This window comes from Apium graveolens, chromosome 4 (assembly GCF_009905375.1).
Source record: "Apium graveolens cultivar Ventura chromosome 4, ASM990537v1, whole genome shotgun sequence".
In the NCBI taxonomy this organism is placed as follows: Eukaryota; Viridiplantae; Streptophyta; class Magnoliopsida; order Apiales; family Apiaceae; genus Apium; species Apium graveolens.
The window spans coordinates 235828767-235900855 of NC_133650.1; the positions used below are offsets into that span (position 1 = coordinate 235828767).

The 72089-nt window shown below is 36.1% G+C and overlaps 1 protein-coding gene and 2 long non-coding RNA genes across 6 annotated transcripts; all 3 read right to left on the reverse strand.

The window, feature by feature from the left end:
* Positions 1–15619: 15619 nt before the first annotated feature.
* Positions 15620–16541, reverse strand: LOC141717061 (uncharacterized). Its single transcript, XR_012573506.1, has 2 exons — positions 16018–16541; positions 15620–15909 (listed from the first exon to the last, which is right to left on the reverse strand). It is a non-coding gene; the product is annotated as an uncharacterized LOC141717061 (long non-coding RNA).
* Positions 16542–17397: 856 nt separating this feature from the next.
* Positions 17398–18319, reverse strand: LOC141720699 (uncharacterized). Its single transcript, XR_012574486.1, has 2 exons — positions 17796–18319; positions 17398–17687 (listed from the first exon to the last, which is right to left on the reverse strand). It is a non-coding gene; the product is annotated as an uncharacterized LOC141720699 (long non-coding RNA).
* An 856-nt stretch (positions 18320–19175) lies between these two features.
* Positions 19176–39675, reverse strand: LOC141720698 (phosphoglycerate mutase-like protein 1). Of its 4 annotated transcripts, none has more exons than XM_074523268.1 (11): positions 39496–39675; positions 33880–33944; positions 29416–29523; positions 29235–29314; positions 28105–28267; positions 26919–26993; positions 26711–26799; positions 20753–20872; positions 20349–20523; positions 19574–19618; positions 19176–19465 (listed from the first exon to the last, which is right to left on the reverse strand). In XM_074523268.1, exons 2-10 carry the CDS (start codon positions 33937–33939, stop codon positions 19604–19606), a joined length of 885 nt encoding a protein of 294 aa, XP_074379369.1. In that variant the 5' UTR covers positions 33940–33944; positions 39496–39675; the 3' UTR covers positions 19176–19465; positions 19574–19603. The 4 variants fall into 4 exon arrangements, with proteins under 4 accessions (XP_074379369.1, XP_074379368.1, XP_074379370.1 ...); XM_074523267.1 differs by having other exon boundaries at positions 20349–20526; XM_074523269.1 differs by lacking the exon at positions 20349–20523 and having other exon boundaries at positions 39496–39665.
* Between the last annotated feature and the right edge of the window lie 32414 nt (positions 39676–72089).

Consider the following 72089-nt stretch of genomic DNA (forward strand, 5'->3'; position numbering starts at 1 on the left):
TCTGAGAAATGCTGAGGACAAGTTGGAAACAGACTTTACAAGGAATCACTTTAGATTTAGATTGATCCAGTGATATTGGTAAAGCTACATGTACTGTAAGTTGTATTTAGCTGTTTTAAATAATATCTCATTGCATTTGTACTTAAATATTTTTGACATCATCAAATCTATTAACTTGTATATTTTTCATAATTTACAAGTTGGGGGAGATTGTTAGATATATTTGTGATGTCATGTCTTACTGAAGACAGGAAGTTATCAGAACTTAAGGAGTCAGAACTTATATCAGGACTTAAGTGCGGATACACTGCAGGGATGAAAAGCGGCTGATTTACTTGAGAGCATCTGGATTAAACAAGTAAAGATATGCATGAAGAATTGGACAGCTATAGGACTGCAGTAGATAATCTCTGATTGATATATTCTAGAAAACAGAATCATTATCATATCAATTGGTAGTTATCTTGTAATTATATAATATATAAACACAGCTTAGGGTTTACACTATAAGTGTTATTATTCATGAGAATATTATTCATTGTAACCCTAGCAGCTCTTAGTGATATCATACATCACTGAGAGAGTAGATTAACCTACTATAACAGAGTTTGATATATTGAATAAACATGTTTTTTGTTACATATTTGTGTTCATAATCGAATTGATTGTAGATACTATATTCAACCCCCTTCTATAGTATCATTGAGGCCTAACACAGCTTGTCGTTAAGTTCAAATATATACTGTCAGCACGCTGACACTCGATATGCAATACAGAAAATAAATAACAACAGGTAAATAACACAAAGAGTTTTAGCTAGGTTCAATAAATATCTCCCTTTATCCCATGTTTCTGATAGCATCTTGCTGATAACACATGTTCCCTTGAGTAAATTGCTCTCTAAACCCTATACCAAACCTGTATAGCCTTCTCTAGAAATCTAACTCCCTGAACCCTTCTTATCCAAGCTCAACTACTCAACAACAAAAAGTTTACACCTTGAACAATACAAGTTCTAATGGAAATTACAACCGAAATTATGAACTCTATGAATATAGATTTACGTGATCAAACTATAGCTTAAAAAAAAGAATATTCAATGAATGCAAGTTATATTTTCTCAGATGGTATAGTGTATACTTTCATGGATCAACCTCAAAAGCAAGTATACCTGAGTGCCATTATAGATTAAGTTAACATTCGATTAAACCCACAACTACCGATCTTGACCAAGTCTCGCGAAAAGTTTGTTTTTAAATTTAAATATTAAAGTAATCTAGCAATACATTCAAACTAAAGATAAGATAGATATAAAAAGAGTTTAAAAGTATTATCTTTAGTTTAAATAATACCAATCTTGAAGTAAGTTGTTTCGGATAAGAAAACGATTAAAAATAATTAACTAGAAAATAGAAAAATGATTTTGGATAAAACATTTGAATATCCGAGGAGTTCTCATATAGATAAACACGTTAAATATATTATAGAGTCCTTATAAAATTTATTCTTGTTGAGTCTCCTTCTAAACCGCAAATCTGGTTTATCCTGAAAACCTGCCGACTATAGAACAAGATTAGTAACAGTTGTATAAATTACATAAAACTTAGTGAGATATGAATAAAATAAATTGTAGCTAACTAAAAGTGTAATCATCAAAATTATGAGGATATTAACATCTTCCATGCTTACTTTATAACCGGTTATTACATTGTTGAAGTTAAAGTAACCAACAATCATATACCATATTCAATAACTTTATATTGAGAGTAACTATAACCTTATATTTATATTTAGAGTCCACCTTGGATAAATTATTTAATCTCAATATTAATGTTTCCGCTATATATAATTAAATATATAATAATATATAATAAATGTTTGAAATAAATTTGAAGACATATTTAGAGTAAGAATTAGAGATAAAATAATAATTTGAAGTAAAAAAAAGTAAAAAATTGTAGATAAAAATGTTATAAAATAAAATTATAGTCGGAGATGACTTAAGTAAGTATATCAATTTTAAAAGAGTAAAATTAGTAAAGAGTAAAATCATAATTGTATAACCTTAAAAATATTAAATTGTATTAGTTTTATTTTCCTAGTTTGTTGATAAATTATATATTTTTCTTTTTGCCAAAATATTATGCATTTCATCAAAAATATTTAATCCAGCTTGGACAAACCCCAAAATTGGTGATACGATCAGGTTGACAAACAAATAACCGAGCAAAATGAATAGCCATTTTGTTTTCAGATCGCTTAACATACAAAATATAAATATTATTTAAATTGAAAAAAATTACAATATTTTCCTAAAAAATCCATCCTACCCCATCTCCAAAATCAGTAGCATCACAATTGACCTTCACACTATTAGTTGTAATCCAATGTTCAGAAGTGATTGGAGATGCCATTATAATATGAACAATCTTCCGTTGTAAAAGGTGAGTTTTTGCAATTTTCACCACTGATTCAGACTCGATGCGAGCTTTTAAGATTTTCCAAACACCAATTGAATCATTCTCAGTATATTAGTCATGAATACTTCCTAGGATATTCATTCAGAATTATAGAAAAATTGGCCATAATATAAAATGAAGATGGTAGTAACAATTATAGATTATTCTCAATATTATAAAATGATGATTTTAGCTTATAATATTATAATATAAGGATATAATATACTTTTTATCTAGTTTGGTTTAGAATTATAACTTATATTAGTTAAAACAAAGTTTTAGTATGATCTAAAATTGGTTTAAGATTTAGGAGCAAATTTTAAATTTTAAGTATAAGATGGTTGTTAAAACTAAAAAGTTATATCTGAAGGTATAAAATATATTTCACATTTTACCCTATTTGTATATGTTATGGATAAAAAACCAAGGTTATTATTTGCTGTATTTAATACTAAGATTCGGGAGCTCAAGGCCTTTAATGGCTGCTCTCGTGTTTCGTGACTCAATCTGCCTTTACGAGATGCCTACGTATCTCTGTGAATTAGAGAATCAAGCCAAAAAACGTAGTTCTGATTGGTGGGGGTGAGACCCCTTATATAGATATTGGTAGTCCTTGAATTGGACTTGGTATAGGAGACTTGGTGGGCAAGTCTCATAATTAGAATGGACTTTGGAGTCCTAGATAGTAGGAAACTGATCCCTTATCCTTTTAGGTCCCCTTGAGGCTTATCTATAAGGATTTATATCCTTATCAGGACTCTTCTCAACAGCTGATTTTTCCCTTATTAATTAATTACGAAATTAATTAATAATCAGGGCTTTTGGGCCTTTTTTATTCCACCAGGCCTGATCTGGTCCATCAGGCTTAACCTCTCTGGTCTGAATATCATACATCTTCTTATTGGGTCCAGCAGCCCATTATTAATAAAATCAGGATTTATTTATCCCTATCATTTGCCCCCCAACTTTTGGGAAACATTGATTAGGTTTCGCAGAAGTTAAGTCTATTTATTCCCTTACAGGGTTTCGTTCTAGCGTAAAGTGTGGAGCGACCTACACGTTTACAACGAATTTTTTCCTTTTATTCAGGAATTATTTTGATTTCCAGGAATTTTTCCCTTATTTCTGGGATTTTTCTCTAATTTCTGGATTTCTCCCTAATTTTTCTGGGATTTTTCCTTATTTTCTGGATTTTTCCCTAATTTTTCTGGGATTTTTCCTTATTTTCTGGAATTTTCCCTAATTTTTCTGGGATTTTTCCTTATTTTCTGGAATTTTCCCTAATTTTTAGCTTCTATTTTGAGCCCTTCGACTAGGATTTCGACCAGAATCCTAGTCGAAATTTCGACCTGGATCCTGGTCGAAAATTCTTTGGTTTTCTTGATTCCTGGTCGAAGAATTTCGACTAGGATCCACGACCTGGATTTCGACCAGGATCCTAGTCGAAATTCGACCTGGAATTTTAATCCTTATTTCTGTAAAATGCTTGGCTAATTCGACCTCATTCCTAGTCGAAGTTTCGACCTCAATTCAGTTCTATTTTTTCCGCTTTTTTCGTGAGTCTAGTCGAAAAATTTCGAGCAGGGATCACGACCTGGATTTCGACCTGAATCCTGGTCTTTTTTCTCCGTTATTTTCGGGTGTCTGCTCGAAAGTTTTTGAGCAGGATTCACGACCTGGATTTCGACCTGAATCCTGGTCTTTTTTCTCCGTTATTTTCGGGTGTCTGCTCGAAAGTTTTTGAGCAGGATTCACGACCTGGATTTCGACCTGAATTCTGGTCTTACATCTTTTTATTTGGGCCTTACATTTTTAAGGCTAAAACTGAATTTTCCAAATCCTAATTGGATTTGGGCCTGGATTTCTCTATTGGGCTTTATCAAATATTACTGGGCCTCTTTATTGGGCTTTATCAAATATTACTGGGCCTCTTTATTGGGCTTTATCAAATATTACTGGGCCTCTTTATTGGGCTTTATCAAATATTACTGGGCCTCTTTATTGGGCTTTATCACACCCTGTTTAGAATGCCCTAGAATTCCTAGGAATATTCTGGAAGATGCTTTTTCCTGGGCCTTTTCTCATGGGCCTTTGTTCTTAATGGGCTTTTTGTCCCTTCAACTTCTTTTTCCTCCTATATAAAGGAATGAGGAAAGGTCATTACTCCTCACTTCCTCATTTCTTTGTTTTCTTCTTCATTCTCCTGCTAAGATTCTCAGAGCAATAACAGCAAGTCGGAGCTCAAAGCCTTTCTCAGGAGTGCTTTTTCAGGTAAGATTTCTCCCTTTGTTTTTTGTGTTCATTTTTCCATTGTGTGCCATTTTAAGATAGCCTATTTACGTGCCTCATACCTTTTTCAGATGGCTGACAAAAGAATGACTCGTTTGGCCAAGATGAACGTGGCTAGAAAGTCCAACGATTTTCCTATTCGATCGAGGTATACTTCCTTAATCGACATGATCAACACTCGAGGGGACGAGTATCCGTCTGATGCGCATCTGGACGCACACGATCATATCAGCGCCTTACGGGATCCCAAGGAGCTGGAAAAGTTGAGCAGCTGCTTTAAAATCAAGGAGCCTTTTAAGCTGGTTCTTGCGGGTCCGGCCGACAGGGCCTGTCAGTGGAAGAAGGACGCGCTATGCGTCTATAGGGATACTCTGAGGGCAGGTATTAGACTCCCTTTTCATCCATTCATTACTTTGCTACTGGCTGATGTGGGCATCAGCCCTTGCCAACTTCCCCCTAATTCCTGGAGGTTGATTCTGTGTTATCTGTCGCAATGCGCCAAGCACAACGTCCCTACATCTGTTGCTGTCTTCAGGAAGATTTTTCAGTTTAAAAACAGCCCTGATAAAAGTCCGGGTTGGGTTTCTATCAATCAGCGCCCCACTATCCCCCATATCGTAAATGGGAAGTCCATCCCTGACAACAACTTGGGGTGGAAGAAAGATTTTTTGTTTGTTATTTGGGAAGGTGGAGATTGGGGCTCCCTGTTTCGATCATCCTTTGGGCTGGCCGTAGACGGGAGCCCGAATGACATAACTTTGTCTGAGGAGGAAGCTAGAGGTTTCAACCTCCTTACGCAAGACAACGGCACTTCCCATTGTTGGGACCTTATCCGGGAGACCGTCCTGGTAGAACGCGGCCTTTCGCCCGTTAATAAGAAAAGTAAGTTCCCTTTCTTATCTCCTTTATTTCCTGCACTTTTATTTCATTGATTTTCAACTGACTTTGTTTCTCGCAGTGGCTGAGAAGATTGAGGAGGCTACCAAGCCGAAGGACCTGGAGACAACCAGGATGAAGAGGGCCGGGAAGATCTTTAAGGACCCTCGACTGGGTGACCGCTTCCCGGAGTTCCTTCTTCAGGCGACGGAGCCAGATGAGGAAGGCCCCAGCCAAGTTCTGCGCACCAAGCAGAGGCCAAGTGCCTACTTTCAACCTGCTTGGGGGATCCGGGGCAAGGACTCAATTGTGGGCAGCACGGCCCTGTCCAAGGAATGGTCTAAGCATTCCATTTCCCCGGTGGATTATCAAGATTTTGTCCTCCAACAGGACTTGGAGGGGAATGAGCTGTTTGGAGCCCAAGCTCTGGCGACGGTACGTACTTTACTTATGCCTTTTACACTTTTCTTTTCATGCTTCTTTTTTAAACTTTTGCTATTTCTCTCGCAGGCTAACGCCCATTTTCAAGGGGCAATTCACCAAGCCAAGGCTTGGAAAGTTGGCCTGGAAGATGCCAACAAGAAGTTGGAGGAGGCCAATCAAAAAATCGAGGCCCTTGAAGCTCAATTGGCCTCTTCCACTTCTGAGCTGGAGACGGCCCGGGCTGAAAATGTCATCTTGAAGGCGCAGAAGGAAAAAGCCTTTGATGGCTGGATGGACACTCAAGAATTCAAAGACTTAATGGTGGAGCATGACGCCCTTCTTCATCCTGTTAGCTACAAGGAAGGCTGGGATGCTGCTGTGGAGGCCATTCAGGATGAGTTTCCCGAGGTCCTTGAGCAGTCGCCCTTTCCTTGCCCAGTGCGGGTTCCAGAGCTTGGAGGTGTTACTGAAAAGCTTGCTGGTATGATTAAGGATGGAGAGGAGGAAGATTCCTCCGAGGAGGAACTCGAGCCTGTCGCTAAGAAGGCCAGGGTGGAAGAAACTCCCAAAGCAGCGCCTCAACAGCCATCATCTCCTGCTGAGGGAACTTCTACAGGGACTTCGGAGGGGACGACCGAGACGTCCGAAGAAACGACTGAAACTTCTGAAGAGACTTCGGATAGTGATTCTGAGGAATCTCAGCCTTCCAAGGCCTAGCTTTTTGTATATCTTCTTTTTGAACTTTATTTATATCAAAACTTGTTACCCTTCGGGGTTATATTTTATATGTTGCTTTTCTTGCCTCTTTCTGTTTTATCTTTACAATCTTAATACGCATTTGAACTTTAAACATCCCTGGATTGAAATAATTTCAAACTCTTTAATATGAAGTCTGGTTTTTCAAAACCTTACATAGCATGGGTTCGACCCTAATTAATAATAACTAGACAATGTAAATTCTACAGGAATATAAAATCCTACGCAAGCAAAGCTTCCAGGTGCTTTTAAACCTACTTGTCACGATGACAAGTGAGAATCGTACTTCGCCTATCTTACACGTAGTAAACCTTCAGGTTTTGTGCGTGCCAGGTCCTCGGGACTTCAAAACCATCCATAGTTTCCAGTTTGTAGGTTCCTCTACCTTGAACACTCTTGACTCTGTACGGCCCTTCCCAATTTGGGGCAAGCTTCCCTTTTTGTCCTACACCAGATGCTTCTATCTTTCTCAAGACTAGGTCACCTTGTTTGAAAAACCTCTCTTTAACCCTTAGGTTGTAGTAGAATGAAGCCTTTTTCTGATATTCTACTATCTTTGCGTGTGCTTTATCTCGCACTTCATCGATTAAATCCAGGGCTAACTTCTGCCCTTCCTCATTTTCTTTTTCATCAAAAGCCTGAATCCTTGGAGAAGAATGTGATATCTCCACGGGAACTACTGCTTCCGCCCCATATGCCAACATGAAAGGAGTTGCATCTGTCGTGACTCTACACGTAGTCCTGTAGGCCCATAATATTGGAAGTATCTCATCTACCCAATTATTTCTTGACTTCTCGATCCTCTTCTTTAATCCATCCAGGATTATTCGATTTGCAACTTCTGCTTGCCCATTGGCTTGTGGGTGAGCCACAGAGGTGAACCGTAACTCAATTTCATTTTCTTCACAGTACTTCTTAAATTCCTCGTTGTTGAATTGCGTTCCATTGTCAGTGACGAGGATACGGGGAATTCCATATCGGCACATAATGTTTTCCCACAGGAATTGTGCAACCTGCTTAGTTGTGATTTTGGCCAAAGGTTTGGCTTCGATCCACTTAGTGAAATAATCAATGGCTACAATCAGAAACTTCCTTTGTGCCGTGGCCATAGGAAAAGGCCCTAGAATATCCATCCCCCACATGGCAAAGGGAATAGGCGAGTTGATAGAGGTCAGCATCTCAGGGGGTTGTCTAACAATTGGTGCATGCTTCTGACAGCGGTCACACTTCTTTACATATTCTTTGGCATCAGCCATCATTTCTGGCCAATAGAAGCCTAAACGAGTTATCTTATGAGCCAAGGCCCTGCCCCCCAAGTGTTGTCCACAAATACCTTCATGCACTTCCTCAAGAGCTAAGTGTGCCTCATCGGGCCTGAGACACCTCAAGTAAGGAACCACGAAAGATCTTTTATACAGAATCCCATCTATCAAAGAGTACCTTAGTGCTCTAACAGTTAACTTCCGTGCCTCAATTGCATCGCTTGGCAACCAACCGGTCTGAATGTGAGCCTTGATGGGATCAATCCATGACGTCCCCAAGCCTACGGGAGCCACAAGCTTAACATCTATGCTTCGTGTCTTCAAAACACGGAAGTACACACTTCCTGAACTTTCTTCAATCTCAGATGAAGCAAACTTTGATAGCGCATCTGCTTTAGCATTTTCTTCCCTTGGAATGTGTTCAACATGGCATTCATTAAATTGGGTCATCACAGCCCTTACTAGGCGAACATACTTAGCCATCGTATCATCCCTTGCTTCAAATTCTCCCTTTACCTGGGATATGATCAACTTCGAGTCTCCACGGACCTTTAAGTTTTTGACTCTAAGTGTCCCAGCTAGACCAAGGCCAGCAATCAGGGCTTCATACTCTGCCTCATTGTTTGTGGTTGGGAAGTCTAGCTTCATGGCATACTCAATTAAGAATCCATCAGGGCTTTGCAAAACCAACCCTGCTCCACTGGAATTTGTTTTTGATGCTCCATCAAAATAGAGAACCCAATATTCTTTCTCCTTGTCCCCATTGTCGACTCCCTTGTCTTGAGGTATGGTATCTTCCTGCCCCCCGACTTCTTGGTTGGGTATGGTACATTCCACCACGAAGTCAGCTAGTGCCTGGGCTTTTATGGCCATACGTGGCTTATACTTGAGATCGAACTCTCCCAATTCTATTGCCCACTTAATCAGTCTCCCACTTGCCTTGGGACTGTGAATGATATTTCTCAGTGGCTGATTTGTTAGCACTTCAATTTGGTGAGCTTGAAAATAAGGACGCAGCTTTCTTGAAGCCATTACCAAGGCTAAAGCGAATTTCTCAATGGCTGAATAATTCAACTCAGCACCATGTAAAATTTTGCTGACATAGTATACGGGTTTCTGGACTTTCAGTTCCTCCTTAACCAACACCGCGCTCAAGGCGCTTTCTGAAACAGCCAAGTACAAGAATAACACTTCACCCAGAAATGGCTTGGCCAACAACGGGGCCTGGCCCATATACTTCTTTAACTCTTCAAATGCCTTCTGATTTTCCTCACTCCATACAAAGTCTTTAATGTTCTTTAATGACTTGAAGAATGACAAGCACTTGTCTCCTGACTTGGAGATGAATCGTCCTAGCGCAGCAACCCTTCCTGTGAGTTTCTGAACATCCTTGACAGTTTTTGGGGGTTCCATGTCCAGGATTGCCTTTATTTTATCGGGGTTAGCCTCAATTCCCCTCTTTGAGACCATCAATCCCAAGAATTTTCCAGATCCTACTCCGAAAGCACACTTCGTGGGATTCAACATCATCTTGTGGTACCTCAGGACCTCAAAAGCTTCCCTTAAATGGGCTATATGATCAGTCTTTACTAGACTCTTGACTAACATGTCATCAACATAGACTTCCATAGTCTTACCAATAAGATCCTTAAAAATTCTATTCACCAACCTTTGATAGGTGGCTCCTGCATTCTTGAGACCAAACGCCATAACAAGATAACAATAAACGCCAAAGTCAGTGATAAATGATACCTTTGGAATGTCATCCTTATGCATTTTGATCTGATTGTATCCGCTAAACCCATCCATGAAACTCAGCATCTCATGTCCAGCGGTGGCATCAATCAAAGTATCAATTCTAGGCAGCGGAAAACAGTCTTTGGGGCATGCATCATTCAGATCGGTGAAGTCTATACACATCCTCCACTTTCCATTAGCCTTCTTCACCATTACAGGGTTTGCTAACCACTCCGGAAATTGAATCTCCTCAATGAAACCAGCCTCTAAGAGCTTTTCCACTTCCTGCTTTATAGCCTCTTGTCTTTCCGGGGCAAAATTTCTTTTCTTTTGTTTCACTGTCTTCCGGCTTGGATCCACGTTTAACTTGTGGGTAATTAACTCCGGGTCTATGCCTGGCATATCAGCTGCTGACCATGCAAACACATCACTATTTTCTTGCAAAAATTTCACTAACTTCCCTCCAAGGGGCTCCTCTAATGTAGCTCCAATGAAAGTCATCCTCTCAGGATTCTTGGGATCTAAAGGAACCGAAACCAATTCTTCTGCTGGCCTTCCTCTATTCTCATCATTTTCTCGAACATCCATATCTTCAATAGGAAGAACCTGCCCCCCGACTCCATCTGCCCTCAAAGAGGCCACATAACAGCTTCTAGCCATTTTTTGATCTCCTCTCTCTTCTCCAATCCCGTTTCGGGTGGGAAACTTCATGACTGAATGGTAGGAAGAGGGGACCGCCTTGAAGGTATGTATCCCTGTTCTCCCCATGATAGCATTATAAGTTGAACTAGCCTTTACCACCACAAAATCCAGCATCTGCGTTGCTTGCCTTGGCTCCGTACCTATGGTGGTTGGCAATTTAATTATCCCTTCCACAGGACATTCTACTCCAGCAAATCCATATATCGGCATGTCGGTTGGTGTCAACTGGGAGTCGTTATACCCCATCCTTAGAAAGGTGTCGTGGAGCAAGATATCCACAGAAGCACCATTATCCACAAGGACCCTCTTAACCGGGCTATTTCCTATTATCGGCGTTATGACCAGCGAGTCGTCATGAGGAAACTTCACACCCTCTAGGTCGGAATCATCAAAAGCCAATGTTACTTCTGTCCTGGCCCTCTTCGGGGCTTCTCCAACAATATGCATAACCTCTCTAGTATATGCCTTTCTGGAATTTTTGGACAATCCAGCAGCAGTTGGACCTCCAAAGATCGTGTTTATCACAGGCCCTCGAGGTCTCGGCCCTCCATAAATGGTGTTTATAACTGGTCCTCTAGGTTGGGGATTCCGCCCCTGATCATCTTGGTCCCTCCTACGATCTTCAAAGTTCTTCCTTCCATTATTATTTCTGTCCCCTCCATCTCCAGTATACTTGTTCAATCTTCCTTTTCGAATCAAAAACTCAATTTCATCTTTCAACTGCCTACACTCATCGGTGTCATGGCCAACATCTTTGTGAAACCTGCAATACTTGCCCTTATCTAGCTTGGCGGGATCAGCCTTCAAGGACTTAGGCCAGCGAACATCTCTATCTTTCTCAATCTCCATCAAAATCTGACTTCTGGGAGCATTCAGCTTAGCGTATTCAGTAAACTTTTGCCCAGGTCCTCCCTTCTTGGGGGTTGAATCAGGGTTTTGTTCGGTTCTAGGATATTTGTCCTTAGCGATATACTCCAAATCAGTTTTTCGTTTCTTGCCTCCAGTGGGCTCATTACTTACTACGGTCTTCCTCATACTTTCTTCAACCTTGATATACTTCCCTGCCCTCTCTTGGAGCTGCAACATGCTCTCAGGGGGTCGTTTGGCCAAAGACATCTTGAAAAACTCATCCCTAGTTCCTTGTTGCAGTGCTATCATGGCTACCTTATCATCAAGGTCTGGGACTTTTAAAGCCTCCTTTGTAAAACGATTTAGGTAATCTCTTAAGGATTCTTTAGCTCCCTGCACAAGACTCATAAGAGATGCTGAACTTTTCTCATGGACTCTTCCACTGATGAATTGCTTAATAAAAGCCTGACTTAATTCTCTGAATGATCCAATAGAATTTGGGGGTAGGCGACTGTACCATCTTTGAGCCATACCCGACAGGGTTTGAGGGAAGGCCCGACATTTTATAGCATCATTCACGGGTTGCAGCAGTAGTGCATTAGAGAATGTCCTAACATGATTAGCGGGGTCTCCCGTGCCATCATAGGCTTTGATAGTGGGCATCTTGAATTTCCTTGAGATATGGGCATTCATTATCTCTTCTGTGAAGGGTGGAGTTGGATCATCAGGATCTCCAAGGGGAAGGAGATTGCTTGGATCAGTTCTTGGGACAGCAGCCCTTCTTCTTACCGGACCATCCAGGTCTATGATAGGAGGAGGATTTCTCCCCCTAGGTGGTATGTGGGTTCTGGTGGCTTGGTGAGCCTCCAAGTCACGCCTCAGCCTTTGGATTTCAGCCTCATGAGCCCTGATCTTTTCCTGCACTTCTTGGGGATGGGGTGCTTTGGGGGCGTTGCCTTCCATCGGCCATTGGCTCTTTTCCAGGACGCCTCCTTCTCGGGGCCACTTCATCATCCGAAGATTCGGAATCTCTCTCAGTGTATGGACCAGAAAATTCCCGATGCTCAGGGATAGGATCCAAACCTCGTATATAGGGGGGCGACCGCCCTCGTGCTTCACTTCGCCCAGCATATCCGCTTCCTCCAACCTCAGGGTGAAGGGGCATCCCATAAGGGGGGTTAGTAGTAACAACAGTTGAATATTCATACCCGACGGGTCGAGAATTCACAGGTATATGTACTTGTTGAACTTGAGGATTCGTACCTTGAATAGTCGGGGGAGTTGTCCCTTGTGGCTGAGGTTGAGTTGCCCCTGTCTGGGCTTCCCCCTGAGTAGATGCATAAGTTGAATGGGGAGGAACCTCCACGGTTGATGAAATCACCTGGGTTGTCCCTGATGGTGTTCCCTCCTCCAGAGTGCTGGTTGTTCTCCGTGTTCTCGCCATGGTTGTTGTTCCGAATTTCCCACAGACGGCGCCAAATGTTATGGATAAAAAACCAAGGTTATTATTTGCTGTATTTAATACTAAGATTCGGGAGCTCAAGGCTTTTAATGGCTGCTCTCGTGTTTCGTGACTCAATCTGCCTTTACGAGATGCCTACGTATCTCTGTGAATTAGAGAATCAAGCCAAAAAACGTAGTTCTGATTGGTGGGGGTGAGACCCCTTATATAGATGTTGGTAGTCCTTGAATTGGACTTGGTATAGGAGACTTGGTGGGCAAGTCTCATAATTAGAATGGACTTTGGAGTCCTAGATAGTAGGAAACTGATCCCTTATCCTTTTAGGTCCCCTTGAGGCTTATCTATAAGGATTTATATCCTTATCAGGACTCTTCTCAACAGCTGATTTTTCCCTTATTAATTAATTACGAAATTAATTAATAATCAGGGCTTTTGGGCCTTTTTTATTCCACCAGGCCTGATCTGGTCCATCAGGCTTAACCTCTCTGGTCTGAATATCATACATCTTCTTATTGGGTCCAGCAGCCCATTATTAATAAAATCAGGATTTATTTATCCCTATCAGTATAGTATTTATCTTTTTGAAAATTTAATAATGTGTATTTTAACAAAAACTGATTATGTGCTGGAATTTAAGTTTTCACGTGTTTCTTTTAAAAAATTTCTTATCACACTATTATTTTTGCAAAAACTAAATTTTTTCGAAAATCTAATGATGTATTGCAATTTAAGTTTTTATTTATTTCTTTCAAAAAATATTATATCAATTTTAACTTTGTAAGTCAGAGTGGATGTTAAGTTTAAGTTTTTAGGTGGAACTAAGTTAAATAACAATTAACTTTATTTTGTGTATTTTTTGTGAATAGGTATATATATTAAAAGATTTTATCTTTATATTTACAAACAATATAAATTAAGTTAAACTAATTTTTATTTTAAGATATATGTTAGTTAAGAGTTTTTAGGCTAATAATTTAATATTGTTTTTATTTACAAGTACAAGTTTGGTTTTTAAAGTTGTAGAGGTAGGGTTCTATATGTTTGATATTTTAAGACTTATTATTTAATTTATAATTTTTTTAGATTGTATGTAGATGTTCCGTTTTAAGATATATAGGTAGATTTTTGTGTTTTAAGACGTTTCATTTTATTTAAAATTGTAAGTAGGTGTCTCTGTTGTAAGATTTTTTTTTTTTATCGTAGGTAACCCGCAGCCGCTACCCTTCGGGTGCGCACTGGGTAAACCCTACTAATATTCTAATTATCTAGACTTATAATTATCTATACTAATAATTACCTATACTAATGATGGTATATACCAAATAATATTCTGTTTTCTGAACACTTCTGAAAATAAAACAATTAGCCTTTTTAAGTACTTGGACATGAAATTTGTACTTCCACGTTTTCAATCATATAATTTAGTAATAATACTAGTACAAAGTGCAATAGATTTATGAACTTCATATATACACGCGTATACGTATTTGTTGTGCGTGATTCAACATACAATATTGTTTTGAAATGTATATTACATGTGGTAATCTTGATAATACTCTATAAAATGAGAAAACTTTTAGTTCCAATTAACCTTTTTTTTCGAGTATTCGTAATTCTTTAAAAGTACCTTAGAACAAATTCAAATTTGAATAAACAAAAATGAGAAGTTCGAGAGTCATTGAAGCCAAACTGAACTGAAACAAATATGGATATTCGAACTCCGTTCAAATTCGAGTAAAATGTATTACGCTTAATTCAAGAAATTGCCAAAACGGCACAACTTTTATAATATACGTCCTAATTAGCACCCCACAAAAATGGCCCTGCCTAGCACTGACGTTACCTTTATTTTTGCTGCAATTTACATTATTTCGGCAGAGAATCTGTAGAAACCAAAAGCCCACGGGAAATCAAATCATAGCCCAATTACACAACATAGTGTCTCAAGTTACCTTTACCAGTACTTCACGTCTTCACGAGAATTCCTCCATCTCTCACACAATATACATGAAAAGCTTAATAAATTTATGTGTTTTGAGATGAGTACCCAGATGAGTACCCAGACGTGCAGAGGCAACGCTGGTAAGAGTTGCGTTTTCAGTTTTGACGAAAGCTATACTTACGTTTTTATGGCAGACTTATCTCCATATCTCTGTTTTGGAAAGCAAATCAACGAATTCTTGAAAACACAATCTTTATTCACGGTGTACCGTTAACGCAGGCTGTATATGCATTACCTTTGTGCCATTGAGGAGCCATTTTTTCCCTTGTGCTTCAGGAACTTTAACCTAAAATTGTGCTATTTTGGCCCATCACCCGCTTAATTTGAATCCAAACCACACCGAGCAGTTATAATTTGATTATAATTCGAGTTGGTATAATCAGGGTGAAGGACAAATTTAGCATATTTCTACACAAAATTGACAAAAATAACCAATTTCTGAAAAGTTGGACAACTTTGGCCGATGGGATACCCAACTGTAGTATCCACTTTATATAAGATACCCAACTGGCAGTGGAGTATCCCATATATGAAATACCCAACTACCAGTGGAGTATCTTATACAAATTGGGATACCAAACTGACAGTGGAGTATTCAATCGGCCAAAATTGTCCACTTTTTTCAGAATGACTATTTTTGTTAATTTTTTTCAAAAATCAGCTATTTTTGTCATTTTTTTCGTATAATCATACTATTCGACTTGGTTGCACCCTTCTTCAGGAGAAGGCATACCAAAGAACCAGAGTGCACCAGGAAACAATAGTTACGTCAAAACTTAGAATCTAAAACTGCTTAGAAGGATAGCTGGAAAAGGCACCATAATATAATTCCATACAAAGGTAACCTATCCATGTACGCATAGATCAAGCTCGAATACTTGTAAAAATATAGCAAACCAAAGACATCATCTTCCAAATTTATGAGCATGAACTCAGAATTAGGGACTTTAAGCGCATGCATCAATTTATTAGTTTAACATAAATCAGGACTTTGGTTCATCTTTCTTCACAAACTCATCAACATCACCAACTCCTGGCCCAGGAGGAATCTTTCCTGGATAATTAGTCGTCGAAGAATCTGATCCAATCATGCTGTGAAAGAAAAAAAGGGGTACTCATCTAGCAATTTTCTATACAAGCATAACCAGACAATGACTGTAACCAATAGTCAAAATAATCAGAAACCAAATATAAGTTCACCTGTTGTCCACGATCACCAAAGAACGAAGCTCACAATTCGCAAAACTGTGCAATATGTAGTCATAAGTTATTTATAAAGCAGCATAAAAAGATGTGTGCATGTTTACTTCTCCTACCTCAGCTCCATTAGACACTAACGAAGCTTTTGTCAACTTTCAACTTTTCGTAATAAAACTGCAACATGTCTCTATACAGTGTGTAGAATATTAATATTGGTACTTATTATCTTGTGACCTAAACTGAACTTGTTTTACATGATAACCGATGAAGTACAAACAAAAATTAAGTTGTTAGACCAACGTAACTTGAGTTCTCAGTTTCAAACTTCACACTCCAGTAAAGCGACTATTTTTTTACAGGGTAAAATGAGTGAAACAAGCAAAATTTAGTACTGCATGTCATTTAATTAATGGTTGCATGCACAATATCTGAAGATATGTCACACTTATATGTCCAGCTAGACTAGCGTTTCACGGAGACTTTTTTTACCGTATTTCCTAGTTAATTTTATAGGACCTCCCAAGTTGTGCATGTCTTCACGTCTTCACGAGAATTCCTCCATCTCTCACACAATATACATGAAAAGCTTAATAAATTTATGCGTTTTGAGATGAGTACCCAGATGAGTACCCAGACGTGCAGAGGCAACGCTGGTAAGAGTTGCGTTTTCAGTTTTGACGAAAGCTATACTTACGTTTTTATGGCAGACTTATCTCCATATCTCTGTTTTGGAAAGCAAATCAACGAATTCTTGAAAACACAATCTTTATTCACGGTGTACCGTTAACGCAGGCTGTATATGCATTACCTTTGTGCCATTGAGGAGCCATTTTTTCCCTTGTGCTTCAGGAACTTTAACCTAAAATTGTGCTATTTTGGCCCATCACCCGCTTAATTTGAATCCAAACCACACCGAGCAGTTATAATTTGATTATAATTCGAGTTGGTATAATCAGGGTGAAGGACAAATTTAGCATATTTCTACACAAAATTGACAAAAATAACCAATTTCTGAAAAGTTGGACAACTTTGGCCGATGGGATACCCAACTGTCAGTGGAGTATCCACTTTATATAAGATACCCAACTGGCAGTGGAGCATCCCATATATGAAATACCCAACTACCAGTGGAGTATCTTATACAAATTGGGATACCAAACTGACAGTGGAGTATTCAATCGGCCAAAATTGTCCACTTTTTTCAGAATGACTATTTTTGTTAAATTTTTTCAAAAATCAGCTATTTTTGTCATTTTTTCGTATAATCATACTATTCGACTTGGTTGCACCCTTCTTCAGGAGAAGGCATACCAAAGAACCAGAGTGCACCAGGAAACAATAGTTACGTCAAAACTTAGAATCTAAAACTGCTTAGAAGGATAGCTGGAAAAGGCACCATAATATAATTCCATACAAAGGTAACCTATCCATGTACGCATAGATCAAGCTCGAATACTTGTAAAAATATAGCAAACCAAAGACATCATCTTCCAAATTTATGAGCATGAACTCAGAATTAGGGACTTTAAGCGCATGCATCAATTTATTAGTTTAACATAAATCAGGACTTTGGTTCATCTTTCTTCACAAACTCATCAACATCACCAACTCCTGGCCCAGGAGGAATCTTTCCTGGATAATTAGTCGTCGAAGAATCTGATCCAATCATGCTGTGAAAGAAAAAAAGGGGTACTCATCTAGCAATTTTCTATACAAGCATAACCAGACAATGACTGTAACCAATAGTCAAAATAATCAGAAACCAAATATAAGTTCACCTGTTGTCCACGATCACCAAAGAACGAAGCTCACAATTCGCAAAACTGTGCAATATGTAGTCATAAGTTATTTATAAAGCAGCATAAAAAGATGTGTGCATGTTTACTTCTCCTACCTCAGCTCCATTAGACACTAACGAAGCTTTTGTCAACTTTCAACTTTTCGTAATAAAACTGCAACATGTCTCTATACAGTGTGTAGAATATTAATATTGGTACTTATTATCTTGTGACCTAAACTGAACTTGTTTTACATGATAACCGATGAAGTACAAACAAAAATTAAGTTGTTAGACCAACGTAACTTGAGTTCTCAGTTTCAAACTTCACACTCCAGTAAAGCGACTATTTTTTTACAGGGTAAAATGAGTGAAACAAGCAAAATTTAGTACTGCATGTCATTTAATTAATGGTTGCATGCACAATATCTGAAGATATGTCACACTTATATGTCCAGCTAGACTAGCGTTTCACGGAGACTTTTTTTACCGTATTTCCTAGTTAATTTTATAGGACCTCCCAAGTTGTGCATGTCTTCACGTCTTCACGAGAATTCCTCCATCTCTCACACAATATACATGAAAAGCTTAATAAATTTATGCGTTTTGAGATGAGTACCCAGATGAGTACCCAGACGTGCAGAGGCAACGCTGGTAAGAGTTGCGTTTTCAGTTTTGACGAAAGCTATACTTACGTTTTTATGGCAGACTTATCTCCATATCTCTGTTTTGGAAAGCAAATCAACGAATTCTTGAAAACACAATCTTTATTCACGGTGTACCGTTAACGCAGGCTGTATATGCATTACCTTTGTGCCATTGAGGAGCCATTTTTTCCCTTGTGCTTCAGGAACTTTAACCTAAAATTGTGCTATTTTGGCCCATCACCCGCTTAATTTGAATCCAAACCACACCGAGCAGTTATAATTTGATTATAATTCGAGTTGGTATAATCAGGGTGAAGGACAAATTTAGCATATTTCTACACAAAATTGACAAAAATAACCAATTTCTGAAAAGTTGGACAACTTTGGCCGATGGGATACCCAACTGTCAGTGGAGTATCCACTTTATATAAGATACCCAACTGGCAGTGGAGTATCCCATATATGAAATACCCAACTACCAGTGGAGTATCTTATACAAATTGGGATACCAAACTGACAGTGGAGTATTCAATCGGCCAAAATTGTCCACTTTTTTCAGAATGACTATTTTTGTTAAATTTTTTCAAAAATCAGCTATTTTTGTCATTTTTTCGTATAATCATACTATTCGACTTGGTTGCACCCTTCTTCAGGAGAAGGCATACCAAAGAACCAGAGTGCACCAGGAAACAATAGTTACGTCAAAACTTAGAATCTAAAACTGCTTAGAAGGATAGCTGGAAAAGGCACCATAATATAATTCCATACAAAGGTAACCTATCCATGTACGCATAGATCAAGCTCGAATACTTGTAAAAATATAGCAAACCAAAGACATCATCTTCCAAATTTATGAGCATGAACTCAGAATTAGGGACTTTAAGCGCATGCATCAATTTATTAGTTTAACATAAATCAGGACTTTGGTTCATCTTTCTTCACAAACTCATCAACATCACCAACTCCTGGCCCAGGAGGAATCTTTCCTGGATAATTAGTCGTCGAAGAATCTGATCCAATCATGCTGTGAAAGAAAAAAAGGGGTACTCATCTAGCAATTTTCTATACAAGCATAACCAGACAATGACTGTAACCAATAGTCAAAATAATCAGAAACCAAATATAAGTTCACCTGTTGTCCACGATCACCAAAGAACGAAGCTCACAATTCGCAAAACTGTGCAATATGTAGTCATAAGTTATTTATAAAGCAGCATAAAAAGATGTGTGCATGTTTACTTCTCCTACCTCAGCTCCATTAGACACTAACGAAGCTTTTGTCAACTTTCAACTTTTCGTAATAAAACTGCAACATGTCTCTATACAGTGTGTAGAATATTAATATTGGTACTTATTATCTTGTGACCTAAACTGAACTTGTTTTACATGATAACCGATGAAGTACAAACAAAAATTAAGTTGTTAGACCAACGTAACTTGAGTTCTCAGTTTCAAACTTCACACTCCAGTAAAGCGACTATTTTTTTACAGGGTAAAATGAGTGAAACAAGCAAAATTTAGTACTGCATGTCATTTAATTAATGGTTGCATGCACAATATCTGAAGATATGTCACACTTATATGTCCAGCTAGACTAGCGTTTCACGGAGACTTTTTTTACCGTATTTCCTAGTTAATTTTATAGGACCTCCCAAGTTGTGCATGTCCCCCCCCCCAATCCCCCTCGTTCTTGTCCACATGATTCACCCACATGTAAAGAAATAGGAAGGACGGAGGATGAACCAAATTAACTTAATTAGTGTGCTTGTCAATTAGGACATTACAACTTAAGATGACTTGAAATTTCAATTTCGGAAGGTTGGAATGGGAGCTTATTCTTAACTTGTTATAAGTTTGTGTTTTGACTTGACAAAATCAGTACTAGTGGGAAACTGGCAACATGCAACCTTGAGTATTTTCTGTCTTTCTTTTCCAGTCAGTTGCATTTTGGTCGCCAATGTCTGCACCGAGTTCAAAATAGTGGTTGCAGCTTGAAATTTAATCGGTGGCTGAGTTACCATAAGCAGGATCAAACTCGACTCGAACTTCAGCCACCAATTTGTAATTTTCAAACTACGGCCACTACTTCAAAATATTCTTGAAATTAGTACATTACCAAATTGAACTTTTCAAAGATATAATAACTTGTAACCACATAATCTAATTCAACTTGTTATGAAATTAGTACATTACCAAATTGAGCTATTCAAAGAATATAATCACTTGTAACCACATAACCTAATTCAACTTGTTACTAAGAAATTCATTTTAACAAGTAATTGTTTTAACGAAAAGCAAAGCAGGTCCTTACTGTTTGCATATTTCTTTTCTCATTAAAGGATTACAATCTTTGCCAAATTCTTTGAGTGTATGAAACAAGAATCCACTGTGTGTAACAATTGCTATCTCCTTCTCTTTCCGCGTCCATAACCTGTGTGAATAGACAAATGTTTGTGCAACGCTTTTGTTCATGGATAGTAGTTACAACAGATACATACTACGGTATTCTAGTATCAGCTTATATAATAAATTTGCAATTTAACTATAGAAGTAATACGAGTAAAGTAGTAAAAAAATCAGAATATATCTTCGTATCTTATTGTATTTTGATATCAGCAACTCAGTATTCCAAGCATACAACTTGGCACACTAGAGGTATCTATGAGGTCTATTTACTTTATTTAATGGGACATTGTAAAAATCAGTTGAATGCACAACACTACTTAAGGGGTTGCAATGTGATAACATATGTTATCACATTTGGTTGGTTCTAATTCAAATCCCCTTCAGCTCCTTTTGGTTCCGTTTATCTCAGTCGCCTGGTGAAAAGCTCCCTTCAGCTCTCCTCTAAGTCTAAGCCCAAAACTCAGTTGAGCTCTAAGTGAGCACTTTATTTTAAAAAAGGCCAATGACTTTTAAAAAGTGTCAAGTACCACTGAGCTGAAAATTTTAATCAATTTATATATTATGAGAAGAAAGAGATTGATCTTGACGAGATCTGACGTCCCAATTAATTTGTGGCCGTCAATTTTAACTAACACAAAGTAGAACATACAAAATGCAAGAAATATTTTTAAAACAATCTAGACGGTGATGACTGAATGATGAACACAATTTAATGTCAAATGGTTAAACAATTTAATGCCTCAGCTAGAGTTGCAAAATGTAATCAATTGAGGAGCTCAAACAAGTTAAAAATACAGAGATCACTATTGAGGGTCAAGTTGAAGCCAAACCACAACCTGACGACCATTATCCAAAATTTTGAAGAATATAAAGTGGTTGATATAATTGAGGTTCCTAAATACTTGCTCGAGCCTAGTTTACTTGCAAGTCATATTTTTCCAGTTCTTTGCACCTGAGCCGTTCTTTGAAGTATATAAAATTCTTCTTGGTCATATCTCAGATTATTGCAGACTTGCATGGTTCTACTCTTCTATAAAACTCGTAATCAAGTATTCTCCATCAAGGGGAGAAAGAAGAATGGAAGTAAAATATAAAAAAGAGAGTTTTAAAATCGTCTTATTATAGCCCATATATCTGTTATTCAGAAACTAGTGAGATGTAGGCTCTACTTAATAGGCTCTGTTTATATATCAATATTAAAATGAGCCTTCTTGTTAACATAGGTTGTTATCCATCATAAATCTTCGTTTTACGGTTTAAATATCCTTGGGCTAATGGATTTTTACGGTTAATCTACCCAAGCTTGTCTAGTTCATATATTCATCTTCCATATTTTTTCCATCAAATCTCTGCATTAAATAAGAGTTTAAGTGATGACTCTCATATTATGTTTATATATATACACCTACTAGCCTATAACCCGTGTGATACACGAATTGCTTAACACTCGAGAAATTTTTAATAATATATTTTATTTTAAAATTATTAATATATTAATATAGATTAATATAGATTTTCAATAGTTGAAAAATAAATTAAAGAAATAATAAGTTATAATAATATACGTTTTATGATAATTTGAGACTTGACTGAAAATAAATAATATAATATATAATATGTTGTTCATGGGACTCGAACCTTGAACGTGTAGAAATTGTTAAAAATAAAGAATTTAAAAGTTTAAATATAAATTCGAACACTGATCCTATGAGAACAGTTTAAATATTAATATAATATTATTTATTATTACATCCAACGGTTTCCACCTATCCGTCTTTATATCTAACGGTTGTTATTTACCGTATCAAACAACTGTACCAAACAACCGACCAACTACCAAATAAAGGGTACCAAATAAAGGGTATTCTGCTTATAATTGTATAGTATAGATATGGACGTTTTAAAAATATGTATATATGTAAAAAAGTTGGGCTACTTTAGGTCGGTGCAAGAGAGAGTGCTTCTTTTAATTGTAGGTCTTTTATGTATGTGGTACAAAATGCTATATCATGTAGCGTCCTGAAATGGCATTTTGGGTCTTATTTTTGAATATTGACATTTTGGGCATTATGGAATGAAATGGTGGCATATACGGCCTTTTCCAATATACGGGGAGGTTCTCAAAATGAGAACTCCCACTATTATTAGACATGAGATCTAATCTCATTCATAGCAATGGAATTCTAACCACATACTCATTTTTTAAATTTTTATTTTTATCCTTCTCTTTCATCCACTCTTTACACCCCCTCCCCCACTAGCCCCAGCCGCCATCCAGCCCCGCCACCGGTAAGCACCGATCTGTACTCTGTATCTCTATCTCTCTTTTCCAACTACCCCCTACCACCATCCCCTACACCAATTTGATTTTTCTCGGATTTTCGCTCAGTTTTTGGTGATTTTACAGAATTCGATTAATCTGTCGGGTAGCGGTGTGGTAGTGATGAAGACGGTGTGATGGTAATTATGGGTGACGTCATTGTGGTGGTGAAAACTAGACCTGGCAAAATGGGTGTGGATCCGAAGAACGGAACCGAAATTCAGGGAACCGAGATCCGATCCGAGATCCAAATTATATAATCCGATAATTATCCAAAAACCAAACTAAACCGATCCTAAAATTACCAGAACGGAAAATTTAACCAAAAATTATCCGAAATACTAAAATTGGAACTGGACAAAACCAAATCATATATTATCCAAACCTAACATTATCTGAAATAAGCAAAATTCATACTTAAAAGGATTTTATGTTTATGATAATATTAATATAAATATTTAATCATAATATTTTGTAAAAGTACATTATATTATATTAAAAGTATTACATTAAACAAAAAGATATTTATTTAAGTCACACAAATTGAAAAAAATGAATAAATTATGATCCAAAAATATTTGAACTGAATTTAATCCGAATTTCTTTCATTTTTAATCCGAATCACATCCAATCTTATCTGAATGGTCCCCAATTATATCATAATCCGAAAGTGTAACCGATCCGAAACTGATCCGGTTATCCGATTTGATAGGTCTAGTGATAACTGTAAGCAGAGGATGCAGTTAGTAATAATGTGATTGTGGTGTTGATCAGTGAATACAGTTTGGTGATTTGAAGTGGTGACCAGAATTGATATGATAATTTTTATTTTACGGTGGTGATTTTTGGTTTGACGGTGATAATTTTTTGTTTGGGGGAGGCGATTACTGCTAATCTCCGGAGGTCGTGCTTGCTGGAAATGGTGGTCGGCGGTGGTTGGAGGTGGTGGGAGGTTGAAGATGAGGATGATGATATTTAAAATCAATGGTTTGAATTAAAGGTAGCTTTAAATTTGTGTGACTAGTATTAGATTTCGTATCTCACCATAGTGGGGTTCTCATTTAAGCAAGACTCGACCTAAAAGCAAAATTGTTTACAATACATAACAACTTATGAAGAACCCGATGTAGAATAATCAAATAAATCAGACTAAGAATTTGTTGACTAGCCCTTAAATCGCAAATGAACCGCTTTTTGTCATGCATCACGACCAACAACCTCAAGACATTTACAAGAACGAATTAAACAAGGGTAATATTAGGGTTATAATTCGAACCAAGTCGGCTCGAACTCGAGTCGAGCTTGACTCGAAAAAATGGGACTTGACTCAACTCGCTATTGAGCTTGAGTTTGAGCACATTTTCGAACTCAACAAAAAGGTTGAGTGGGGCCAAGTTTTTTGAGCTCGGCTTGAACTCGATTAATTTTTTAAAAAACATATTAATGTATTTGTCATTTTATGCTTCATCACCCAACTATCAAGAAAAAATAATTTTACAAACTAATTTTGCAAATTTTTCATTTATTGACCTGCATCGTTATGTTATTATTAGATTTAGTAAAAAATTGAATTAAAATATTTTTATATAGTATGTTTATTTATACTTTCTTATAATTAATTTATAACTCTTAATACCATTCAAAAAATAATTATTCATCAATTAATTATTCATCCTAGGATACCACCACATTACACCATTCAATTAATTATTCATCCTAACTCTTAACTGTTAATGCGTGTAATGAATTTTTTACAATTATATCATATTAACTTCACTAATTGAACTTTAGTTTCCTCATATAATGATACAACTTCTCAAATATCTTTATCCTTATCGATCAAATCACATTAACTCCCTTAGGATAATTACGCATAATTATATTACATGTACCGACTAATAACTTGAATGAGAGATTACAAACTTATATTCAAAATTCCAATCAACATTATAATTTAAATTTAAAAGATATTTTTAAACTAATTAAGACCGTTAGACTAATATTTATACATAAATGTTATTAGTATTATTAAAATGTACCTCATATCTATTACTCCGTTTATTCTTTTGACCGGTCCATGCATTAATCAGCCAATTAAGTTTGGTTGTTGACTTTTATGTCCATATACTTTGTACAATTATAGACTATAAGACCACTAGATCATATGGTAACATTGTCATATGGAAATTACAATATTATTATTAATCTATAAATAGAAAAAAAGATAATTTTTGGTTGAATTTGAAAATAAAATGATATATTCAGATAATTTTTATGAAATCGAAGTCAGGACTCAAAAACTCGATAAAAACCCCAATAAACTCGAAAACTCGGTAAATTCGTCAACTCGTTAAAAAACTTGATAGTCTCGGGCTCATAAAAACTCGAGAAGCTCGAAAACTCTTTAAAAAAGTTTATAAGCTCAAAAACTTGATAAAAAAACTTGATGAGCTTGAAAACCAGATTAAAAACTCGATGAGCTCGAAAACTCGCGAATAGATCGTACTGGGCTCATTTATTCTACGAGTCGAGTTCAAACACAATTTTCAAACTCGATAAATTTTAAGCTCGTCTCGATAAAAAAAACTCAAATTTGTTAAGCACAAACTCGACTTGACCTGGCTCGAATTACACTCCTAAAGGGCAGTATGGTTATTGAGTAAATGCTATTAATAAAAAGAAAAAAATAAATAAATAGAGGGTCTGGCCCAAGAGAGAACAAGGGGAGGAGATCAAAATTAGAGATTTAGTGGTAGTTGGGAGAGGGGACTGGGACTCTCTCCAATCACCCTGGGTTGGGGACTTGGGTTGTAATCGTTTGGTCCTTTCAACAGTGAATCTATATTATTTAGTCCTTGTTAGTTTGTCAAATCATATTCTATTTCAATTTGTGTGATTAACCAAAGTAACAAAGTTTGAGTTCCAATTTATTTCATCTCAGTTCATTACGCTTTTCCAAATCCAATATTATTTCGTAAAAGGAAGGGACTTTGCACATCGAGGCTTGATACGCTTTGTTCAAATATTATGCACGTCCTGAAAGCATTGAATTCTTCATATATTATCTGATATTTTTTTTTAATTTTAAATTTTAAATCCCAATCGTTAACTTCTCATTGCTACCATGAAGGTCTAGGCTGTTGGCAACCTAGACACTATATATATGTGTGTCTGTTCTTTACAGGAAAAAGTTACTAAGCTACATCTACTTAAACAAAAATGCTACCCTCCCTAACACCCCAATTCGGGGTGTTGGAAAATTCATATCAATTTGTTACAACTGAAACCCTCTCTGACCCATTATTAGGGTGTTGAAAAGTTTCATCTCAACTAATGAAAGTTGAAATTTTCAGTAACACTGGTAGAGCTTCTTAAACCTGACCCTTTATAAAGTCTGCCCATTAAAGATTATAATTTCAACCCTCTGTAAAACCACCAAACCAAACACACACTACACAAATTAGAACATAAAAAAAGTTTTTAATTATGTTGTAATGAACAAACAGTTCCCTAAAACTTAAAAAAATAGAAATATGTACTTACCAGTTTAAAAAATTCCTTCCCCTTTCTGCAAGTTCTTGTTGTGTCTCTCTAATATTAGCCTTCCATAACAAATCCTCATCAGACTCTATCTGAAGATATTCATACAGTAAAAATTGTCACATGTATAATAAACTTGGCATAAATACTTTGTCTATCAAAAAAATTGTTATTACTGCAGTTTTAAAGTTCGACATAATTAGGTACTTGCCAATGAAAAATCAATTGCCGGGAAGAGGTATTGATATTCACTGATTCTTCGTCTCTTATCACAAGGATGAACACCCTGAAAACAGCTGCACATTAGGAAAAGTTGCAAGCTTCAAATTGTAAATGGCAGATAATTTTCTAGCAAGGACATGATGCTGCTTAGACGATCCAAATTAATATTCTACAATTAGTAATATACAAGGCCTCCTCTATCTGGATAAGTAGAAAATCAGTACTAGTGATGTCTCAAATTTTAGTTTTTTTATATAGCAATTTATGTGATAATTAACTATAAAAAAAAACAGGAAATGGACCTCATATTCTGCCATGAGAGGCCGAGATTAAGACCTTTCTAGCAAAATGCAATCCAAGATGACTACCCTTAAAAATTACTCAGGAGACGCCTCCTATGTGACAAATTCAGCCAACATTATTATATTTTTGACAGAGCACAATATTATTTAATGCAAAGTCCTAATTTTACTCTATAAACTTTTAACAATTTTTTCTAATTTTACTAGTGCAAATAGCTGTAGGAAATAAGCGTAAGCCGCCAGTATTTTTCATGTTATATCCTACAGTCTCTATTTAAGCATGAAAAGGACCTTATGTAAAGACAATGGGAATCTATTTACTAGTGCAAATAGCTGTAGGAAATCAGCCTAAACTGTCAGCTGAGAAAAAGAATCATTCGATCATATAGTAAACAGATGAGAGCTGACGGTTCGAGACCCATCAATTATATGTCAAAATTAGACATTTATATTATTAATTCAGAAGATACAAACAAAGGTCCACTGCACAAACTGTGGGTATTATAACTGTTAAATTAAGAATTCTCAATTCTTAAATCTTATATTGATCCCATTAATCAAGTTGGAACACCTAAACACTAATCTGTGGAATATGATATACAGTCTTCTGCGTTTCAACTCTTTACAGTATTAACCGTCTAAACGTAATACAACCTTTCTGCACACCGCTTGCTATAGAGTATAAAAGCTAATTAAGTTGATTCCCTAAATATCTTCGATCTTTTATAATTTAATATAAATAAAGGTTTTATTCTTGCCCACAGTGAAATCGTATTGGAAATCCGAATAGTGATTTCGGTACCACATACACAAAAAAACAAAGTCTCTAATCAACGAAGCAGAGATATGCACACACTGTCAAATTACAATTACCAAATGTTCACGGCAAAGTTCTACTGCAATGATAGGTGGAGAGTTTAAACTTGAGATAGCAGGACGGCCACTATTTCCTGCATTAGCTGCCATAAGCGGTATCACATCCATCCTATCTGTGTAACCCTCTCCACCAAATACTCCGACAGCTGTTTGCATGGTCCTGCAGTACTCAGCATGGTATTTTTGGTGTATCAACTCGAATTATATATTAAACCGATTCATGTATTTCAAAATCAACAAAAATATTATGAAACCAAATATATAACCAAAGTACATGTATAACAAGATCAGATAGAACCCATACAGGTAATTTAGAAGAAATCAAGTCCACATTTATTTTTGTACATGATACATCATAAAACTATACTCATCAAGCCACACAGCAATTACAAAAGTACTCATCTCCAGACCCCAAGGTTAACTTCTAATTGTCAAAACTAAGTCTAACGATTTACACTAAATAGAATGAACATTTGGATGTTAAAAATTAATAAATACTGCCTAACCACCAAAATTGTTTCACCTGAACCCCACATGCATTCCAGTGTAATTCTTTTTGTGTCCAATAATTTAATTTCTCAACAACAATAACAACTGTTTCCTGTAATTTTTGAGATACATATAAAAATATGCACTTAACTCCGAAACAATCTACACAAACTTGTAGTGGTTATAAGAAGTACTTTGATGACATAGGATAATATGACACTTGCTGACAATTTTTGACTAACATCATGGGAAGGCCCCATAATAATAGATAAAGATATAAATGGAGCCAGTTAACTCTCTCTATCTACACTTACAATACAACCATAGAACAGACTGTTTGTTGACCATATGATTCCACATCTCAGAAACAGCTGCATACCTTCTGCCATATATTCGATGAAACAAACCCTAATTTTTACAACTTCAGGGTAAATGCTTAATTAGAGTAATAGTAAACTGAAGTGAGCCTTATTAATCTAGATCCACAGATAGCAATTAAAAGATAATTAAAGTTGTTCCCTCACAACAAGATCTGGAAATTTAAAATTCATCATATATGCAATAGCATGGTAGATATAATGTAAGATACTCTTGGCAACAAGATCAAGATTTTAACCACTAAATGCTAGCACAATTACCTTAGCAACGGAGAAGTTATGACTAAATCAACCTTCTTGAGGAGTTCACATGCGTGAACATGCTTACGCAAGTTATCTACCTGTTACAGTTGCACAAATTTAATAACATGACTACACAATATTTGATCCTTGATTGAAGCATTTATGTAACATACAAACAGATATGGTAATAATTTCCGACCTGCTGCCAACCTAGTTGTGTAAGGTGTGCATCAAAATATTCAGGGGACATATATGCTTTATAGTTCTTATCTCCTTCAACATTGTGAATTCCTTGCGCATGCCTCACCTGAATTGCAATTTGATCACAGAAACGTTGTCAGACAAATTTCAACAACAGAGATTGTAACAATTGGGAATTTCGCGAGTTATATTATGTGAATAAAATATAAATTACGTGATTTATATGCAATTTATGTGAATTAGTAAATGAAGATTAAAATATATTATTCCAGTTTGACGAGTCAAGATAAGACTTGAGTTATGATATATATGAATAATAATGGAGTTGGAATGATTGTCGGGCCGTCCGCTGAGATGTGTTCTGTAAAAGAAAAATTTATGAAAAGTGGATTTGATGATAATTGTTGAAAAGAGAAATGAAGGGATTATGTTAAAATATGTAATGTGAAGAGTCCTACGTGTATATGATTATTTGGATACAAGCAAATGAAGTCATATCGTTATTTGAATTTCGATAATAGTGAAAATAGTTAAAAATAAAGTTTAAATGGAAAAATGTGTATATATGAGATTTTATTGATGGGAATGTGTGAATATATGTTACTTGATCCTTACGTGTTTGAATTTGTGTGTGAAACTTTCTAAATATTTTTAAAAGATTTATTATGTTAAAATAAGGGTTATTTGACCTTTAAATATTTCTATAAAATCATCGGAGTATGTTCAAATTATGAAATTTGTTTTATTATCTATGGAATGGTCCTCGAGACTTTTTAAAAATAAAAGTTGGATTTATTTTAAGGTCTAGATATTTTAAAATGATTTTTCAAGAGTTATTTTTATTTTCTGAGTTATCTTGCAAAAGTAGCAGATAAACCGTTCGCTTATACATTATTCTAAAAATACAAGCAGGTAGATATTTTCATGAAATTCATTTTAAAAATAAGTCTCGAGTTTCAAATCTCAATTTCCTATTTAGTATCCAAATTATCAATCAATTATTAGCAATATTCAGAAATTAGAAGTTAGAAAAATAAAAAGAAGGGCAAAAGACCCTTTTGCCCCTGCCTAACCCCAGCATATACTCCCCTCCCTCCTTCATTCACTTCAGCTCTCTCTCTAATCTCTCTTTTCTCTCTCGGTATCTCTTCCTTCTCTCTATCGGTTTCTTCTTGTTTCTTGACCGGAATTCGATCCAAAACTTGATTCATGCACCTCTTTGCTTCGTGATCATGATTATGTGGATGCATATGTGTATCGTTGTGTGTATTTGTTGATTGGTGTGAAACCCACTTCGGGTTTTGAGTTTAAACTCGAGTTTGGACTAAATATCGAAGTGTTAATTTCAGCTTTGATGGATGATTTTGTGATTGATACTTGATATTAGTAGGGTCTCGGGTGGAAGCCAAGCTTGGGCACCATCGAGACCTTGCCGCCACCAGAGGTGATCTCCAGTGAGCCGGTGATGGGCTATGATGTCGATACTGAGCTTGAACAAATGACAAAAATTCGTTTATTTACTTGCATGTCGAATTGATGGCTCGATTCGAAATTTATTGATTTTAAATTATGAATTTTGGTTCGAATAAGTATGGGATTGATACGTAATTAGTTGATTATATGTTTATGTGTGTAGAACCATGATGCATGTCTCGAATGATGATTTTTCAGATTTTTCAGAATCAATTATTACATTTTAAATTCGGTTTTTGATGATTTTGATTCGTGTTATATCATGGTTGTCACGGCGCTCGACTAGTCGCGACTAGTCGACGACTAGTCGAGCAGTCGAGAATGGCTAGTCGATTGGAGTAGTCGACTGGTGAAAAATGAATATTTCGCCCAACTGGTCGACTGACTAGTCGACTGGGCGACAAGTCGGGTCGACTAGTCTTTTGGATCCTCGACTGGTTTTAAGTTTGACCCAAACCCGGTCAAAACCCGGCCCAGTTTACTTTTTAACTGTTTTCGGCTATTTTTCTGCATTAGAACTGCATCTTTTTTACATTCTGCTATGTTTCTGCATTAGAACTGCACTCTTTTTACATTCTGCTCTTTTATGCAATCTGCAGTTTAATATTGACCATTCTGCATTTGTTTGCTCTTGTAAGTTGCATCAAATAATCAAATTTTAATATAATTCTGACATTCCGTAGAATTCTGTATTTTAGGTTTACAATAACCATATAATCCACTAGTCAACTAAATTACATAATATATATATATCTAAAATCTAATCTAATATAATATATATATTTATAATTATATATTTATAATAATGTATTATTTTTTTAGCCGACTAGTCTACGAATAGTCTACGACTAGTCGACTAGTCGACTAGACCGGGGTCCATCGACTCACCTCGACTTACCGCCGTGACAACCATGATATATATGTGGTATAATTGTTTGATTAAGTAGTTAATCGTTGAAATATCGATACATAATTGTGTTAATCAACTTTCGGAATTTATAAGAATTATTTTCCCAAAAATTTGGACTCGGTTTAAAGAAGTGAAAGTGGAATTTGTTTAGTAAATGGATATAAGACGCTTGTTAGTGATTAATATGTGTCATGTGATGAGAATAAAGAATTGTTGATGTTGATTGAATTTAATTAAAAGTTTAGGATATTTATGAATAGGTCATGCCAAATTTTCGGTATAAATATTAGAGGGTAATCGCATATGTTATGGTAATTGTGTTGTATATTTTGGTATACTAAATGCAAATAAGAGAAAGTTGCACATGTATGTGTGTCTAAGAATGGAAAGATGATAATATATATTATATAAATGAAAATTGTGTGATATTCGTAATTGATTACGTGTTATGTAAATACGAGTATGTGTATGATTATTTGATAGGACCTTACGAGTCAAAAGGAGATGAGAAAAAGTATAAGGTATATGTGAATGAATATGACTATGTTATGCGATTGGTGTGGTCAGAGTTCTGTATCTAAAAGTACGAATTGGTTATTTTAACACGAATGATATGAAATTGATAAAGGAAGTTCATAACGATATAAAATGATAAAGGAAGTTTATTATACTGATACTGTTACCCAAGTATTTGTTATACCATCTAAATAGCCTATTTCCTTTTCATAATTATACACTTTATATCTTTGATTTTCATGCTCATTACTAATACCTTTGTTTATTGAGATCCCTTATTGTTGATACACTGGTTTGTTGAAATCCCATATCGTTGATACCTATGCTAATCAAGATTCCCAATTGCTAGTACCTACGCTTTAGTGATACCCTGCTTCGAAATAGCTTTGTTTTATATACAATATTCATACCCATGCTTATCTAGATTATATTCTAGCTTACGTTCTTTTCTCATGCCTTTGTTTATCCCACTAGAATTCCTGAAATGAAACTGAGAATGATTTTCGATTTGAAAGAGTCCAAATCATTTCAAAGGTTGGTAAATGTTTTAAAATGAAGTTAAGTTTAATAGTACAATGATTTTTCCATTATTAACGTTTTCAATGGAATCCAAAAGATTGGATGATGACATAAAACGCTAGCGGGGTTTAGTCCAGTCGCGTAAGAGGCTAGCGGGGCTAGTCCAACATTATAGGCTGAAATAATGCTTAGGTACCTTATGACCGAAATGGAGGTATTCATCCGTATTATATTTAAAGGATAGATATTCCAATCGAAGCGATTGTTTTCTTTTAAAGTAAAAGTAAAGATTTTACTCGCGCTCTAAGCACTAATTCTATAAAGTATTATGAGTAGAAATTTTTGAAGAAAGTGATTTTAAAGCCTTCCAGAGTTTTGATAGAAACCTACTCGCGGGAGATTTATTCTACCAAGTATTGATTCATTCATAACCATAATCTTGAACCCCTGACACCCTAATACAGAGATCTACTTTATTACTGTTAAGTTACTGCCACATTTAATATTAAGAATTGTTCTTTTGATTACTTGTTGAGCCTATTAGCTCATATTCTTTTTGTTTTTTATCTAATTATGGCAGTCAAGCAAAAAGATGGCCAAAATTAGGCGCATCGCTCGTAAAGTGTCCCTAATGGTCACTTCCGCACTGCTAGGTTCCAGGTGCCAGATCAGGTAGAAGTTGGTGTTAGAAATCGTTGGAAGATTTTTGAGAAAGTAATCTTTTGTGATCGGATACAGTTGGGTTATCTGGCAATTTCAAGTCAGAATTGTAATCTTTAATTTAAAAAGGTTGTAAAAATATTTATATTTCTTGTTGATAGTTGTTATCTTGTCTAATCCCTTATTCTGTACCGATCCTTGTAATTATTGGGATTTTATATTGTTGTTATTTTATAATATATATTATATTGGAGTCGTGAGTTCTCAAATCTAATCTCGAGTTTGGGCGTCACAGACAACAGTTTTGAGCTTATATATAATAATAACCTTTTAACAAGCACAACACTTTGAATATAATAATTGAAAAGAGTAATCGACACAAACCAGATGAATCGTTTTACATCGGTGTAATGGGAACAAAGTTGAGCCTCCACAGCCATCCATTCTTACTGCAGTTAAACAATATACAATAGATTTGAAAAAATCTAAAAAGGATAAAAATAATGGAATACAATTTTTGAAAAGGTAAATTCAATTCCTTTCCGTGTGGTTTAGGTTAAAGGAATGGAGTTCAAAATGCTTTATTGGTGTCACAAGTTGCTCTATCTAAGTCATTTCTTATTATATTATTTTATAGTATTTAATCAAGTGCTGCCAAAATTTAGTGATAGCTGCTAACTATAATGAAGAACATGAACTACAATAAACATACCGATATATATATATATATCAATATATATATATATATATTCATATTTATATATGCTAGCGCTCTCTTATGGAACGAGAGAGCCCCTATTTAAAAATTAATTTTAAAAATGAAAAAAAAGTGTAAATATTTTTGTTATTTTCAGAGAGCATCCATAAAGTTAATTACAAACAACAATTTGTTTGAAACTTTTCAAAAAATCATGAAAAAATGTTTTAAATCTACTTTTGAATCTCATGAATTTTAAGATCAAATTTTGATTTTAAAAATTATGTAATGACTATTAAAATGTTAATGATTATTTTAAAATATTATAATGTTAAAATAAGCTTAAAATATTTTAAATCTAAGGTTCTCTCGTTTGTCTTATACGAGGGTTCTCTCTATAACCTTACTCTCTCTATATATATATCAAATACAAACCAATGACCAATTAGATTAATATGGGTATAGTTAATATTTAATAATTATAAACTAATTCACTTATATATTTATGATGGGGCGCCACTCATTAACTTACTGATCAAGATTATGTAATTTAATTATTTCCAATAAATTAGAGATTATTTATTTGTAATATAGCACTAAATCGTTAAAACATAATTTATTTTTATATTTAGTGATTTTCATTATGTAAACTAGTGACAGTGAGGTTTATAGTTTATATTTTAATTTGGTTTATATTAGAGTAAGACTATATATATATAAATTGTATAGGGAGATAATTAAATGAAAAAACTCTTGAATAAAAACTAGAAATTAATCTAAACCCTTAAATCAATTTAATCTGATGGGCACTATAGAGAATTAAAATATACTCTCCCACACAGAATCTCAGCTAATCCACTCTGTTTTAATTTGATTTTTCCCGTCAATCGTTGAGGTTTTCTTGAAATCTAACTTCACTATATTTTTCTCCATCTCTCAACAACCAATTTCAATATCATATGTGCTATATTTCGACGCTATTTAGAATTTTTTTTATTTTAATTTCTAGTTTTCACTATAATGGGGTTTTTAGTGGAATAAGACCTATATATTTTATACACAATGTGTCATGATCAGTAATGAAAAAACAAGAACCATAATGAATATACTAGCTTATATCCCGTGCGGGTTGCTTTTAATTGGTTAAATTTATTCTAATAAATTGTTGTATTAATAAAAAATAGGTTTTATACTGAAAAAGTATAAAAGGTAAAATATTTCGGTTAAAAAGAATAACCTTAGTTATTAATTATGACATTGTTTTTCTCATATATTTTATTTATGATCAGAAGATATAGTCTATAGTATTCCTCGATGTGTATTAATGATAGTAGAATGTAGTATAATTGATATTTTCATGTGAATTCATAGAAGGTAATAGGTTTTAATTAAAATTTAACGTGTTTTATATACAAGAGGCAATATTATAGATTGGAAGATATTGTGTAATTGATATTTTTAGGTTTTTATAAAAAGTACTATGTTTTAATTAAGGGAGAATGTTGATAAGATCCTACAAAACATAGGTGGACTGTTGAAGAGTATGAGATTATGTTACAAACCTCGATAAATAAATACCTTGGGACCAAAATTATATATTCATTTAGAGAGGTTATGTATTTATCGATTAATGAATATTTTATTTATTTATCGATAAATGAATATTTATTCATTTAGATGTTATTTTCAGATTATTTTATAATTTTTGTACTACATTTTGTATTCAAATGTACTTATGATTATAATATTTATGTGATATTTAATTACAATAATTTTTTTAACATCCAAATTAGTTTTACGCCCGAAATATGTACAAATACCTCCGGTGTGTGTAAAACATTAAAAGGTAAGATATTGATAATGTCACCCATAATCGATTTTATTTTAATATCACAATCATAAACTAATAATGATCAATCAAATGAAAAGTATTTATTTAATTAAATGTAATCATCTATCTATACTATATTATAATAGACGAAACATTAAAAGTTTGGTAGTTGGTCGGTCGGTACTTGCTGAAATTACTTAATTACCCTTAATTAATTATTCTAATTCTAATTACTGGGTCGATCAATTCTAATTCTAATTGATATTAACTTCCTCTATTGATTAACTAATTTCAATTCTATTTTATATCGAACTCTATTTCATTATAATTTATATTAAATTCAATTTCTTCTATTAATTTATAGTTTAATTCATATCGAATTCTATATTATTCTAATTTGTTACTTCGGGCTAAATTAAATTTAAGCAAACTAAATATAATTATTAAGATTTAGTTGATATATCATGTGACTCGGGCTAAGATAAAATAACAATACTATCAATCCTCCTAAAAAAATTATACTAATGAACTTTGATAAACAAAATAATATATACTATTTATCCGGAATAAAAAAATACATTATACAATTGATTCAGACTAACACAAAACTAAAATAAAAATACAATTCGACCAACAAAAAAATCATATATACTAATTATTCGGTCTAAAACAAAATTATCTTATTGATCCACACTTAAAAAAATTAAAATTAAACAAAAAATAATTAGTTTGATTTGATCGGTGTATTGGGCATCAGGCTAAAATAAAATAATGTAAACCACTGATCCGAAATAAATCAAATTCATATTAGACTACGTAAAATTCATATCCTATTGATGTGAACTAAAAAATCAAATTTTAATTAAAAAATAAAATTATTTTTAAAAAAATTACACATAAAATTATCAATAAAACTATATTGTTCAATCAGTATTATTGTCTTTTTCAAATATTTTTTATAGAGTTATAGTTAATCGATTAAGTACTCACCATGCTAAAATTATATTTTTTAAGGTCCCAACATAATGGAGACATTATATTTTTACCAAGGTTATCACGGCGCCAAGTCGACCCTCGAAGCCTGAGTACCTTCGTGAAGACTAGTCGACAAGTCGTCCGACTAGTCGTAAAAAGTCGACAAAGTGTTCATTATACGTATAATTACTAGATTTAATATATAATATATTTGAACACGTTAATTTTATAATTTAGATCAAAAGTAATAGAATAATTAGTTCAAAATAAGCATGGTACATCACAATTATGGTTATGAAGCCCCCAAGTCGGGCTACGAGACTCTTAGGTGACCTTCACGTCAACTAGTCGACGACAAGTCGGGCTTGGAGACTTTTGGCGCCTGAGTACCTTCGTGTCGACTAGTCGTTGACTAGTCGTCGACTAGTCGTCTTCGTGATAACAATGATTTTTACCCTCAATAAAAAAATAATTTCGTCACAATTATATTTCCCTCACCAATGTTATCATTTTAAATAAGTTTAAATGTTCTAAAAAGTTTTGAACATATACGTCTATTAATATAATTATCATGAAGTCATATCATTTAAAGTTTTAAATGAACAGAATCACTATAATTAATATTAAAGTCAACTTCTACCAATTTAAATTAATTTCTTCTACCAATTTTAATTCTATTATATCGAGTTCTATATTATTCTAATTAATATTTCTAACTGAAATAAATTTAAGCAAACTAAATATAATGAATTGGCTTTGCTTGATATAATAGGTCTGAGGCTAAGACGAAATAATAATTACTAATGATCCGACTATAAAATTATACTACTGAAATATGATAAACAAAATAATATATATTATTCTTCCAGGAAAAATATATTATACAATTGATCAAAACACACACAAAATTAAATTAAAATATAATTCAACTAACTAAAAACTAAAAGAATATATAATAATTATGCGGACTAAAACAAAATTATCTTATAGATATGGACTTAAAAAAATTAAATTAAATTAAAAATAATAATTTGGATTTTGTCGGAATAATGGGCCTCGGGCTAAAATAAAATAATATAAACCACTGATTCACGGTAAATCAAATTAATGTCAAACTAAGCATAATTCGTATCACATAGATCTGAATTAAAGATTAACTTTTAACTAAAACATAATTACTATTTTTTTAAAACACACATAGTCACATAGAATTATTAATAAAATTATATCGTTTTATTGGTAATATTATCTTTTTAAATAGCTCTTATAGTCAATCGATTAAGCAATAACTCGCTAAAATAATTTCTTTTTAAGGTCCTGTGAAAGCAAGCGTTAGGGTATGAATGCATAAAGTCTAGTTTCTTAAGCAACCGATGATTAATTCCGGCTAGTGTGTTGTTTCTAGGTTACCGGACTCATCCCAGACCCATTTCCACCCGAGATCACCCAGGCAAGTTTTCTACGCGTATTACTGTTGTTGTGATGAAATACAACTATGCGATATCTTGAGATAATTGCATGAGTATTATTAGAAAATCTTACGATATATTGTTGCATGTATGTTTTAGGAAGCATTTTGATAATATATATATTTTTATTTTGAATAAAATAATAAAAATAACATTTTTTCTGGGTACCAAAACTATTACTTTCAATGGGTTTAAATGTTCTAAAAAACTATGAACATATAGATGTATTATTATAATTATCATAAAGTCGTATAATTTAAAATTTAAAATGAACAAATTTAAGAATTTAACTCAATTTTTTTTAAAAAAATACATAATATTAAAAAAAATGTGTGATCCGTGCATCGCATGGGTTTTCGGCTAGTATATTTATATTTATATAAGTATATTATTCGAACTCTTGTTATTATCGTTTATATTTATATAGGGCCTATAGCGATTTAATTTTTTTATTCATTAATGCATTTAGAGAGTTTATTCATTAATCCCATTTGCCCAAGTAGGGACCCAAAAAATTATTTATTTGTTGAGGTTATTCATTTATTTAACATTCATGTATTGTATAACAAAGTGAACCAGTGTTGGTACAGGAGCTTAATTGGATTGATATATCTTTAACTGTAATTAATGATCGTGCTTTTGAGACTGCTCTAAAAGTATTTTCCATGGAAACCAGCAATGGTTCACTTTGGAGATCAAATTTAGATAAATCACTCATCGATGGTATTTGTAAAAAAATTACAAATATTTTAATAACAATCTAGATCAAAAAAATAAATATAATTACAGTAAAACACATTATCGTCTTAAAAAGGAGCTACCACATACCTAATCTCAAATAAAAGACATAGTTGATTATACACAGATGAAATTAACAGGCTAACTAAACCAAGTGAAAAAAGGAAAACATCAACTTAAATGAATTATTTACGGTGGAGAAAATAATAAAGTGAAATAGAGTTGAGAGAATTTATAAGAGGGGGGGGAGAGAGAGAGAGAGAGAGAGAGAGAGAGAGAGAGAGAGAGACCTAGGGGACGAAAGAGGTGGTGAGGCGAGAGACGAAATGAATGGCGGAGAGAGGAGAATGCTGCTGGCTGCTTAAATATTTTAATTTTAATTTAGGGGAGATGATGATGTTACTGTACTTGTACTAGTTGAACAGCTTGATGTGATGCCAGAAGCACCCCCTCATTCCCCTTTCCCCCTCTATTTTTTTTACAAATACACCAATTTCTTCCAACAAAGGTCTCCTAAATTTTAGCCTTTTAAAAACCACAAACTCTAATTTTGTTAGGAATACTAAAAATTTCGGTGAAATGCCTTTTAAATTTGTACTCATTTAATATAAAAAATAAAGAATTTTTATTGTAAATATATAAAGAGGTTCTCTGTCATCCCAACACTTAATTAAAAAATTGTTATTATTAAAATATATTATATACTCATATAGCTCACGTCTGTAGTTAGGGGTTTTTTATTATTAATCATATCATCATTGAAAAAGGGTTGTTAGATCATTTTACATTATACTCCTAAAATTATTTATCTAAAAAACTTTAATGCACATTTATATATATTTATTTCCTTTCAAAAGTTTCCCACACCTCCAAAATTACTTTTAAAAAAGTGTCATGATTAAAAATAGTCATTTATTTAAAATTATTGTAAGCAATGGTCGGCAATCGGAGAAATTGCTGGAGTGCGGTGATTTGTGTTTAAAAAATTGCTGATTGCTAGAATTTATATTTACCTTCTCAGAACTCTCAAACATATATCCTTATAATGTGTCTATGAACCTCCTTTAATAGAGGATCAAGCCTGACATAGTTTTGAGAAATAAGAAACCAATATGGACTTGTCTTCCCATTCTGAGGCCCTATATGAGTTATCGAAACAACTTCCTATAATAACTCGAACCTTGATTTTCTCTAAGAGTGGTGATGAGGATCAAGAAATGAATATGTTAATTGGGATTTGGATTTGTGTACTAGTTGTGATGTTCAATTGGAGAGGATGCAAACATGGGTTATGAAGCTTACTTGGACAACGAGGAATAAAGGAGCGATGCATGAAGTTGGAGGAGATACTAAGATAATGTGAGTTGACCGTTGTCAAAACATAAATAAATAAGGGGGAGCTTCTTATGAAACTATATTCAAAATATTTAAAATACGTCGAGATAATATTTTCGACGATCCGAAATAATTAGAATAATTTTCTGAACCTTCGGAAAATATTTTAAAAAAGGATTTATGAATTTTAAACCATATTTAATCATTTAATAAATTTTAATAATTAAATAATAATTTTTATATAATTAAACCTTGAATAATTATATTTTAAAAGAATATTTGAATTAATATTCCTCAACTAATTTATGTTTAAATAATTAAAGTAATATTTAATAGATATTAGTAATCGAGTTTGAAATAAATAATTGTTGGAAAATACTTCTCCTATTTAAAATGAATATCCGAAACAATATTCATTGTCGGATTGATTAAATATAGTTGAGGGAATACGATCTTTGGAAATTGTTTTAATAAATTTGAGGTATTTAATACTTCACAAGTGGACGTCGAGTCCCTTGGAATAAAATAAGTGCTCACTTTTGATCGTCCAAACATCACCGGGATGATTCCCGGGTTTTCGTTTCATTGCTTCGACCGACTCTCGATCTTATGATTTATACAACACGCTTTAAGGTAGCGCTAAAATATTCTACGATATATACATTGTAACTCAATCGTTATTATCATGGAAAACATGACATTTGTACGAAAGACAGTAAATCAACTTTTCACAACACAACAATATATAGATTCGGGTTCGTAAACTTGCCTGGGTACTTTGAAGTGGAGGGTGCTCTAAGGTCCGATCGGAAATCTATATTTATAAATAATTTTGGTTCGTTAGATCCCGTTCGTATTTATTGTTACTTGTACATACGCGATACTTATTAATCGTTCACACAACTCAATTTACTCTTATTATTCCAATAAGTACAAGTACTCGTCATATTCGCTTTCTTTCTAAAATCCCTTATGTCCGTTAATGTCTTTTACATTTCGACTCTCGGCTCCGCTCGCGATTCTTACGGTTTTCCATTCACGCGGTCTCGGCTCCGACATTTTTATAAAATTAAAAAATCCATATTTTCACTTGAAATTTTTATGGCAATTAATAAACTCTATTTATTACCGTCTGTAAAAATTTCATGATTTTTGAATATTCTTAAATCTCTCATTTCTATTTCCAAAATTCGTAATTCGTAGCAGTTTTTATTGTGTAAATCATTTTTACTAAAACGGTCGTAACTTTTGATCCGTAAATTGAAATTAAGCGATTCAAGTACCTAAACGATCCTAATAACATTTTCTATCATATAATAAATTCTTATGTTTCAAGAAACTACACTTTATACTTTCTGTAACTCTGCAGAAAACTTATATAGTTGTGTTTTGTTCGTTTTAACGACGTTACGACTACGACCCGAGTTTCGTTTACGCTCTAAATCATTATCCAACCATCAAAAACCACCATATCATCATCTCAACACTAAATCCTCTCAAGAATATAATGTTATTGAGGTAACAAACATCAACCTTAATACTAAGTAACTAAACATCAAGAATATAACAAAATAACTACAAAAACTAGGTTTATAGCTAAGATTTTAAAGTTTCTTGAAACTTAAAACTTAAGCAAAGTTTGGTCAAGGATTTATACCTTTATTAGAAATCTTGGGTTGTGTTCTTCTTGATGGTGTAATCTTGAGGATGCTTGGTTGTGCTTAAGGAACCTAGATCATGCCATAAAAATCAAGAAATCAAGAAAAGTTACTATTCCTCACTATTCATCATCACTTTCATGAATTTATTTCACCAATCAAACCTTAATGAAATGCTCTTAAAAATTTATCTTACCATATTTTAGGATATAGGAAGCTTAAGATTTAATTGTAGAATTTTTCCATAGCTAGAAGTTGAATTTTTTATTTTGATTTCTTCCATTTTCTTGATTTTGCCGAATGAAACTTGAAGGAGAGAGAAAAGAGAGTGTTTTTGTGGTTTTTGCTTGGATTCTTCTTGTGAAAGATATGTTTATGTGTGTATATATCATCCTAGGATTGTCATATCTTGACATATCTTCCTAGGTTTCCTATTTTCCAAGCAATACACTAACTTAAGTGCCTTGGTTACTATTCAAGCCACTATTCACTAGCTAGGCAATCATATTCTCTAGCTAGGCTACTATTTGGTTATTAAACATGGTTAGTTTCTTACCTTAGTTAGCTTGTATGGTTAGCTTGGCTCGATACGTTTATTTATTCGCTTACGCGTTCGCTCGGTCGCTTATTCATTTTCGTAATAAATCTTTGTAAACGGATCACGGGGTAAATCTTTTCTTATACGTCCTTTACGTTTTGAAGTCTCGTACTTGGGTTTAAATTAGTAGGATTTTAGATTTTTAATTATATCGTGATTCTCGTATTATTTGACGGTTCGTAGATACGGTCATTTTTCAAAGTTCTTTTTCATCGAAAACTAATAGTGTTTATATACACTTATTTGGTACGTATAATCATGTTATTGACTCGGAAACTAAATTTCTCATGCACAATATAGTGTGGGCTAAAAAAATTTCCCCGATTGTCAGGGTTACTATTCATCAAGAATTTTACAAAGTGTCAAAAATTCGAGTTATTACAGTCTTCCCCTCTAAGAAGGATTTCGTCCCAGAATCAAACAGAAAACAGGTGGGGATATCTTTCCTTCATCGTGTCCTCTAGTTCCCAAGTTGACTCTTCAACATTCTGATTTCTCCACAAGATTATGACCAGCTTTACAGTCTTGTTCCTCAGCACTTGTTCTTTCTAGTCCATCACTCTCACTGGTTGCTCAACGTAGGTCAGTTTTGGTTGTAAATCTACATGTTCGTACTCTATCACATGTCGTGCATCGGAATGGTATTTCCTTAGAATTGATACATGGAACAGGTTGTGCACTTGTTGCATATTAGGGGTCAGGGCGAGCTCGTAAGCTAGGGGTCCTATCCTCCTAAAGATCTCAAAGGGTCTTATGAATCTAGGACTCAGTTTCCCTTTCTTCCCAAATCTCATCACTCCTTTCCATGGAGATACTTTCAACAACACTGAATCTCCCACTTTATACTCTCTATCTTTCCTGGTCTGTCTGTGCACTTCTTCTGTCTGTCTTGATCTGCTACCAGCCTTTTCATGATGAGTCCCGCCCTCTCTCGGGTCTGCTAGACCAACTCAGGTCCTATTATATTATGTTCACCAACTTCATCCCAACATAAGGGAGAGTAACATCTCCTTCCGTAAATAGCTTCATACGGGGGCATTCCTATGCTAGCGTGATAGTTATAGTTGTAGAAAAACTCGATCAAGGGTAAATGGTCATTCCAGTTTCCTTTAAAGTCAATGGCACATACTCGCAGCATATCTTCTAGGGTCTGGATAGTCCTTTCGCTTTGCCCATCTGTTTGGGGTGGTAAGCGGTACTCATATTCAGTCTGGTGGCTACACATTCTTAGAAGCTTCTCCAAAATTGGGAGTTAAACCTTAGGTCCCTATCTGAAACTATGGCGGCGGGATCTCCGTGCCTCACTGCTATTTCTCTCAGGTAAATATCCACTAACTTGTCTACGGTGTACCTTTCATTAATCGACAGGAAGTGCGCGGACTTGGTCAGTCTATCTATGATTGTTAGTGTTTGTGCCCTAGAGACAACACTATTATGAAACATTTGGATTATTAATTATGATTATATGGATTATTCTTTAGTAATTTATTATATCTTAATTTTCTGCGATAAAATTTTAGATTAAAAAATTTCCTTGAAATATGATATGTAAATCTACATCTCTAAGTACGTGACTTAGAAATGAGATTATGAGAATAGTATTGATATTCCTAAAGGTCCTTAGTCAAGTATTATTGTGGCGCCCCAAAACCCGGGGTCAGGAATCTCGGAGGCCACGCTATCTAAACTATTACAACCACACAACTCACACTACAATATGTAAATACTCACGCTTCACGACCCCACACTTATCACACACACACACACTTACAGGTTATTGTCTTGTAAACGAACCATCATATCTAGAGTACTTTCAACCATCACGTGATAATTATTACAACCCAAAAGTAATTTAGTCTTACCAGGGAGTATCCTTTAAGTAAAGCTAGTCCTCCGGCCAAATATACGTTTCTTGTTTATTATCTTACATAAGTCATACTTATAAATAAGCCGAACTAAAAACAACTAAAAACTAATCCAGTTTATTTGGACTACCTGTGGTACAACACCAAACCATATACGGAACAACTAGCCATTTCCTACCCGTTTCCTGGCTGTGGTTCTCATGACATGCATCTTGATTCACTGTTGTGTTGTGTCAATTTAAGAAAATAAGTGTGAGCTATAATGCTCAGCATAATAATGTACAGTATGAAAATGACTGTATGATAACATCATATACGATAATTATATTTTATTCAAAAATAGTTTTCCTTGGTGACACACACCTTCTTATGAAAACAATTCTTTAAGGGATTTTATTATCCTGCGAATACCTTGATAGTAATCCCAGCACCTAGGCTTGGGTTACGGTATTGCATCACAATTCTAATTGGAAGAATTTGGACATTTGTGGGAGCCATACGACACCTTCACATCTCAATTATCACCCTTGCTGCATACGGGCTATGTGTCCTCATTTCGGGTATACACACACTTCGCAGATCCATAGGTACATATTGTACCGTCTCCTACGGTACCAGTAGTCTATCCAATATACGAAGTACTTGGATCCTACCCCTCCCTTGTCCTTTAGGAAATCCTATCATATCTCGAGAACTCGAACCACATCGAAGTTCCTCCAAGCGTTTTGCTTGTTGATAGGCATAACTTTACTGTATATATATATGTACTTTTGAAAGTTTCGGAGGAAGTACTAATGATGTGAGTTGACCGTTGTCAACAGATAATTAAATAAGGGGAAAAAAGTTTCTCCTTGAAACTATATTCAAAATATTAAATAAGTCGGAGTAACATTCTCCGACGATCTGAAATTACTCAAATGATTTTCCGAAATCAGAAAGTATGTTTTAAATCGGATCTATGATTTATAAATAAAAAATAAACCCTTTAATAAATAATAATTAATTAAATGATAATCGATAAATAATTAAACCTCGAATGAGTTTACTCTTTAAAAGAGTATTTAAAATAATATTCCTCAACTAGTTTTATGTTTACGCAATTAATAATCTTTAATGATTAATCAGGTTTGAAATAAATAATTTTTGGGGTATACTACTCCCATGATAAAATAATAAGTATATAGTATTTATTATTCGAACAATAAAATATAGTTGAGGGAATATGATCGTTGGGAAATCGTTTTAATAAAAGTTCGAGGTATTTTAATGCTTCGTAAGTGGACGTTGAGTCCCTTTTAATATGTACTACTATGGACTTATAACCGTCCTATAATATCACCGGAATGATTCCCGGGTTTTATCTTAAATCCCGACCGACTCTCGGTCTTATATAATATGTCACGCTTATAGCAGAATAAACATTTCACGATATGTACTTATCGTACAACATCGTTACATTATGCGAAAATTCAACAACTACGTATCATGGCAAACATGGTATTTATGCAATGATAATAAAACAATCCTTTCACAACACAACAGTAAATGGATTTGAGTTCGTAAACTTGCCTGGGTATCTCGAGGTGGAGGATGTTCTAGGTTCTGCTCGAAAATCTATAACCCTAAACACAATTTACTTCGTTAGATCCCTTTCTAATTTATGGCGACTCGCACTCGTGTGCTACTTATTATGCATCCTCTCAACTTATACTACCCTTATTATTCCTTTAAGTCATTATTCACATTATGGTCGCTTCATTTTTCTAAGTATCTTAGGTTTATTCTCATTATCGTCGTCGGCTCCGCTGATGGATTCTTACAGTTTCTACTCGCGCGGTCTCGGCTCCGATATTTTTATAAAATTGAGAAATCATTATTTTCAATTGAAATTTTTATGGTAGTTAGGAAACTCAATATGTACTCTTTGTAATTATTTCATGATTTATGAGCACTTTTAAGTCGATCCTTTATATTTTCAAAATTCGTAATTCATAGCAGTTTTTGTCGTGTAAATCACTTATAACTTTTGATTCGTAAATCGGAACAAAGTGATTCAAGCGCCTAAACGATTCTTATAACATTGTCTATAATAATAAAGGGTTATTTTTCAATAAACTATAGTTTACAACTTCGGGGATTTCTGCAGAAACTTAAAGTTACGATTTGTTAGTTTTAACGGAGTTACGTTTACGATCGGGATTTCGTTTACGCCCTAACTCTTAAAACAACCACCAACATTCATCATTTCATCATCAACACACAAACTTCTCTCAAGAACATCATGTTCTTGAGGCAACAACAATCAACCTTAAATCTACTTAAACACCAAGATTTCATCAATACCATTCATTGAACTAGGTTTACTACTACATACTAAATGGATCTTAAAATGAATCTTAAATAAAGTTGGGCCAAATATTTTTTTACCTTTATTGAAAGCTTGAGATGTGTTCTTGAGGATGGTGGAGGCTTGGAAGTGCTTAGTATGATTTTTGGAACCTAAAACCACCATTGAAATCAAGAAACCAAAGAGAGGTTACTATTTATACTATTCACTAGTGACTTTCTTGATTTTATTTCACCCATAAAACCTTGATAAAAAGGGATGAAAGAATTTTCTTACCTTAGTTTATTTTCTAGGAAGCTTGAGAATTAATGGGATGATTTTACCATGACTAGATTTTGAGATTTGAATTTGGATTTCTTCCTCTTTCTTGAAAGGGCCGAATGGAAGCCAGGTGAGGGGGGGGTATTTATACTTGCTTCTCTTGGTTTCTTCTCTTGGTTGCTTCTCTAGGTTGCTTCTAGGAAATGGGGTGTGATATCTTCCACTTGATTTTTATTCTCCTAGGTTGAATCCTAGGTTTATTCTTGTTGCAAATCTTGGGGATAAAATCTAAGTAGCTTGCTAGCTTACAAGCTAACTACATGTGTTAGCTTCCTTAGCACACTATTTTGCTAGCTAGCTTGATCATCCTATGGTTAGCTCACTCTTTGATGAAGTAACCATGGTTACTTTCTTACCATGGTTTAGTTAGTGCATTACGTTTATTTAATCGTTTACGCGTTCGCTCGGTCGCTTAAACGTTTTCGTAATAATTATTCGTAAATGGTTCGCGACGTAATTTCTTTAGTATTTATTCCTTATATTTTTAATTATCATACTTGAATGTAAATCCTTAGGGTTTTAATCTCGTAATTATATTGTGATCCCCGCAATCCTCGATGGGTCGTAAATACGGTCGTTTTTCAAAGTTCGTTTTCTTCGAAAACTAATAGCGTTTACATACACTCATTTAGTACGTATAATCGCAATATCAACTCTGAAACTCATTTCCTCATGTACCACATAGTTTGGGCTCAAAAGTTTTTCCCGTCCATCAGGGTTACTATTCATTAAACGTTTTACAAGGTCTCAAAATTTCGAGTTATTACAGTCTTTCCCTCTAACAAAGATTCCGTCCCGGAATCAATTAGAAAATAAGTGGGGATATCTATTCCTCATTGCATCTTCAAGTTCCCAAGTTGACTCCTCAACATTTTGATTTCTCCATAAGATCCTAACCAGCTTCACAGTCTTGTTCTTTAGCACTTGTTCTTTTTGGTCCATTATCCTTACCGGCTGCTCGATGTAGGTCAGGCCTGGTTGTAAATCTACATGCTCGTATTCTATTACATGTCGTGCATCTGCATGGTACTTCCTTAACATGGACACATGGAATATGTTGTGCACTTATTGTAAATTAGGAGGCAAGGCGAGCTCGTAAGCTAGAGGTCATATTCTCCTCAAAATTTTAAAGGGTCCTATGAATCTGGGACTCAGCTTCCCTTTCTTCCCAAATCTCACCACTCCTTTCCATGGAGATACCTTCAATAGCACAGAATCTCCTACTTCGTATTCCCTATCCTTCCAGGTCTGGTCGGCGTACTTCTTTTGTCTGTCCTGGGCTGCTACCAGTCTTTTCCTGATGAGTCCTACCATTTCTCTGGTCTGCTGGACTAACTCTGGTCCTAATATCTTGTGTTCTCCGATTTCGTCCCAACACAGGGGAGAGCGACATCTCTTTCCGTAAAGAGCTTCATACAGGGGCATTCCTATGCTAGCGTGATAGCTATTGTTGTAAGCAAATTCGATCAGGGGTAAGTGGTCATCCCAATTTCCTTTGAAATCAATGGCACACACTCGTAGCATATCTTCTAGGGTCTGAATAGTCCTTTCGCTTTGTCCATCAATCTGGGGGTGGTAGGCGGTACTCATGTTTAGTCTGTGCCTACACATTCCTGGAAGCTTCTCCAAAATCGAGAATTGAACATCGGGTCTCTATCTGACACTATGGCTACCAGAATGCCGTGTCTAACTACAATTTCCTTCGAGTAAATATCCACCAATTTGTCTACGGTGTATCTTTCATTGATTGGTAGGAAGTGTGCGGACTTGGTCAATCTATCTATGACAACCCATATGGCATCGTGACTGGTCTTTGTTCTTGTAAGCCTGTCACAAAATCCATGGCTATATGCTCCCATTTCCATTCCGGAATTTCCAGGGGCCGTAACAGTCTACTAGGTCGCTGGTGTTCAGCTTTCACTTTCTAGCATGTCAAGCACTTGCTGACCCACTCTGCCACTTCTCTTTTCATGTTAGGCCACCAATAATATTCCTTAAGGTCACGGTACATCTTCGTACTTCCTGGGTGAATTGAATATCTGGAGCTGTGCCCTTCGTGCAACAGCTCATCCTTTAACTCTTGCACATTTGGAATCCAAATTCGGGATGCATACTTCATGATCCCTTTCTCGTCCTTCTCGCATCTCACTTCTTCACCGGTCAATGTTCCTCTTTCTTCATTCATCTTCTTTTCCTGACATACTCGTATCTTTTCAGTCAGCTCTGGCACTAGCTTAATCTCAAATAATCCTTCTGTTCCCTTACTGGTTATTCTCACGTCAATTTCCATCTTTTCAAATTCTTTAATCAACTCCTCCGATGTCATTATCATCTTGAGTCTTTCCTTCCTACTAAGGGCGTCAGCCACCACATTGGCTTTACCCAGGTGATACAAAATTTCGCAGTCGTAGTCTTTTATCAACTCAAACCATCTCCTCTGTCTCATGTTCAGTTCCTTCTGAGTGAAAATATATTTGAGGCTTTTATGGTCAGTGTATATCTCACATTTCTCACCGTATAGGTAGTGTCTCTAAATTTTTAGGGTAAACACTATGGCTGCTAATTCTAGATCATGCGTAGGGTATCTGCTCTCATATTCCTTCAATTTTCGAGAGGCATATGCTATAACTTTGTCGTGCTGCATCAGTACACATCCTAATCCTTTAAGCGATGCGTACCTGTATATCACAGACTCTCCCTTTCCATCGGGAAGAGCGAGTACTGGTGCTGACACCAGCCTCCTTTTCAGCTCTTGAAAACTCTCCTCACATTTCTCTGTCCATACAAACTTTTCTGTTTTTTGGGTAAGTCTAGTCAGTGGACCGGCTATCTTAGCAAAATCTTGCACGAACCTTCGGTAATCGCCTTCTAAACCCAAAAAACTCCTAACCTCTGTTGGGGTACTTGGTCTTTCCCAATTGGATACCACCTCTATTTTGGAAGGGTCAACTAAAACTCCTTTTCTACTCACCACATGTCCTAAAAAATGAACTTCTCCCAACCAAAACTCGCACTTCGAGAACTTAGCATATAATTTCTCCTTCCTCAAGATTTCTAAGACTATCCTCAAATGTTCTGTATATTCTTGCTCTATCTTTGAGTAGATCAGAATATCATCTATAAAAACTATCACACATATATCCAGGTACTTTTTGAACACTCTGTTCATCAAATCCATAAAGGCTGCGGGTGCATTGGTTAACCCAAACGACATGACTAAGAACTCATATTGTCCATACCTAGTGCGAAAAGCAGTCTTCGATATATCTTCCGGTTTGATTTTCAACTGGTGATATCCTGTTCTCAAATCTATTTTGGAAAAATGTACAGCTCCCTTGAGTTGGTCGAATAGGTCATCAATCCTGGGGGGAGGGTACCTATTCTTAATAGTCAGCTTATTCAGCTCTCGATAGTCTATGCATAATCTCATACTGACGTCCTTTTTCTTTACGAACAGTACTGGCGCTCCCCATGGCGACAGACTGGGTTTTATCATTCCATTATCTAATAACTCTTGCAGTTAAGAAGCTAGTTCCTTCATCTCAACTGGGGCTAGCCTATATGGGGCCTTGGATACTGGTGACGTTCCTGGTGCTAATTCTATAGCGAACTCTATTTCCCGATCAGGTGGTAATCCTGGTAAGTTCTCTGGAAATTCATCCTCGAATTCGTTTAATACGGGTATGTCCTGTATATTAGGGACTTCCTTTTTGGTATCTACCATAAAAGCCAAATAGGCCTCGTTACCTTTCCTTAACAATCTTTTTGCTTGTAGTTGGTTAGAAATTTCTGTTTCTGTCGTCGACCTTTAAACACTACTTCTTTTTCATTCTGCACTCTTATATTTACTCTCTTCTGTTCACAATCTATTTGTGCTCCGTTACTGAATAACCAATCCATTCCTAAGATTACATCAAATTCTCCTAATGCAAATGGGATTAGGTCAACCTCGAAGACCTTCCCTTCTAAGTTCAACTTGCACTTAGGGTGTACTTGATTTACAGGAATTATTTCTTTGTTTGCTATTTCCACTTGTAATATCTCACGTAAGGGTATGGCATTAAGTTTTAACTTTTTAGCAAAATCTTGAGATATAAAAGATTTGGTTGCTCCAAAGTCAAATAGGACATTTGCATGTTCGGAATTTAACAAAAGGGTACCTGCTATCACATCAGTATTTCGAATAGCATCCTGAACAGTCATGTTAAAGGTCCTAGCATCTAGAGGTCGGTTGGATGCAGCTCTGCTCATACCTGAGACCGGGGGCTTCATTATCGGGCAATCCTTCCTCATTTGTCCTACTTTCCCACATTGGAAACATGTCTTGCTATATTGGGGACAGTTGTTGGCAAGGTGTCCGGGTTGGTCGCACCTGTAACATTTCAGAGGGGCTCTCGCCTGGTTACATAACCCAAGGTGTCTTCTCTTACAGCTCTGGCACTCTATTATTGGGGTGCGGGGTTGGCTATGAAATATGGCCCTAGATTGTCCGCCGCCCTGGCCAACAATCTCACTCGGGGCCTTTCTAAATCCGGGGCCTCGTGCAGGTTGAGACACTGCTCCCCTGACGAACCTGCTTGGAAGGCTCCTGTTCCCGGTTCCTATTCTTTGGCTTCCTATCTTCCTTTTCCTATTTTCCTTCTCCTTCACACTCTGCTCACTGCCAGCTTCAACAATCGAGGCTTTCTGCACTAAGGTGGCATAGTCTGCCAGCTCTAACACTGCCACTCAGTTTTGGATTATTGTTTCAGGCCAAGCTGAAACCTTCGCACTTTCTTCTCTTCGGTATTCACAAATTCAGGCACAAATCTCGACAACTTAGTAAATTTGGCCTCATATTCTGCTACAGTCATCTTATCCTGTTTCAACTCCAGAAACTTAATCTCCATCTGGGTCTCTATAAACCTAGGGAAATACTTGTCTAAGAATAGTCGGGTAAATCTATCCCATGGAATCACAGCATCGGTCTCTAGGTTTCGTTTGGACTCCCACCAGTAGTTAGCTTCTCCTTTCATCATGTAAGACGCGAAAATGGTCTTGTGTCGTTCCTCAACACTTAGTATCTCGAAGGACTTTTCTATTTCTTTGAGCTAGGCCCGTGCTTCAACAGGGTCGGCCGATCTTAGAAACTCTGGGGGTTTGAGAGATTTGAAGGCCCTAAAGGCAGTAGCTGCAGTCTGTTGGGCAGCATGTGGTTGTGGTAGAATAGGCTGTTGGTTCAGATTTGCTCTTAGCAGTTCCATAAATTCATTCATGGGGTTTCCTCCCTGTTGGGTATCCTCAGCCTCTTTTTCTACATATTCTTCCTCATCATATTCATTATAGTCTAAGTTCTCTTCTTTTTCCTCATTCACTACAGGGTCAGGTTCACTCCGTTGTTGGTTAACAGATTCTGCGGGCTGTGCCCTGGTTCCTATTCTACGGGGTTGCATTGTTCTCCTATTGAAAATTGGTCAACATAGTTGTAATTATAACAGTTGGATTATTTTATTCATATGTAAGCATGTCATTTATTATCTAACATGTTTTTTTTATAAAGTGCAATAATATGGACGTCAATTTCTTAATAACTGCTTAGATATATATATTTCATAAGATCTCCCACTTATATCTTGGGAAACAAAACAACTAGCTGAGTTCATACATGCCTGATTACTATACATCACTACTAGTCCTGAATACTGAAATGAAAATACATAAGCCGTGTACCCTGAAGGGCTAGGAACGCTATCTACTACTAGCTATCCTATCAAAATAGGTGACAAGTCACCCAGCCTTCTTCAAGGTCCATATCTAGTCACTAGTCTCTCAGTCACTATCACTGCGAGTAAGGTCACGCACCCTCCTCATCGCTCCTACAATCATCAGCTCTGCATCAACTACCAGGATGTATCCTCCCATTGCTGTCATCCTTATCTGAACCCTGGTACGGAGCTCGATCCCATCGATCTCTCTGCGGGCTATGGCTGGGGAAGCAGCTCTGAAATCTCCTGGGTATCCTAGTCGGGTGGCTCTCTCAGCTGTCAGTGCCTGGCGTAACTCCGCAATGTGAGCAAATCCGGTAGTGATCTCAGCGTTAAGCTGACCCACTATCCAGTCGTGTACGGCTACATGCATGGTCGCCGGTGGTGGTAGAGGTGAATCTGGGTCGCTAGAGGATATGTCATGAACCTCGTGGAACTGTGCACGTATCGCCTCCTCCTCATCATCATCAGTATAGGGCATAGGGTTCTGGATCCCGGGAGTGGTGTAGGAGAGCGAATAGCCTGGTGAGGGTACATCTCTACATCTCTCCAGACTACGCCATTAGCTATGGGGACAGGAAGCTTAGTCTCCTCCTCTAGGATATCCTCAATAGGGTCATCATCTGAATCATCAATGGGTGGATTCTCTGGCTGGGGAATAGGGTCACGCTCAGGAATCACGACATCATCAATAGGATCAATCTCCCTCCTAGGCTCCACTGGTACCTGACACAATAGGCAAGGTGTTACTAACTTAGAGTCGGAATTCCCTTGAGGGTAAAACAGTCAAGACTACCCGTGTAGCCCAACGACGAACTCGACTTGAGCTCTATTTGATTATTTTATTATTCTATGTCTACATATTTTATGTCGTATCGTTTCAAAGATTTGATAACCTAAGGCTCTGATACCATTTCTGTGGCGCCCCAAAACCTGTGGTCAGGAATCTCGGAGGCCATGCCATCTAAACTATTACAATCACACAACTCACACTATAATATGTAAATACTCACGCTTCACGACCCCACACTTATCACACACACACACACACTTACAGGTTATTGTCTTGGAAATGAACCATCATATAAAGAGTACTTTCAACCATCAAGTGATAATTATTACAACCCAAAAGTAATTTAGTCTTACCGGGGAGTAACCTTTAAGTAAGGCTATTCCTCCGGCCAAATTTACGTTTCTTGTTTATTATCTTACATAAGTCATACTTATAAATAAGCCGAACTAAAAACAACTGAAAACTAATCCAGCTTATTCAGACTACCTGTGGTACAGCACCAAACAATCTACGGAATAGCTGGCCATTTCCTACCTGTTTTGCTGGCTGTGGTTCTTATGGCAGGCATCTTGATTCACTGTTGTGTTGTGTCAATTTAAGAAAACAAGTGTGAGCTATAATGCTCAGCATAATAATGTACAGTATGAAAATGACTCTATCATAACATCATATACGATAATTATGTTTTATTCAAAAATAGTTTTCCTTGGTGATACACACCTTCTTATGAAAACAATTCTTCAAGGGATTTTATTATCCTGCGAATACCTTAATAGTAATCCCAGCACCTATGCTTGGGTTACGGTATTGCATCACAATTCCAATTGGAAGAATTTGGACATTCGTTGGAGCCACCACATACGATGATCAGTCGTACTGCGATAAAAGTAACCTTTTCTACTAGTAGAGGGATGACACCTTCACATCTCGGTTATCACCCTTGCCGCATACGAGCTATGTGTCCTCATTTCGGGTATACACACACTTCGCAGATCCATAGGTACATAGTGTACCGTCTCCTACGGTACTAGTAGTCTATCCAATACACAAAGTACTTGGATCCTACCCCTCCCTTGTCCTTTAGGAAATCCTATCATATCTCGAGAACCCGAACCACATCGAAGTTCCTCCAAGCATTTTACTCGTTAATAGACATAGCTTTACTGTATATATATATGTACTTTCGAAAGTTTCGGAGGAAGTACTAAGGATGTGAGTTGACCGTTGTCACCCGATAATTAAATAAGGGGAAAAAAGTTTCTCCTTGAAACTATATGTAACACCCCCCGATCCGGGGTCGGGGATCCGGGTCGTCACAGTCTTTCTTTCCACAATATCACTTCACTTAATTAATAATAAATAACCTTATGCTGTGACCCCACACTAACACACACCACAACCCGTTATAGTCTCAGAGATAAAATTGAAATAAGTACAAGTCTTTGAATCCACAATTTAAAAGTTATTACAACCCAAAATGATTACTTGATAATTTACAGTTAATTGCCATTATCTGCCACAAGTTATAATTATACATAATTGATTCTCAAAAGTAGATGGTCTGATCTACAATAGATCTACCTCTGCAGCTATAGCAGCTACAACATCATCGGGAAGACGCGGGACACTTCCCACGCGCTTGCGCTGGGTCTGCTGGAGTCTGGCCATCTTTCCTAACTGTTGTTGTGTGATGAAGAAATAAAGCAAGAGTGAACCTTACAGCTTGCAAGATAATATATAGTGATAACAATAATATAAGTATCTAAATGGATACTTACTAGAATCTTTTATCATGTGCAAGATAATTACTTACTAGATATAAGTAAAAACAAGGGATGAAGTTACCAGATACTTCACTACACTTATATCATTTATAAAGCTACTGGAACTACCACTGTTCAAAGTATAATGAGCTTTCAACAGTTCATCACATAGATGAGACTACAAGACAAGATTTGAATAGATTAAATCTTTGAAATATTATTAAAGGAAATGAAGTTATGATATACTTCATTAAGTTCTGATATATATATATATCCACATATACATCTTCTTTATACATTTCCTGAAAACCTCTGTCATGTAAAGTATGAACAGAGTTTGAAACATCCAATGAATTTTGGAAAGGAAAAGAATTTTGGCATAAACCAAATATCTTGCTGATCAGGCAAAGATACCAATAAGTAACCTTTTCTACTAGTAGATGGACGAATTCCCCACTGGTCATCACCCTGGTCGCAATAGGACCTTATGCTGGACTGCCACTCAGCCACTTATGCATTTGATGGACTCCCACTGAGCCACTTACACTATCATGGACGCCCACTGAGCCCATGTTGCTTATGCCGACTCAATAGATGGACTTACTTCCCGAACGTTGGGTAAGTAATCAATTCATTTACCAAAACTGCAACCTTGTTGCGAATATAAAATACACCATAGAGCCGGATCCCTCAGGTTTTGAGCGAGTATTTAAATCCACTTTTTAAAAGGAAGATCTTAAATATAAAAATGAGTTTTGGGATCCGCTCTAACTTTTAAAAATCATTTTGAAGACTCGAAACACTTTAAAGAGTGTTTGGAGTAATGCTGATTTAATGAAGTAAATCAGTCCCAATATATTTAGAAAATATCTGAATATTATTATTTAAATAATATTCTCATAAAGATAATCCTTATAAAAATAATCGAAGTAAAAGTATTAAAACTTATACTTGAAATGGATATTAAATAACCAAAGATATACTTATATGAAAGTACTATCTTTATTTGAATAATCGAAAATAAGTTTGATTATTGACACCTTATTCTTTAATAAAATAAAGAATATATTTCAGCAAATAATCGGAGTCATAGATCCTCAAGTGAATATTCAAATAATATTCAATAAATATAATAAGCTGAGTCATAAGCCCTCGAATGAATATTCGAAATAATATTCAATAATAAAATAAAGTTATCGAATAAACCTTATTCGATTAATAGTTTTGAAAACTATAACCATATATATATATATAAAAATATATATATATATATATATATACATATATACAAAATCTACTCGGGATCCTCGACTCCCGGTTTTAGAAAATATTTTCACCTTTGGGTCCCTATACTAAGGGTATATGCAAATTACCGCTATCCTCTAGCATATGTATTATCAACTGAACCAACAGATATATATATATGGTAAGAATACGAAACAGGTATGCATATATACCATATAACATGCTACAATATATCGCAATATTTGCTAATTAACCAACATGCATCTACCGCAAGATAATGCATATACATATATACATCACAACAACAGTATAACGGGTAGAAAACTTGCCTGAGCGACTTGGGGTGATAAAAGGCTCGGGACGAGTCTGGTAACCTATAAATAACAAGTAAGTTGGAATTAAACCAAAGTCACTTGTAAATCTATACTTTAACTAACTTAGACTAACGCTTGTTTTGCGCTTATTGATTCTCTTAAGTCACTCGGGTACCCTCGGCTCCACCATTTTTAATAATTTAACCTTTACGAGTTTTAAGGCGATTCCTTCGCGAGTGTCTTACCAACTGCCTAACACACTTACCATAAATGTTTCATACATTAATTAACCCTTTTTGGTCTTTAACCTATGTTTCAAAGTAAGGCGAGGGGAAAAAGTTTCGTCCGCGAAACGCCGTTACTTGAAACGGTCGTTTCTCCTAAACCGTGCATCGGAATCGAACGAACTACATATCAAAATGAAGCTCGTAACACGAGCTATCTAGACATGGCAATGGTCATAATCTAGCAGGGGGTTCTAGGGTCCTAATGTTATGCACAAAAACAGTCTAAAGAAAATCGGACGTTACGACGGCTATATTTACGCGATTTCCCAATTTTAAACCATTCAAAACCAACCACAATTCAACCTCAAATCAAACACACAACCAACATCCATCCTTATAACATCATACCAGCCCCAATCAATTCAATTCCAACATTTATACTTATGCCTAAGCTTAACTTTAACTATACTTAAGTTCTTTTAATCAAAACAACAAGATCTACCATTCCATTTCAATACCACTTCAACCCAAACTCTAAACCACAAACATTAAGCTACAATATCACCATAATAATCAAAATCATCTTATTAAACATAGGAATCTAGGGTTTGGAGATGATATACCTTCCTTGAAGTGGTGGGAGTAGCTAGGAAGCCTTAAGAAGCTTTGAGAAGTCTTAGGGATGCTTGGATCTTAAAGGAAAACAAGAAAAAATTCAAGTTAAAAACTTGAAAACACTATTCATTGTCTTCTTCATTGATTTAATGAAGAAGATTGAGAAAGAATTGATGGCTTAAACTCATAATATAGCCCTAACTATGCATAAGGATGATTAGGGAATTAACTCACCAATTTAGGAAGCTTGGATCTTGAATTTTTGAAATTTCTTGCCTTTGGAATAGTAAAAAGCCGAGAGCAATTGAAGAATAATGCCTTGGTTTCTTTTTGTTTTGATGAAGAATGAATTATTTGGCTTGGTTGATTTGGTTTTGTTTTGTTTTTTGGTTAATTACCAATTTAACCTTGATTTTGTGTGGTTAAAAATCCACCACATCTCCTTCCTTCCCATGTCATGCCTATGTCATGTTGTGATGTCATCTTTCCCTCCTTGTCCTCTTCTCATTGGTTGGGTGACATCACTCTCTCTAATCCCTTTGCTTAACTTCCTAATTGTTTGCCTAATGACCGCTGATCTGTTATACGGTTCACTTAACTTTCGTTTTCGTTTATCGTTTGAAGGATCATACCCGGGATCTTATTACTTAGGTTCCCTTAACCTTTCTCAATACATTATATTCCTTTTTATGATCCTATATTATAATCCTTTAATTTAAATCCTTTTTATCCTGTTACCTTATACTCAATTCTCTCCGTATCTAGTGTGTGTATTTCTGGGAAAAACCAAAGTGTTTGGAATTGGATTCTGGCGATCTTTACATACACTCATATACCATATAGAGTACTAATAAAATCTCAGAATATCCATAATAGAACCCCTACCTAGTGTGGCATGAAATGTTTTCTCATTCAGCTAAAACACTATTCACAAGGGTTACAAAAAGTTGAAAATTTTGGGGGTTATTACAGTCTCCCCTCCTTAAAAGGATTCCGCCCCGGAATCAAACATAAAACAAATGGGGGTACTTTTCTAGCATTGTGCTCTCTAGTTCCCAAGTTGATTCTTCCACATTATGATTCTGCCATAGTACTCTGACTAGCTTGATCACTTTGTTCCGAAGCACCTGCTCCTTCTTATCTATAATCCTTACTGGCTTCTCCACGTAAGTTAGATCTGGCTGCATATCCACCTGCTCGTACTCCACTATGTGTCTGGCATCCCGATGATACTTCCTTAACATTGACACATGGAACACATTATGAACTTGTTGCAAGTTAGGGGGTAAGGCTAGCTCGTAAGCTAACTTTCCAATCCGTCTTAATATCTCAAAAGGTCCAATGTATCTTGGGCTTAGTTTTCCTTTCTTTCCGAACCTCATTAATCCCTTCCAAGGGGATACTTTCAGCAGTACTAAGTCCCCTACTTCATATTCCTTGTCCTTTCGGGCTAGGTCTGCATATTTCTTCTGTCTGTCTTGGGCTGCTACAAGTCGCCCTCTGATAAGATCCACTATATCTTTGGTCCTTTGGACCACTTCGGGTCCGAGCATCTTCCGCTCCCCCACTTCATCCCAGTATAAGGGAGATCGACACCTTCTTCCGTACAGGGCCTCATAAGGCGGCATTCCGATGCTAGCATGAAAGCTATTGTTATAAGAAAACTCGATCAACGGCAAGTGATCATCCCAACTTCCTTTAAGGTCTATTGCACAGACTCTCAACATATCCTCTAGTGTCTGGATGGTCCTTTCACTCTGCCCATCCGTCTGGGGATGGTACGCGGTACTCATATTTAACTTGGTCCCCGCACATTCCTGAAAGCTCCTCCAAAATCTGGAGTTGAACCTGGGGTCTCGGTCTGAGACAATGGACGCTGGGACTCCATGTCGCGTCACTATTTCCTTAAGGTAAATGTCCACCAGTCTATCGACTGTGTATCTCTCATTGATAGGAATGAAATGAGCTGACTTTATCAGTCGGTCTATAATTACCCAAATGGCGTCGTGATTGGCTTTCATCCTTGGCAAGCCTATAACAAAATCCATCGCTATCTGTTCCCATTTCCATTCGGGAATCTCCAGGGGTCGTAAGAGTCCACTGGGTCTCTGGTGCTCTGCTTTTACCCTTTGACAAGTCAAACATTTGTTTACCCATTCTGCTACATCCCTCTTCATGTTGGGCCACCAGTAATATTCCTTCAAATCCCTATACATCTTGGTACTTCCCGGGTGAATGGAATACCTTGAACTATGGCTTTCATCCAAAATCTCATCTTTAAGCTCTTGAACATTCGAAACCCAAATCCGGTAGGAGTACCTCATTATCCCTTTATCATCTTTCTCAGTATGGATCTCCTCTCCAGTCATCGACTCTCTGCCTTCATTCATTATTTTCTCCTGGCACAATCTGATCTTTTCCAATAACTCGGGCTGCATTGAGATCTCAAAAAGCTTTTCAGTTCCGGTTCCGGTTACCTTTACTTCTATTTCCATTCTCTCAAAATCCCTTATCAATTCTTCCGAAGTCGTTATCATTCTGAGTCTTTCCTTTCTACTAAGGGCATCAGCTACCACATTAGCTTTCCCTGGATGATAGAGAATCTCACAATCACAGTCCTTGATTAGTTCTAACCATCTCCTCTGGCGCATGTTGAGCTCTTTCTGCGTAAATATGTACTTGAGGCTCTTATGGTCTGTGAAAATCTCGTACTTCTCTCCATACAAGTAGTGCCTCCAAATTTTTAAGGCAAATACTATTGCCGCGAGCTCAAGGTCATGAGTAGGATATCTCATCTCGTATTCCTTCAGTTATCTCGATGCATACGCAATGACTTTACCGTGCTGCATAAGCACACACCCTAATCCTTTGTGCGACGCGTCACTATATATCACAAAATCTCCTTTTCCGTCCGGCAATGCCAACACCGGAGCCGTTATCAACCTTTTCTTTAATTCCTGAAAACTGTTCCCGCATTTCTCCGTCCATTCAAACTTCTCTGTCTTACGAGTAAGTCGGGTCAAAGGGGCTGCGATCTTCGCAAAGTCCTGTACAAATCTACGATAGTAGCCGGCAAATCCTATGAAACTCCTTACCTCTGTGGTGTTTTTGGCCTTTCCCAATTTGAGACCGCCTCTATCTTGGAGGGGTCGACCAATACTCCTTCTTTATTGATCACATGTCCTAAAAACTGTACTTCATTCCGCCAGAACTCACACTTCGAGAATTTGGCATACAACTGCTCCTCTCTGAGTATTCCTAGAGCTATCCTCAAATGCTCTGCATGTTCTGTCTTAGTCCTTGAGTAGATCAAAATATCATCGATAAAAACTATCACACATTTGTCCAAGTACTTCTTAAATACTCTCTTCATTAAATCCATGAAAGCCACTGGGGCGTTGGTTAATCCAAAGGACATTACCAAGAACTCATAATGCCCATATCTGGTATGGAACGCTGTCTTGGAAATATCTTCGGGTTTAATCTTTAGTTGGTGATATCCAGTTCTCAGGTCGATCTTGGAAAAATAAACAGCATCCTTTAGCTGGTCGAACAGATCGTCTATTCTAGGTAATGGGTACCTGTTCTTTATGGTTAGCTTGTTCAACTCTCGATAGTCGATGCACAACCTCATGCTCCCATCTTTCTTCTTAACAAATAAAACTGGTGCTCCCCACGGAGACACACTGGGTGTTATCATACCCTTATCCAAGAGTTCCTGCAATTGGATAGCTAATTCCTTCATTTCTAACGGGGCTAACCGGTAAGGTGCTTTTGAAACTGGCGCCGTCCCTGGGGCCAACTCAATAGCAAATTCAATCACTCTATCGGGTGGTAATCCCGGAAGGTCTTCTGGGAATACATCTTCAAATTCGTTGACTACTGGAATATCTTGTAAGTTGGGCACCTCCTTCTGCGTGTCCACCACATAGGCTAGGTAGGCCTCATTTCCTTTTCGTAGCATCCTTCTGGCCTGGGCCATAGTCAAAAATTTCTGCGTCTGCCTCTTTCCTCTAAATATAACTTCTTTCTTCCCTGGGATATTTAGCTTAACTTTCTTCCCTTTACAGTCTATCTGAGCATCATTGCTAGATAGCCAGTCCATTCCCAAAATTACATCAAACTCCCCTAATTTAAAAGGAATCAGATCAACACTAAAAGATTACTCCCCTATGCCTATCTCACAGGCGGGGTGAATCTGGTTAACAGGAATAATTTCATGATTGGCTATTTCTACTTGTAAGGGTTCTATCAAGGGTTCAGCCTTAAGTCTTAACTTACGCACAAGGTCCTTTGATATAAAAGATTTAGTTGCTCCCGAATCAAATAAAACGTTTGTACTGACTGAATTTAGAGAAAGGGTACCTGCTATCACATCTGAATCTTTCATAGCATCCTGGACTATCATGTTGAAAGTCCTTGCAGTAGGTGGCTTATTAGAAGCAACCCTGCTTGCTCCCGAAGCTGTTGGTTTGTTCATTGGGCATTCCCTCTTCCAATGACCTGGGCGTCCACACTGATGACAAGTGGTGGTTGGAATGACGGCAGGGGTTGATGATGGGCACTTAGTTGAATAGTGACCTTCCCGACCGCACTTAAAGCAGGTTACTGGCTTTCCTTTACACTCCCCAGTGTGATTCCTTCCACATATGTTACAGGCTGGCAATGGGGGTCGAGACTGGTTGGGATAGGACATTCTTGACTTCTGGCCGCCCTGGCTCACACTCACACTCATTGGCCGCTTAAACCCAGTGTTCCTTCCTGGTAGGGACACTGCTCCTCGATTAAATCTAGTTGGGAAGCTCCTTCCTATGGAACCTCCACCCAGGCTCATACTTTTCCTCTTTATTCCTTTCTTCTCTCTCTTTCCTTCTGCATCTGTTCACTTCCGACTTCTACAATCGTTGCCTTTTGCACTAGAGTGGCATAGTCCGTAAGCTCAAGGATTGCCACCCTATTCTGAATCCACGGTTTCAGTCCCTGCTGAAACCTCCTAGCTTTCTTTTCCTCGGTGCTCACAAACTCCGGCACAAACCTTGATAACTCAGTAAATTTTGCTTCGTACTCTGCTACAGACAAGTTATTCTGCTTTAGCTCCAAGAACTTGAGCTCCATCTGTTTTTCCATAAACCTCGGGAAATACTTTCCCAGAAACAACTGACTAAATCTCTCCCAGGTTATAATAGCATCTGTCTCCATGTTTTTCTTGGCCTCCCACCAGTAGTTAGCTTCTCCTTTCAGAAGGTAGGTAGCAAATACAGTCTTCTGTGCCTCATCGGTACTCAAAATCTCAAAGGATTTCTCCATTTCCTTTAACCATGCCCTTGCCTCAACTGGGTCGGCTGATCCGTGGAACTCAGGGGGCTTAAGGGACTTAAAAGCCCTGAAAGAGTTTGCCACAGTATTGTTATTTCCTTGAGGGGGTGGGTTGGGTTGACGTTCCAAATTCTGCCTTAGGAGTTGCATGAACTGGCCCATGGGATCCATGCCTGGGTTTGGTACTGGTTGCTCAACCTTAGTTTCTCCTTCTTCAGCCTCTATCTCAAATCCCTCAACATCATATGTTTCCTCTTCCTCTTCATACAGGGAGTTATCCTGTTCCACATAATCCTCATCTTCCTCTTCACTGTGTTCCTGGTTCCTATCATCCTGGTTATGGCTTTCCTGGTCCTCAGATCCAGGGTTCGCCCTAGTTCCAATCTTTCTTGGCGGCATGATTCTGATAATAAAAAAAAATTTATTGGGAAATTCAACGTTAGGACACAATCATATACAACATTGTGCCTTGCACAGCTTCATAATGAGGAGAACGTATATCACAATTCTATTATTTTATGACAGTTCTAATAGAAGTGCAGTAATAATAATGATAAAAACAGTGACCTCGTCACTACGGAACTGAACCGAAACGAAACAAATATATACATAATACGAGAAATACATAGTTTGATCTGGTCAAAAGTACGACAGTGCCACAGCCATCTGTCCCAAAAGTGATACACAAGAGTCTATCTGTCTAGTCAGAAAAAGGGATGCTATATACAAGTTAACTATCCCGGAAAATTGGCTCTTACTAAGGCCTCGGCTAACTAGACAACTAGACTATTCCATCGTCAATCCTGAATCATACACCGGAGCGGGTCAGCTCCCATACCCTTTCCATCGCACGACGGAAGATATAGTCGGCCTGCCGCCTGGAGATCCTACCATGCCTGTCCCCCTGGAGAGATCTAAGTCTCGCTCGGGACGTGAACTCTATCCCCGTAAGCTCCCTCCTCAAGGATCGGGGTATAGAAGCCCTAGTCTCATAAGCTCGGGTACGCCTACCCGCCCTCTCCGCATCCAACTCCCTCCTGGCCTCATCCATTCCGGCCTCGGCAACAGCCACTCGGGTCCTCAGAACATCCTGAACATATCCATGAGCTAACGAAGACTGCCTGTGGGCAGGTTCAAGAGGTGGTGAATCCGGAGCCGCTGAGGGTGCCTCCTCGGTCTGCCTAGGCTCGGAAGTATGGGTCTCTGAGCTGTCATCATCGAGAATCCAAGATAGTGGTGGAGGGGTAGGAGCTCTGACCACCGGAAGTGTGGGTAAAGGGGTACCAGCATACACTACCATAGGTCCGACACGCTCCTCAGCTACTGGGACCTCATCCGGGTCCTCCTCCTCTGGAATAGCAATGACCTCTGTCTCTGACTCCTTTGAGGGGTCCTCCTCATATGAAATAGCAATGACCTCTGTCTCTGACTCCTCTGAGGGGTCCTCCTCATCCTCCTCCATCTCCGGCTTCTCCTGATCCTCAACATCTAGCAGTGCCTCATCATGCTCACGCTCGAACATCTCAGGGTCCTCTATCTCAGGCGCCTACACATTAAACGAGCTAAGTTACTATCATGATACTTATAAGGGTTCCCGTAAGGGTTTTAACTGTCAGCACTACTTTAAGTAGTCCGACCATGAACTTGGCAAGAGTTCTTATTATCTTTGTGAGTTTGTTATTATATCGCCGCATCATCTCTGAGGTTTATAACACTTAGCTCTGATACCATTTCTGTAACACCCCCAGATCCGGGGTCGGGGATCCGGGTTGTCACGGTCTTTCTTTCCACAATATCACTTCACTTAATTAATAATAAATAACCTTATACTGTGACCCCACACTAACACACACCACAACCCGTTATAGTCTCAGAGATGAAATTGAAATAAGTACAAGTCTTTGAATCCACAATTTAAAAGTTATTACAACCCAAAATGATTACTTGATAATTTACAGTTAATTGCCATTATCTGCCACAAGTTATAATTATACATAATTGATTCTCAAAAGTAGATGGTCTGATCTACAATAGATCTACCTCTGCAGCTATAGCAGCTACAACATCATCGGGAAGACGCGGGACGCTTCCCACGCGCTTGCGCTGGGTCTGCTGGAGTCTGGCCATCTTTCCTAACTGTTGTTGTGTGATGAAGAAATAAAGCAAGAGTGAGCCTTACAGCTCGCAAGATAATATATAGTGATAACAATAATATAAGTATCTAAATAAATACGTACTAGAATCTTTTATCATGTGTAAGATAATTACTTACTAGATATAAGTAAAAACAAGGGATGAAGTTACCAGATACTTCACTACACTTATATCATTTATAAAGCTACTTGAACTACCACTATTCAAAGTATAATGAGCTTTCAATAGTTCATCACATAGATGAGACTACAAGACAAGATTTGAATAGATTAAATCTTTGAAATATTATTAAAGGAAATGAAGTTATGATATACTTCATTAAGTTCTGATATATATATATATCCACATATACATCTTCTTTATACATTTCCTGAAAACCTCTGTCATGTAAAGTATGAACAGAGTTTGAAACATCCAATGAATTTTGGAAAGGAAAAGAATTTTGGCATAAACCAGATATCTTGCTGATCAGGCAAAGATACCAATAAGTAACCTTTTCTACTAGTAGATGGACGAATTCCCCACTGGTCATCACCCTGGTCGCAATAGGACCTTATGCTGGACTGCCACTCAGCCACTTATGCATTTGATGGACTCCCACTGAGCCACTTACACTATCATGGACGCCCACTGAGCCCATGTTGCTTATCCCGACTCAATAGATGGACTTACTTCCCGAACGTTGGGTAAGTAATCAATTCATTTACCAAAACTGCAACCTTGTTGCGAATATAAAATACACCATAGAGCCGGATCCCTCAGGTTTTGAGCGAGTATTTAAATCCCCTTTTTAAAAGGAAGATCTTAAATATAAAAATGAGTTTTGGGATCCACTCTAACTTTTAAAAATCATTTTGAAGACTCGAAACACTTTAAAGAGTGTTTGGAGTAATGCTGATTTAATGAAGTAAATCAGTCCCAATATATTTAGAAAATGTCTGAATATTATTATTTAAATAATATTCTCATAAAGATAATCCTTATAAAAATAATCGAAGTAGAAGTATTAAAACTTATACTTGAAATGGATATTAAATAACCAAAGATATACTTATATGAAAGTACTATCTTTATTTGAATAATCGAAAATAAGTTTGATTATTGACACCTTATTCTTTAATAAAATAAAGAATATATTTCAGCAAATAATCGGAGTCATAGATCCTCAAGTGAATATTCAAATAATATTCAATAAATATAATAAGCTGAGTCATAAGCCCTCGAATGAATATTCGAAATAATATTCAATAATAAAATAAAGTTATCGAATAAACCTTATTCGATTAATAGTTTTGAAAACTATACCCATATATATATATACATATATACAAAATCTACTCGGGATCCTCGACTCCCGGTTTTAGAAAATGTTTTCACCTTTGGGTCCCTATACTAAGGGTATATGCAAATTACCGCTATCCTCTAGCATAGGTATTATCAACTGAACCAACAGATATATATATGGCAAGAATACGAAACAGGTATGCATATATACCATATAACATGCTACAATATATCGCAACATTTGCTAATTAACCAACATGCATCTACCGCAAGATAATGCATATACATATATACATCACAACAACAGTATAACGGGTAGAAAACTTGCCTGAGCGACTTGGGGTGATAAAAGGCTCGGGACGAGTCTGGTAACCTATAAATAACAAGTAAGTTGGAATTAAACCAAAGTCACTTGTAAATCTATACTTTAACTAACTTAGACTCTAACGCTTGTTTTGCGCTTATTGATTCTCTTAAGTCACTCGGGTACCCTCGGCTCCACCATTTTTAATAATTTAACCTTTACGAGTTTTAAGGCGATTCCTTCGCGAGTGTCTTACCAACTGCCTAACACACTTACCATAAATGTTTCATACATTAATTAACCCTTTTTGGTCTTTAACCTATGTTTCAAAGTAAGGCGAGGGGAAAAAGTTTCGTTCGCGAAACGCCGTTACTTGAAACGGTCGTTTCTCCTAAACCGTGCATCGGAATCGAACGAACTACATATCAAAATGAAGCTCGTAACATGAGCTATCTAGACATGGCAATGGTAATAATCTAGCAGGGGGTTCTTGGGTCCTAATGTTATGCACAAAAACAGTCTAAAGAAAATCGGACGTTACGACGGCTATGTTTACGCGATTTCCCAATTTTAAACCATTCAAAACCAACCACAATTCAACCTCAAATCAAACACACAACCAACATCCATCCTTATCACATCATACCAGCCCCAATCAATTCAATTCCAACATTTATACTTATGCCTAAGCTTAACTTTAACTATACTTAAGTTCTTTTAATCAAAACAACAAGATCTACCATTCCATTTCAATACCACTTCAACCCAAACTCTAAACCACAAACATTAAGCTACAATATCACCATAATAATCAAAATCATCTTATTAAACATAGGAATCTAGGGTTTGGAGATGATATACCTTCCTTGAAGTGGTGGGAGTAGCTAGGAAGCCTTAAGAAGCTTTGAGAAGTCTTAGGGATGCTTGGATCTTAAAGGAAAACAAGAAAAAATTCAAGTTAAAAACTTGAAAACACTATTCATTGTCTTCTTCATTGATTTAATGAAGAAGATTGAGAAAGAATTGATGGCTTAAACTCATGATATAGCCCTAACTATGCATAAAGATGATTAGGGAATTAACTCACCAATTTAGGAAGCTTGGATCTTGAATTTTTGAAATTTCTTGCCTTTGGAATAGTAAAAAAGCCGAGAGCAATTGAAGAATAATGCCTTGGTTTCTTTTTGTTTTGATGAAGAATGAATTATTTGGCTTGGTTGATTTGGTTTTGTTTTGTTTTTGGTTAATTACCAATTTAACCTTGATTTTGTGTGGTTAAAAATCCACCACATCTCCTTCCTTCCCATGTCATGCCTATTGTAATAACCCCAAAATTTTTCAACTTTTTGTAACCCTTGTGAATAGTGTTTTAGCTGAATGAGAAAACTTTTCGCGCCACACTATGTAGGGGTTCTGTTATGGATATTCTGGGATATTATTAGTACTCTATGAAGTATATAAGTGTATGTAAATATCGTCAGAATCCAATTCCGAACACTTTGGTTTTTCCCGGAAATCCACAAGACACGGAGAGAATTAAGTATAAGGTAACAGGATAAAAAGGATTTAAATTAAAGGATTATGATAGAGGATCATAAAAAGGAATATAATGTATTGAGAAAGGTTAAGGGAACCTAAGTAATAAGATCCCGGGTATGATCCTTCAAACGATAAACGAGAACGAAAGTTAAGCGAACCGTATAACAGATCAGCGGTCATTAGGCAAACGATTAGGAAGTTAATCAAAGGGATTAGTAGGAATGATGTCATCCAACCAATAGAAAGAAGACAAGGAAGGAAGGATGACATCATGTGGATGAGGTAAGCATGACATGGGAAGGAAGGAGGTGTGGTTGATTAAGGACCACACAAATTCAAGGGCAAGGTAGTAATTTGCTAAATCAAATACAAATCAAGCCAACCAAGCTAGCAAAATCATTTCATCAAAAATCAAAAACAACCAAGGCATTTGTTCTTCATATTAGCTCTCGGCTTTTTACTTTTTTTAAAGGCAAGATTTTTCAAAAATCAAGATCCAAGCATCCTAAATTGGTAAGAAAATTCCCTAATCATCTTTATGCTTAGTTATGGCTATATCATGAGTTTAAGCCATTAATTCTTTCTCTAACTTCTTCATTTAATCAAAGAAGAAGACAATGAATAGTGTTTTCAAGTTTTTTTAACTTGAACTTTTTCTTGTTTTCTTGAAGATCCAAGCTTTCCTAAGGCTTCTCAAAGCTTCTTAAGGCTTCCTAGCTCCACCCACCACTTCAAGGAAGGTATACCATTTCCAAACCCTAGGTTCATATATATTATAAGGTGATTTTGAGTAGTGGGTTGATATTGTATCTTGTTGTTATGATTTAGAGTTTGAGATTTGGTATGGTAGTGAATGGAATGGTAATTATTGTGGTTTTGATTTAAAAGAACTTAAGAATGATTAAAGTTAAGTTTAAGCATAAGTATGAAAGATTAAATTGAATTGGTTGGGGTGGTTATGATGTGATAAGGATGGAGGATGGTTGTATGTTGGATTTGAGGTTGATTTGGGTTGTTTGTGAATGGGTTAAAAATTGGAAATCGCGTAAACATAGCCGTCGTAACGTCCGATTTTCTTTGGACTGTTTTTGTGCATAGCATTAGGACCCGAGAACCCCCTGCTAGATTGTGACCACTGCCATGTTTAGATAGCTCATGTTACGAGCTTCGTTTTGATATGTAGTTCGTCCGATTCCGATTTACGGTTTAGGATAAACGACCGTTTCAAGTAACGGCGTTTCGCGAACGAAACTTTTTCCCTCGCCTTACTTTGGAATGTAGGTTAAAGACCAAAAAGGGTTAATTAATGTATGAAACATTTATGGTAAGTGTGTTAGGCAGTTGGTAAGTCATTCGCGAAGGAATCGCTTTAAAACTCGTAAAGGTTAAATTATTAAAAATGGTGGAGCCGAGGGTACCCGAGTGACTTAAGTGAATCGGTGAGCGCAAAACAAGCGTTAGAGTCTAAGTTAGTTAAAGCATAGATTTACAAGTGATTTGGTTTAATTCCAACTTACTTGTTGTTTATAGGTTATCAGACTCGTCCCGAGCCTTTCTCACCCCCAAGTCGCTCAGGCAAGTATTCTATCCGTTATACTGTTGTTGTGATGAATATATGTATTTGCATTATCTTGCGATAGATGCATGTTGGATAATTAGCAAATGATGCGATATATTGTAGCATGTGATATGGTATATATGCATGCCTGTTTCATATTCTTGGAATATATATCTGTTGGTTCAGTTGATAATACCTATGCTAGAGGATAGCGGTAACTTGCATATACCCTTAGTATAGGGACCCAAAGGTGAAAATATTTTCTAAAACCGGGAGTCGAGGATCCCGAGTACATTTTGTATATATGGATATGGATATATATATATATATATATATATTTATATATATATACATATATATGGTCATAGTTTTCAAAACTATTAATCGAACAAGGTTTATTCGATAACTTTAACTTTATTTTATTATTAAATATTATTTCGAATATTCATCCGAGGACTTATGACTCCTTTATTTTATTATTGAATATTATTTTGAATATTCATTCGAGGACTTATGACTCCTTTATTTTATTATTGAATATTATTTAAATATTCATTCGAGGGATTATGACTCAGTTTATATTATTTATTGAATATTATTTGAATATTCATTTGAGGATCTATGACTCCGATTATTTGCTGAGATATATTCTTTATTTTAGTAAAGAATAATGTTCAATAATCAAACTTATTTTCGATTATTCAAATAAAGATAATACTTTCATATAAGTATATCTTTGGTTATTAATACTCGTTTCAGGTATTAATTTTAATACTTCAACTTCAATTATTTTTATAAAGATTATTCTTTATGGGAATATTATTTAAATAATAATATTCAGTCATTTTCTAAATATTCTGGGGACTGATTTACTTCATTAAATCAGCCTTACTCCAAACACTCTTTAAAGTGTTTTCGAGTCTTCAAAATGATTTTTAAAAGTTAGAGCGGATCCCAAAACTCATTTTTATATTTAAGATCTTCCTTTTAAAGGGGATTTAAATACTCGTTCAAAACCTGGGGAATCCGGCTCCGTGGTGTATTTTATATTCGCAACAAGGTTGCAGTTTTGGTAAATGAATTGATTACTTACCCAACGTTCGGGAAGTAAGTCCATCTATTGAGTCGGCATAAGCAACATGGGCGCAGTGGGCGTCCATGATAGTGTAAGTGGCTCAGTGGGAGTCCATCAAATGCATAAGTGGCTGAGTGGCAGTCCAGCATAAGGTCCTAATTATGACCAGGGTGATGACCAGTGGGGAATTCGTCCATCTACTAGTAGAAAAGGTTACTTATGGGTATCTTTGCCTGATCAGCAAGATATCTGGTTTATGCCAAAGGTTTTCTTTTCCTTCCAAATTCATTGGATATTGCAACTCTGTTCATACTTTGCATAACAGAGGTTCCAGGAAATGTTTAAAGGGGTATATATATGTGGATATATATATACCGGGACTAAATAAAGTATCTCATAACTTTCTCATTCAATAATATTTCAAAGATTGAATCTATTCAAGTTTTAACTTGTGGTCTCATCTATGAGGTGTTTTTCTTAAAACTTATAATACTTTGAACAGTGGTAGTTCAAGTCGCTTTATAAAGGATATAAGTGTGGTGAAGTATTGGTAACTTCATTCCTTATTTTTATTTATATCTAGTAAGTAATTATCTTACACCTGATAAAGATTCTAGTGAGTATCTATTTAGATACTTATATTATTGTTATCACTATATATATTATCTTGCGAGCTGTAAGGCTCACTCTTGCTTTATTTTTTTTATCACACAACAACAGTTAGGAGAGATGGCCAGACTCCAGCAGACCCAGCGCAAGCGCGTGGGAAGCGCCCCGCGTCTTCCCGATGATGTTGTGGCTGCTATAGCTGCAGAGGTAGATCCATTGT

Bases quoted from the DNA above. Each gene is read 5' to 3' on its own strand.
- LOC141720698 (XM_074523267.1), bottom strand. From the start codon at position 33,939: ATGGATGGCTGTGGAGGCTCAACTTTGTTCCCATTACACCGATGTAAA. The intron at 26,994-28,104 runs GTAATTGTAATT...AGCTGTTTTCAG, and splicing joins AACTTTGCCGTGAACATTTG to GGTGTTCATCCTTGTGATAA. The intron at 26,800-26,918 runs GCAAGTACCTAA...GAATATCTTCAG, and splicing joins CGGCAATTGATTTTTCATTG to ATAGAGTCTGATGAGGATTT.